General features: G+C 25.6%; 1 protein-coding gene across 1 annotated transcript; it reads right to left on the reverse strand.

The window, feature by feature from the left end:
• Nucleotides 1-2,395: 2,395 nt before the first annotated feature.
• LOC145836258 (uncharacterized) lies at nucleotides 2,396-39,384 on the reverse strand. Its single transcript, XM_082944077.1, has 4 exons — nucleotides 39,271-39,384; nucleotides 8,055-8,106; nucleotides 7,632-7,740; nucleotides 2,396-3,311 (listed from the first exon to the last, which is right to left on the reverse strand). Exons 1-4 carry the CDS (start codon nucleotides 39,382-39,384, stop codon nucleotides 2,396-2,398), a joined length of 1,191 nt encoding a protein of 396 aa, XP_082800203.1.
• Nucleotides 39,385-72,089: the final 32,705 nt, after the last annotated feature.

Consider the following 72,089-nt stretch of genomic DNA (forward strand, 5'->3'; position numbering starts at 1 on the left):
GACTAAAAAATTTGACGGGTAAAACTCCTTTGCACAGACTGAATTTTGTTAATATCCTTTTTTAAATGGGGTGACCAAATTTGGGTACTAAACTCAAGTTTAGGGCGAACGTATGTTTTAAATAGTTTTGTCAGAATTGAAGGAGAATTAGTTTTCAAACTTTTTAATATTTGATAACATGTAGTTTTTGCAGTCTTATATAAATAGTTGATATGTTCATTCCATTTCAAATCTTTGGAAATATAAATTCCTAAATCTTTAAAAACTTTGATTTCTGATAGCTTGATGTTATTGATTAAGAGGTCAGTTGGAGAAGATTCTTTTTTGTTAATGGTTAGAATTTTACATTTGCTAGGATTTAAGTTTAGTTTTCTTGTTTTTAAACATATGTAAATATTATCTAAAGATAGTTGTAATGAAGTATTTGACTGACTAAAGATTTTGGCATCATCTGCAAATAAGCTTAACTCACTTTTATATCAATGTTTGAACAAATATCATTAATATAAATTAAAAAGAGAAGGGGACCAACTACACCACCTTGTGATACCCCACTGTAGATTGTTAAAGAGTCAGAAAGCGTATTATTGATGAGTACTCTTTGTGATCTATTATTTTAAAAGTTATCAAACCAATCAATTAAGCTTTCATGTAACCCATACTGATTTAGAATTTTTAATAATCTTTTGTGTGATACTGAATCAAAGGTTTTTTGAATATCCGTATAAACTACTTTAGTAAATAAATTTTTGAGATAAGGAACTAACCAAGAATCTGGCATGCTAACAGTTGAATGGTTGATGAGCGGTTTGGAACAAAACCAAACTGTTTATTAGTTAATAATTTGTTATCAAAGAGGTTATTGAGAATTTTTACAGATACAATATGTTCATAAATTCTTGAAAAGCCACTTGTTAGAGATATTGGTCTGTAATTTAACGCATCGTGTATATTACCTCTCTTGTGCACAGGAATAATAAAAGATGCTTTCCATTGTTTAAGAACATCAGATAGTTCTAAAGAGCAATTAAATATTATTGAGAGTGGAAAAATTATTGATTGGATAACATGCTTGATTTAATAGGGTGGAATGTTTTCTAGCGTTCTTATGATTTTATCTTTTAAGTGGTTAATTGAACTTATAATGTCTTCATAGGTTATGAAAAATTTTGCATCTTACTACAACTCTTTTGGGGTAGCTTAAAAGACTGGTAACTCTTGTCTTTTTTGAAAACTTTTTAAAAATTTATGTTAAAAAGTGTTGCTATTTCAAAATCTGAGATTACTGTTTTGTTTTTATCATTATCATATAAGAGATGTATGGAATTATTTAACTTAAGTTTAGATTTCACGTTGCTATAAAACTTTTTTAAATTTGGGTTTTTGCAGAATTTTTTTACATATTCAAAGTTGTACTTTTTAACAGCTAATTGATATTCTTTAGACTTGTTTTTGTATTTTATCAAAAGTGATTTATTTGCCTTACTTTTTTTGTATAGACTCGCTTTTTCTTTTAATAACTTTTTAATATGAGTATCCACTTATTGGTCTGTTTATTTTCTATTTTGTAAGATTTGAATAGTTTTAACTAAGTATTTCAACTCACAAGTGTTTCAAGCAAGTCAGTTATAAATTTTAACTACGATATGACCAATCAATAACATTATTGGTATTACACGTTTGGTTTTTAAAGTGTTTCAACATGATATTAAAATAAAAATCATAAAGAGTGCAGCATCTACAAAATACAACTTTAGATTTTTATAGCTTAATATTATTTAATTTATATAGCTTCCAATTTGTCTGTGGACTTTAAAATATATTTACAACAAGGAATTAAGTAAATTAGTTGGTTTAAAATATTGTATATAAACCAAGTTTATGCTAAACTTTTAATTGTACAATAGTTATACATACTTTTAAGGAACTGCTAAACATTTTTATAAGGCTAAAGTTATTTAACTTTAAAACAAAAAATTATCAGTTACAAATTTACTAAACTATTGCTCAGATAATAAATTAATAAATTTATTTTTTTTCAAAACATTAAAAAGGAGTTTTGTAAGTCTAGAGAAAAAAAGATTTTATTTTTAAAACTTTTGGTTCATATATCTAAAATAAGTATTAGGCATTTCAGTACTATAGTAAAATCAAAAATGTTTTAACTTTAAAAAAAATCTAGTATTTTCACATATTGTTCTACTATAATGAAAACATATAGTTAATAGTAACTTTATACTTTTAGTAAAACAAAATATCAAATATAAACTACTAAAACGTTTTAGTTTTTATTCAAGTACATAAGCTTAAAAGCTCATTGAAGGTAAGAATAAAAAACGAATACGAAAAGTATACAATTGTTAATTCTGTATCTTTTGATAATTTTGTTTAGTTCTTATTCTTTGGTAAAGAACGGTAATTTAGGTACTTCATTCAGACTTATTCTTTTTTCAGGGTCGATAATCAGCATTTTTATTATGACGTCATAAAGATCCTTTTCTTCCTTTTTTAAGTGTCCTAGGCTATTATTTATATTCACTACTTTGCTACTTAAATCATTAAAATTTTGCTTTTCTTCTTCAAGATATACTTTGTGTTTATTGTGAACATGTTCTATTCTTCCAATTTGGGTTTCAGTACATGGTCCTAATGTTTCATTGATCAATATAATGAGCTCTCCAACAGATTCAACATCAAAAAGGAGATACGATGCTGCAAGTTCAAAAACAGTGCAGCCTATAGACCAAACATCGCAAGGGTATCCAATTTTGTGTCCCAGAACGACGTCAGGAGCTCTGTACGGCAAAGTAGTAATGACGTCATAATTAAATTTATCTTCAGTGTAAAAACAACCTAAATCGCACAGAGTGATGTCAGGTTTTCTGTATAATTCAGTTTTACTTTCATCGTTGTAATACCTGTTTAGCAAGATATTATCTGGCTTTATGTCGGTATGCAGCATGTTGTTATCATGAAGTAACTTAGTGGCTTTGATCAACTGACGTGCTATTGTGCGAATTTCATCTATCGATAAAGATGGTTCAAATTCATATCTAGCATCAGTAAGTGTTGGTCCGTATAATGGAAACACTAAGTAGAAAAAGTTATAATCTTTAAATGTTTCTAAAAGTTTAATCAAACTGCTGTCATTGATTTTCTTTTCTCTTATAATTTCAAATGTCCTTATTTCATCTAAAGCTGCCTCTTTATCACTTATGGCTTTAATTGCCACATAATCATTAGTGACGTCATCAAAATACTTGTATACGGAACCAAAACCTCCGCTTCCAAGTTTGCTTTCAACAGTGTATCTGTTATTTAATTTTTATCCAACAAAGTCCATTTCTTCTGTCGTTTCAAGGCTTGACTCTTCTGAATACCTCTTTATTGAATCAGCTTCTTTGCATGAGCCGTTTGTTAATTGTGGGACACGTTCAGAATCTTGATAACTCTTTGTTTGGCTTTCATTAATGTTTAAGTTATTAAAAGATTCTGCTACTGTTTTTTCTTTACCTTTCAAATAATATTCAGAATTTCCACACTGTTTGTTAGTCAATGTACTGTTGTTATCTTTATTTGCTGATTTCATTTTTTATCGAGTTTGTAAAATTTGTTTTCGGTAATACTTTCTAAAAAAAGTATAATATTACCGTCATTCAAAAAAATGTTTCTAGTATATTAAACTAAGTCAACTACTGTTATCAAATACTAGACAATTAATAAAGTCAAATTGCTTTTTAAACTGCTAATTTAGACTTAATCATGAAACAAATGTTGTGTAGGATATGGGTGTTTGTTTATCACAATAAAATACCTACTTTATTTTGTCGTTATCTTATGAATTTTAGATGTTACTTTACACAAATCAGATAAGACATTAAGGTAGTAAATCAGTTTTATAAAATAAACCAAAGTAGTACAGTAATACAACCACTGTATTTCAAAAGTAGACAATGTTGCACGAAGGGCCACTTTTGCAAGAGAGGAAAGGTAAAAATAACTTATTAAAAAAAAAAATTAAAATAAAATATAAGTTAGAATTTAAAAACTGAAAAGTAAATTATAAAGAAAAATGAAGAAATTACCGACGAAAGGTAAGGTTTAGGGGTAGCAGTGATAGTAAAAAAAATATAATAAAACTTGTATAAAAATAGTAACAGTGATACTTAAAGTAAAAAAAAAATGTTTACTCACAAAATACAGTTAAAATAATTGATAAAGCAACAAAAATAAGAAAATAAGTTACTGATCAAAGATAAGGGCTAGGGTTAACAATGATAGCAAAGTTAAAATTAGTTATCTACCGAATCTAAAGCCTTTGGATTTGGCCGGATCTGAATCCGAGTTTTATTTTCAAATTTAGGCCTGACCGAACCCGAGTCCGAAAATTTTAATAGTTGGAATCCTAAAGATTTAAGCTGTTTGTAATGTAAACACAATACAAATTTATAAGCTAAAATTACTTATTATGTTATTACTTTTTAGTAAAAATGGTTTAAAATATACTTTTGACGTGTTAATTAATAAATACTTTTTTATTTTAGAATAATTTAATTAAAAAAAAATGTTTTGTTGAAAAAAAAATCAAGCTACATACACAAGGACATAGTTTTAATTATTTGATATCCATGAAAGCAACATTAACAATTAACTTGTACTTTTGTTTAGCAAAATAAAAAAAATATGAAATTTAATAATTGCTTTTATTAAATAACTTTATAAGTTCATTAAGCAGAAAACAAGTCACAAACAAACTTACAACAATTTTACGTTTAATTTCAGAATTAGTTTTAATTGTAACCATTTACGAATTAGAGCATAAACTTTTTGAAGTGTTAGTATTTATTAAACAAATTGCTATTGAAAATAACATGAGCTTTAGAAAACTGAAAAATAATACAAACTATTATAAAGGCCTAAAAAAGAATTGGATTACAGTTGTAATAAAAAGTTTTTAAATTCCACTTAGGATTACACTTTCACAAAAACAATAAAGAAATATAGATTAACTTAAGTATGTTTTTCAAAAATATAAAATGCTTCAATGTTATATACTTGAGTTGTTTTTCTTTCTTCTATAAATATTTGATCTTTATATAAAAAGTCTCAATAAATAATCAACCTTGTTATAAATGAAATTTTTATTCTAACTAATAAACTCTCCCAAAAAGACTTAATCATACGATAATTTTATTTTGTTTATGAAAAAACTAAAAATGTGTATATCCTATTAACCCTTGTCAAAGTTTATGTAAATAATTAATAACATCTAAATGGAGACTGATAATCAAAATAACTAAATAAAAGATACTTTAAATAATTACATTGTTTCTGTAAACTAAACTTCTTTATTAAAAATTATTTAAAAATATTTATAAAGTGTATGACCTAAATTTTTAAGATAACCTTTATAGAGCTGTTTAGAATCAAATCCTGGTTAGGTCTGAGCTGTGAAAATGATATTTTGATGAACTGAACCTTACTACAGCGAAATGAAATAATTACGTACAACCAAATTTTTATTTTTATTTTCGTAGGAAAAAAGCCAAAATTTAAACTGAAGTAGGTTCACAAACAAACATAAAAATCTAAATAAATGATTAATAAGTAAATACGGTTAACCAAAAAGATGAAATTAAACGCCTAAATTATGTACTTAATTTACTTAAGAGTCTATCCAAAATAATTTATCATTGTTTATTATACTCTGTGTTTATAATATCTCTATTTTTTTCAATAGTTTTAAAACTTAAGAGCGTTAAGCCATTGAATTGTCGCCATAAATAATCCTCTTAATTGACAACATATACATAGACATGACTTTTTAATTTAGATAACAAACGTTTGATAAGTATTCAGTGTTGAGATTTTTTCATTTGTTGCAACGCTGATGTAAAGGTTTATGAGAAAAAATTTTAAATTAAAATGTTGTACAAATTTTGAAAGGTAGTAAAAACAATGGACAAGAATCAACGTATAATCGGTTTTCCAAGTTTAAAGTCTGTTAAGAATATCATCTCAAGTTTAAAAATGAAAATTTTGTCTGGTTACTCTATATTCTTAATTTAAAGCTCAAAATAGTTTAAATTGGTGTGCACTTTATACTTTGGCATTTTAGTTGTAAGTGGTAATTTAGAATATTTATAAATTTACTATAATATGTTAAGTAAAAAAACAGATTCAACTCTTATTTCTCAACTTATATAACTCAAAATAGTATTTTAAGCTGTTTTTTTAATGTGCAAGTTATCTAAATATACTTACATCTAATACATATTATTTTTAAGTTGTTTGTTTTTTTTAATAAGTTAAGAAAAAAATGTAGTTTTAATATCAAACTATTTATTTTAGAATCAACATTTACAAGTTTATATATTTTTAAACTAGTCTTAATTCAATTTTTGTTTCAATAAGCTTTTTTATGATGAAAATCTTTTTAAAAAAAGCTTAATAGTTTCTAATTAAAAAAAACTACTTGGTTAATATAACTCTTTGCAAGTTATGTTATATTTTGTTTATGTTTTTTAGCAAAAAAATTGAATTTATTATGTAATTTTCGTTCTGTGATTTTATTTTTGCTAAGAAAATATCTTCATTTTGAAAAAAAAAACGTATAACCCTACTTGTAATTAAGAGAAATAAAAAACTACGGTTGGCTTGTTTTAAAAAACAATGTTTGACTGTTTGATGCTAAATAAAATAAAAAATAATTTTGATTTTTCTAGTTTAACTACAATAAACAATTATTTAAATGGTTGTTAATCTATTGCTGTTGTAATACAAAATAAGTTTTTGAAAGTAGTAAAAACAGTTTTTTTTTGTGCAGGCTCTAACTAAACTTCCAAATAGTAAACATTAGGTATAAAGTTGCAAAAATGAACACAGTTGTTGCAAGTAATATATTTAAAATTAAAAAATTTATTAGAAAATTTATAATTAACAAAAACGAAATTTAAAACTGATCGAAGTAATTGTTTTCATAGGTGCAAAGTTCTAGACGATGTTGTTAATAAGTTTGTAGCTGTCACAGCATCGATTCCTCCTGATATTTTTACTGGTTTTGCAGTGGGTGAAAAGTTTTTCGTTTTTAAAACTTCGGTTTTATCTATTGTCTACAAATATGATGTTCAAAAGAAGATTAGTTAAAATTTCGTGTGAACTGAACAAACTTTTTTTATGATTTATACCTACTAGTAAACTACTAAAAATTTAACAAATTTTACTATAAACCTTTAGTTATTTGCTTTTTTTTTTTGACGCAATTTAAAAAAGGTATTTAAAACTAAAAGAGTATATTTTTACCAAATATATAAACAACAAACAAATAACAAAAAATACTTACTGGTTTTATTTGTAAAAGTAATAAAAAAATATACTTATATTAGTAAAAAGTCTTCGTGCTAAAACGTATTTAACTTTAAATAGCTATTTATTACATATTATATTCTTAGTAGAGGTGCATAAAAATAGAGATCTTAAAAGTTTATAAATTCAGATTGCAATTTCTAACATTAGTCGATTATTAAACTTGAAGAAAAAAACTTTATAATCATTATTTCAAATTTAAAAATGCAAACAATCTGAAATATGTTGAAAACTACATTTATCTTCTTTTTTTAACTAGGTGAAACAATAGCTCTAGTGTGACATCCAACGCGATGTCCCTAATACGTACTAAAACAGTTGCTTGCTGGTAAAGTCCGAAGTAGTAACGCAGCCAAATCGTTTTCAGCTCAACGTCTATGACATTTTTAACTTATTGTGAGAATATAGTTTACGCTCGTTTGATCAGTTTTAGCCAATAGTCAAATCTAAAATACTAAAATATTAACTTACAACATAATTCTGATGATTTATTTAGCTTAATGTAAAAAACATACAAAAACGAACCTGCATATATGGTTACAATTTAAAAACAATTATTTACAAGACGTTAACTTTCTTTTTTTCATAACTGTCAGATTTCGCTGAACATCAATAAAATTGAGATGTTTTTCGACATCAATAATAAACTTCCAGCTAGACCATTAACACTAGCATCCAAAACAACCTACATCCGGTTTCGTCCTCATCAAGCAGGTAGAGTCGCGAAACTGCTGTAAAGGTCTACATGAGCGATTTTAAATGCTAACGTTTTAAAGTTTCAGGTTTTCGGTAAAGTTCAAAAAGTTAACAAATCTTAATTCTTTTTACTTGTTATGCTTCAGTATCCATTAAAAAAATAGTAAATGCTTAGACTTAAAAGTTTAAGAGATTTCTAATCATAAAATATAAAACGTAAATATTCTTCAAATTATAATGAGCTAGAAAAACCTAAAAATGTGTTACTCTTTAAACTCAAAACTTATTAATAACTTATGAACGTCTTAATTATACTGTGCTCTAGTCTAAGAATAAAATAAGTGAAGTTTTCTTTTAGGTTTTTGAGTTATGTGACCCTGAGTATTTTTAATTACACACAACTAAGTTTTTGAAAGGAAAGCACATAAAGATAATTAATTTCAATATAAAACGAACGGTTTTTAATGTTTTATCAAAAAGAAATTTAACAAAAACGGGTCGAAATGTAAACTTAAACTTTTTTAGAACTAGTGTGAAAATATGTACAATTTTATACTCAACGAATTTGACTGTTTATAAACTTGAAAACATATAAAGTTTGTCATTCAATAAAGTGCTATATATTATCGCAAAGCTCATAAACTGAAGAACACATAAAAGATTGAATTAAATATAAACGCGAAATAAAAATTGAAGCTTGTATTTAATACAATTTATTTTATAGTTTGTTAAAGTTTAAGAGTCTTTTTTTATTTTTATAAAATAATAAGTCAGAAATCTTAATAGACATTTCTCCCTGGTGTTTTATTCAAAGATTTAGGTTTCGAACACTCCTTGACGTACTCTACCATCTTAATTCGGGTTCCTTCTAACCCAAATGTGTCGCTGTCGCTCGTTTCTAGACCTCTTCAACTTTCACTTTCGATCTCAACACATCCTTTCTCCGGAGGCCACCGTTTCTTGACCTACTCTTTGGTCTTACTTGAAATCGATACAACAAATATAAACTTAAGTCTTTCATTTTGTTACAAAAATATTGTAAATATAAATTGTTTAAAAAGCTTAATAGTTTTTCTAAAATAATAAAATTTTCTTATTAAATGTAATCTTTTGTGAGCTTTATGAAAATAATTTTTAACCAAATATAGTTGGACTTATGTTGTAACTTTATTTTTAAACTATTTGTTTGATAACAAAATTTCTTAACTTTTAACTAAAAGTGTAAACTTACCTAGTAATCTAAATACATAACAAATCAAGTTTGGTTGTTTGAAAAAGACAATTTTTACTTGTCTGAATGCTAGATAAATAAAAATTACTTAAGATTTTTCTAGTTTAATTACAATAAAAAAAATTTAAAGGACTATCTTTTCATAAATGTTGTAATACCAAAAATGTTTGTTGCTTAGTAAACACAGTGCTGTTTGTGGCGGTTCTAACTAAGTTTCCAGACTGTAAACATTATATATAAAGTAAATAAATATCAAATGAACTTCTTAAAAAAAGCTGTCAGAAGAACAAAATATAAATCAAGCAAAATGTGATTTAAAAACTTAATTGATAAAAGTTTTTTTTTATGTAAAGACTAATAGTACCTAAATTGCATACTTCTTCATTTTTAACACAACTATAATTAAACAGATTAGGATGATGCTATGAATGATAACTGAAAATTTAGATAAATAATTTAATGTTATAACTGAGTTATATTTTTAAAGCTAATTAACAAGTTAAAGGTAGCATTTATAGATATTCATAATTGTCTTATTTGCAGTCATGGTTAAACTTAATCAAAATTCCACACACATTTTAACTAAACTTTTTTTTGAGTTTTTATTCTTTCAAATATAAATTTCCTTTTTTTATGGTTAAATTTAAACTGACCTTGATATTTAATTAGTCTATTATTATATTGCTAATATGATATTCAACCCTTAGCTGAAAATTTAGAAGCTAGTTCAATAAGCTAGACCAGGGTTTCCCAAAGTGGGCGATATCGCCCCCCTGGGGGCGATTTTAGTATGTCGGGGGGCGATAATTAGTAAGGGGGCGAAAGGGTGGGCGATAACTAGTAAGGGGGCGAAAAGGGGGCGATTTTAAAATTTTGGGCTGTCAGAAAATTTTTCTTTTTTATATTGCTATTTTACTAATTTTAGCTTGCTATTAAATATTTGACCCTGAGGTAAAACTTAAACAAAAAAGTTTATTTTGTTTATGTAAAATATAGAGAAAATAATCAATTACAAGACTCCTTTTTTCAAGTAAATTACATATTTTCATTAATATATTTTCGTATTTAACAATTACATAGTTCTTAGACGATTGGAATCCCTCTAACCATTTTATAACCTCACATATATGTTATTTGGGATCATAAATGGTTTGTAAAAATTTATGTTATATATTATTAAAATTCTAGGTAAACTGGCAACCCTGTAAACTTTTATTTTTATTGGAAATACCATGAGGTGATAGTTATATCACTTCATGATATTTCTAATTATCTTTTTACAAGTCACTAAGTTGGACTAAGAAATAAAACTATACAGGGTTGCCAATTTACCTAGAAACCTAGAAAAACCTAAAATTTGACAATTTAGGCAAAAATAAACCTAAAAAATCTGGAACTTTTAACAATTTCGATATATTAAGTGGTAAAATTTCAATTTGACAAAGCTATCATATAGATAAAATATGGATCCCTTCGAGGCATATCTTTTTGAAGTAGACGACTGACAGGAATTCTTCTCAGACTTACAAATTAACCTTGAAATTAAAGTAAATTTTTCCAAAGAACGATATGAAAGCTTTTGGACTCAACAAAAATTAAGGCATAAGTATCCAATCATTCGAGAGGAACTTAGATTGTTGTTTTTAGTTTTTCCGTCTAGCTATCTTGTTGAGAAAGCTTTTAGATCATTTATCAACATCTTAAGCAAAAGATCTAATCTAGATGTTTGTAAAGGAGGCTTTATTTTACTGACTAAGAAACAGATTAGAAAAACTTGCAAGCAGTCATGAACCTCATCTTTCACATTATATTAGACTTCAGTTGCAGACATTATTTTATGGAAGTTTTTTTTTTTTTGATCTTTTAAGTTACTTTTTATTTAACCTGGTTTGTATTGTATTTATGTAGTCGTTTTAAAATAAAAATTTTATTAAGTTATTTATTCTACAACAGGATTGTATAATGCCTAATAAATATTATTTACGGTAGACTTCCTCTTGAGTTCGCACATTTTACCAAAAAAAAAGTGCAAATTTATATTTTCTAAAATCTAACTTAAATAAAGTCTATTACTAACTAAGTATTAATAAAAAAAATACATAATGTTTAATAGCTTATATAGATCTATTTTTTAATGAATGTTTGTTTAATGTTTTAGTTCATTTCATGTGTATGCATAACGTTATTGCATATAACATATTTAAATTTATCATTTCGTAAAAAAAATGGTAATAGTTTTTGAGTTTGCACTTTTTGATATTGTTCAAAGTGCGAACTAAAGCGGAAGTCTACTGTATTAATTAAATGGTTTATGTTTTAAATCTGTTAATAGTTTTATTTTGACTTTGTTAATTTTGTAGTTTATATTTGTGGTTTTACATTACAATAAAACTTTTTATAGCATTGTGGTTAAAGTATTTGTTTTAAAGAAATTTATTTGACATATTTTTGTTATTACTTGTTTAATCTGTATAAATAAAAAAATCTTGATAACCATTAAAATTTTTATTTTAAATATTTTTTGCTTATAAATAAGTATAGATTTGAGGTCTTTATTTGAAATGACTTTAAATTTTTCATTTAAAAAATTCTAAAACTCAACTTTATTTTCTAACTTGATTTTTTATTGTTAAAAAATCTATATATTAATGATTTTTAAACTATTAATACAACTGTTTTTTGTTTTATCTTAGTTTTTAATATTTTAGCAATTAGAATGTGTTGTTTATTTTAATAGTTCAACACTAGCTTTTATTTTTTCTATATTTCCTCTGGTAAACTATTATAGGCTAAAAACTAGAGGAAAAATAAATATAAACAGTATTAGACTGCTACAGTTACAAAACAAAACTTTTAATTAAATTTAACCACCACTACCCTAAAAGTTTTATTAGTTTCAGAACAATATATATCTATACAGAATTGATTACAGATTACACAAGACTTTATAATAATTAAGTATTTTAAAACACTTTACTGGGCTTTTAAGAAAACAAATCTAACTTATTTTCTCAAGCCCTGTAAACTACTTTGAACACAGCCCAAAAGTGCGTGCATAAGAAATACCAGACTAAATTACTTTTCAAACACAACTTTTTCGGCTCAAAAGTTTGTACTCACGAGAAAAACTACTTTGTAAAATCGTGGGGGGGGGGGCGATTATTTTTCAAAATTCTGAAAAGGGGGCGATTTAGAAAAAGAGTTTGGGAAACCCTGAGCTAGACTAACTAAAGTTAACTCAGGCTAGTTCGAAATATTTCAACATATCAGACTGGTGTTTAAGTAGTTTAAACTAAATCAGGCTAAGTTTTAACATTTTTACAAATCAGACTGACATTGACTAATTAAAACTTACTCAGACTAGATTGTGAAATGCATATGTTTCAATAACATTTAAAATAATTTAGTAGTTTATAATAAAAATTTTGAGTAATAACTGTCTTTGTCAAAATGGCATCTTTATAAAAAACTAAAAATAATTAGATATCCAAATGAAACTAAATGAATAGTCATAATCAACACACATCTTAACATATATTTTATTATAAAACAAAAATGTAAGTGTTTATTGATATAATTCAAAATTTACAATTAACGCTTAACTATTGATATAGAGTAGTGCTCTTAAATTGTCGACTAGTTTTAATTTTGGTTATGATCATCGTATTGGTAATAATTTTGTGTTTACTCTGAACTATTGATGAAGAAATCTAACATTAATTTATCAAACAATTTTAATAACCAGAATAAATTATGAAATAAATTCTAAACTCAGAAACTTTTTAAGGACGAAAAAGGTACTAAAGCTATGTAATTATGTACTAATTAAGCTGGATTTATAATAAACTGAAAAGTTGTTAAAAATGCTCTTTAATAAAAAGATAGGTAAAAAATGAGATAATTTAATAACTTAAAGGTTAAGAATGAGGCAACTTCCGTCGGAACAAAATTCAGAAAAAATAAAAAATTACAAAATTTAATACAAAAAATAAAATAAACAGTTTTTTTGTTTATTTCTTTATACATTTTGCGAAGAAGTTTTCTTATTATTACAGGGATCGTTTTCTAAAAAGTCTAAGGTAGTTATTTCAAAAAACGTAGGATAAGATTAATTTTTAGTGTTTTAGTCTATTTTCGCCGTTTTACTTTGCGCCCGCTATTTAAAACCTATTGTTGCCTCCGACTTTGACTGGCTATATCTTGAAAACTATTCTGAATTTTTAAAATCTGTAAAAAGCATCTTGTACCTTGGTAAAAACTTTTCAAAATATTATCAAATTTTGGAAAAGGTTGTATACCCCCTTATGCCCTTATGTCATGTAAGAACCGTATTTTAATACCGATTCTTCAATAAAATATTAAATGTAATAATTTTCACATAAAAACAGTTTTTTTTTTGTGGAAGTACTACTTTTTAAGCGTTTAAAGTTTTTATAATGTTTGCAAATATACTTTAATAAAAAACATCATTTTTAAATAAGCGTTTATAGAGTTTTTAAAAAGTTTTTATATTAGAAAAAATGCTAACATAGTGTAATCTTTAACTTTTACAGAAACTTTATTGAATAAAAAACATGATGATTTATGTGAAAATAATGAGTTTAAAGTGATTAAAAACATGAAAAGTATGATATTAAGTTTATAAGCGCCATAAAAGTAAACGAAAATGCCCAATTAACATTTGCAAATGTCACATTAACTGACTTCATGCAAGGTGAAATAGGAAACTGCGGCTTGATAGCTGCACTAGCTGCTATTTCACAACGACCTGAGTTTTTAACTGAAATTGCTCCAAAGATTGAGCATACAAGTGAAGGAATAAAACTCCACTTTAATATGTTTTATAAAGGAAAGCCAACAATTGTCACATTAGATGATAGACTGCCCTTTGGTTGTCAATTATATGATGATAAACTATCTTTAATATACGCAAGATCTGCCAGAAGTGATAATTGTTATCTGGCTTCTTTCCTTGAAAAAGCTATTGTTAAACACGGTTGTTTTAACTCATACAACTCTGCAGTTTTAATTTATCCCGATTTTGTGTTTTCTTTACTTAGTAATTGTATGAGTAGCGTTTGTTTATGGCAAAAAAAAGATTCAAAAAATAGTGTTTTAGACCATATAAAATTTGAAGTAGATAACAAAAGCTCTGTCATTATGGGTATAGCTCCTAATCTCATTTACAATCCAGAAGATAATGATAAACCTGGACATGGTTTTGTTGTGATGGATTATAACTTAAAAAATAAAGCTTTTAAACTTTATGATCCTAATATAAGTAAAGAATATTGTGCATTAGTTAAAGACTTGCCTTTTTCAACTACTGAAAGAGCTGATTCAAATAAAGGAGAGCTATGGATCACGGTTGATCAACTTAAAAGAAGAACCGTATCCATATTTTCTTTGTGTTCAAAAAGCATGTATAAATCAATTTTTCAAACTACCAAAATGTTAAAAAAAAATAAAGTTGATAAAAGCAACTTTGTAGTTCGATATACCTGTAAGGTTGACATAAAAGTAACATCGACAATGATTATAAACTTCTATCTATTTTACATTAAAGCTAAGGAAGCAAAATTAGAAATATTTACTGATACCACAAATAAGCAAAGAGTTATGTTTAACAATGAACTACATGGATCAATAAATTACAGTCAAATACCTAATAAGGTGAAACCATGATTTAACTTTTTCCAAAGGTTCAAGCTAGATCCAAATAAATATACTTTTCGGTTTGAGTTTGTATTAGCAAAAACAAAAACTGAAAATGTTGAATTTTGGCTGAAAATAGGTTCTACTTCAGAAACTACTATTGAAGAAATTATGACAAAAGACAAAACAGAAGATGCAGAAACTGCGATACAATGTTTTAAAAGATTAATTCTTGAGCATTGGAACACATTTTTGCTTGTCGTACTAGTAATTGCATAATTTTTTGTTTGAAAATGACAAAAACAATAACACTAATTGTTTGTGCATTTTTTAACATGTTCATGTTTTTATGTTAATCGCTTAAAATTTTACTGCATAAAACAAAAAATTATGTCTTCTTTTAAAAAAAAAGTGTGTTAAGTTTTATTTATTTTAACCAGGGTCAGGTACCTGTATTTTAAAAAAAGGTTGTAGCAATAAACAATTATTAAAAGTAATAGAAAGGTTAGACTACTACAACTGTATTAGTGAAAGCTTAGATGTAATATTAAAAGCAACAGTATAAAAATGTTAATTTGCTTATAAAAACTTTTAAAACTTAAAAATTAACACAAATTCACTAAACGAAAGCATTTGATATAAGTATTTTTATTTAGATCAGGGTTTGCAAAAACCTTTACAACAACTTTCTTTTAGTCAACATAAAAAAAATAAATGCCTAGATTTCATAAATATCGTTCTTTATACTATTTAATTAACCTTTTTTCTTTTCGCTTCTTTCAACCTAATGGCCCTTTGTGAACAAAATCGATCCCAAAGAGCGATATTTCTCCTAAATTCTGACTTGGATTTTCAAGCTAAAAGTGAATTAAAATATTAATAAGTTTTGTGAGTTTATTTTAGTTAAATTAATTATGTTTAAACAGCTTATTTTAGCTCTAAGTCGGAATTTGGGAGAATTTAAAATAAATATATATTTTAGGATAGAAAAAAAATGTTTTTCATCATTTATACATTTTAACTCTCTTACACTTAAATAAAAGATCAAATTAAAATTTGACAAAAGTTTACAGAACCAAATAATTTATTTTCATTAGCCGTCGGACAAGCTCACCGAGAGTTGTGATCATAACTTCATGTTAAGGTTATGCAAAAATAATATTTTATACTTTTATCTTAAAAAGAAATGCTTATAATTTTCCTATTTTATGCTTCTTTTTTACAGCACTGTAGTTTTTCAAAGTAATAAAGTAGTTTATTAAAACTATTTTTTATACTCTTAAATGCTGTAAATCAATACGTACTTAAATTCTTAAAACTTGAAACTAGATACAGTTTTAAATACATAAAAATTTATTAAAATAGATTTAAGTAATTGATTAAACCGGTTTTTATCAAAAAAAGATTTTCTGCTTCAAAATTTATTAGTTTTGCTTCTTCTCTACAAATTTATATAAAACACGTACTTTTTTTCAATTTAAGTAAAACATTTATGGTATTGATTTAAATACACCATTTAGAAAGTCTTTATAAATTTGAACTTATTTAAAGTAGCACAATTCTTATATGTAAGTGTTTCATGAATATTCAAAAGGGTTGGCATTATTTATAAAAAACGGGGCAAATTTACTATTTAGTGAATAAATTTTGCAGAATAAAAAATACTACAGGTTGCCGTTATAGTTCAAAATTTACTCTTAAAATTCTTATCGCTAACGGGGTGTTCTACTTATACAATATTATGGGCCTGGTTTATAACGCAACGTGCGCTTTAACTTGTATAAAAGATGTCCTCAAGCTAACGCTTAAAGTATATTTTATAAACAGACTAATATGACTTACTTACTATTTACTAAAGGTTTGATAAATAAGTTACTTATACTAATGAACGTAATTATTCTGTGATAATAAGTACATGCTCCTCGTACATGCTTGGTCCCTTCATCTGTTTTCCACCTCGGCCACCGTACGTGTTCCTGATGGTACAAAAGATCTCTGCCTCTCCTTCGCTGACTCTTTTATGACTTTCGATTCTCGAGCCGTTTTCGTGCGAAAGTACAAATAGAGTATAATTAACTACTAGAATTAAATTAACCACAATTTAAAATATAAACAAGTTTCTTTTAAGTATTTTCAAGTACTTTCATGTATGTTTTTAAGAAACTTCGAACTATAAAAAATACTAATTACATGCATTTCAAAAGTTTAAATTTGTTTTTGTAAAATAAATAGCTGATGAACTTTGTGCTTATTTTTAAAAATTTAATGTTCTAGGAAAGTTAAAAAACAAAGTTGTTTAGTAGAGTTTAAATGCTTAATAAGATTTTTAAAAGCTCGAATGACCTTATTGAAAAATCTATTTTTATAAGTATGCTGAAATGTATAACAACAAAAAACTTAATAATAAAGTTTGTTGCAAGCGATTATAAAGGTTATTATAACACAACTGTAAATATTATAGTTTAAAGTTTTGAACATAAAATTGTTGCTAAAAAACAGATTGAAATTAAGTTTAACAAGTTAAGGCAAACTTTTTTAAGTATTAGTAAGAGCTCGACATAAAAGTATGAGGTAAACTCGTACAAGTTTTTTTTTTATAAGGACGAACGAAAAACAGCAATATTTTTACATGCAGTTTAAAAAGTTTATTATCGGTTATAGTTCAATTTAAAACGATTGTTTGAAAAATAAACAATTAAACTTTACAATTGCTAACTTTTATAGACATTTAAAACTCTTTATGTTATAAGAAAGTTTCATTATTAGAAACCTTTAACTTTATTTTAAGTTTTAGTGAATATTTCTCTTTTAATAAAATGTGTTAAATAAATAAAAGATAACTAAATTATTTGACGAGACGGCGGAACAATTTATTAACGAGACTAATTTTTGTTTGAACTTGCTCGTACAAGATTTAAAATTATTTTTGAAAAATCGCGTTAACAATAAATTGCGATAATGTCTTACACAAAAATGATATTTTAATTCTAAGACATGTCGATCGGCTTTTCAAAACCTGTTTAACATAAAAACTCAACACAATAAAACAAGATAACATTAGCCAAAAACAACTCAAATCTCTCACAAACTCGAATTACTTAGTTGCTTTTCTGAGTAGAAAACTTGATTTTTTATTGACTTTAAAGACCTGATGACTATTTTAAATAAAAGTACATTAATAACTATCTATAGGTGATAATTTTTTGTTTTATGCTTGAATTTCTTTTAACAACAATTATAGCAGTTTTCTAATTGTTAATTTAGCTTATAATACTGTTTACTGAAAGAAGTTATAGTGTTTATTGAACTGATACTACTGTTTGCTGAAAGTAGTTAAAGTGTTTATTGAACTGATACTACTGTTTGCTGGAAATAGGTATAGTGTTTATTGAAATGATACTACTGTTTGCTGAAAATAGTTAAAGTGTTTATTGAACTGATACTACTGTTTGCTGAAAGTAAGTGTAGTGTTTATTGAACTGATACTACTGTTTGCTGAAAGTAGGTATAGTGTTTATTGAACTGATACTACTGTTTGCTGAAAGTAGGTGTAGTGTTTATTGAACTGATACTACTGTTTGGTGAAAGTAGGTATAGTGTTTATTGAACTGATATTACTGTTTGCTGAAAGTAGGTGTAGTGTTTATTGAACTGATACTACAGTTTGCTGAAAGTAGGTGTAGTCTTTATTGAATTGATACTACTGTTTGCTGAAAGTAGATATAGTGTTTATTGAACTGATACTACTGTTTGCTGAAAGTAGGTGTAGTGTTTATTGAACTGATACTACTGTTTGCTGAAAATAGGTATAGTGTTTATTAAACTGATACTACTGTTTGCTGAAAGTAGGTGTAGTGTTTATTGAACTGATACTACTGTTTGGTGAAAGTAGGTATAGTGTTTATTGAACTGATACTACTGTTTGCTGAAAGTAGGTATAGTGTTTATTGAACTGATACTACTGTTTGGTGAAAGTAGGTATAGTGTTTATTGAACTGATACTACTGTTTGCTGAAAGTAGGTGTAGTGTTTATTGAACTGATACTACTGTTTGCTGAAAGTAGGTGTAGTGTTTATTGAACTGATACTACAGTTTGCTGAAAGTAGGTGTAGTGTTTATTGAATTGATACTACTATTTGCTGAAAGTAGGTATAGTGTTTATTGAACTGATACTACTGTTTGCTGAAAGTAGGTGTAGTGTTTATTGAACTGATACTACTGTTTGCTGAAAGTAGGTATAGTGTTTATTGAACTGATACTACAGTTTGCTGAAAATAGGTGTAGTATTTATTGAACTGATACTACTGTTTGCTGAAAGTAGGTATAGTGTTTATTGAACTGATACTACTGTTTGCTGAAAGTAAGTGTAGTGTTTATTGAACTGATACTACTGTTTGATAAAAGTAGGTAGAGTTTTTATTGAACTGATACTACTGTTTGCTGAAAGTAGGTGTAGTGTTTATTAAACTGATACTACAGTTTGCTGAAAGTAGGTGTAGTGTTTATTGAACTGATACTACAGTTTGCTGAAAGTAGGTGTAGTGTTTATTGAACTGATACTACTGTTTGCTGAAAGTAGTTAAAGTGTTTATTGAATTGATACTACTGTTTGCTGAAAATAGGTATAGTGTTTATTGAAATGGTACTACTGTTTGCTGAAAATAGTTAAAGTGTTTATTGAAATGATACTACTGTTTGCTGAAAGTAAGTGTAGTGTTTATTGAACTGATACTACTGTTTGCTGAAAGTAGGTATAGTGTTTATTTAACTGATACTACTGTTTGCTGAAAGTAGGTATAGTGTTTATTGAACTGATACTACTGTTTGCTGAAAGTAGGTGTAGTGTTTTTTGAATTTATACTACTGGTTTGCTGTAAGTAGGCATAGTATTTATTGAACTGATACTACTGTTTGCTGAAAGTAGGTATAGTGTTTATTAAACTGATTGTACTGTTTGCTGAAAATAGGTATAGTGTTTATTGAACTGATACTACTGTTTGCTGAAAGTAAGTATAGTGTTTATTGAAATGATACTACTGTTTGCAGAAAGTAGGTGTAGTGTTAATTGAACTGATACTAATGTTTGCTGAAAGTAGGTGTAGTGTTTATTGAACGGATACTACTGTTTGCTGAAAATAGGTATAGTGTTTATTGAACTGATACTAATGGTTTGCTGTAAGTAGGTATAGTGTTTATTGAACTGATACTACTGTTTGCTGAAAGTAGGTGTAGTGTTTATTGAACGGATACTACTATTTGCTGAAAATAGGTATAGTGTTTATTGAACTGATACTACTGTTTGCTGAAAATAGGTATAGTGTTTATTGAACTGATACTACTGTTTGCTAAAAATAAGTGTAGTTATTATTAAACTGATACTACTGTTTGCTGAAAGTAGTTAAAGTGTTTATTGAACTGATACTACTGTTTGCTGAAAGTAGGTGTAGTGTTAATTGAACTGATACTACTGTTTGCTGAAAGTAGTTAAAGTGTTTATTGAACTGATACTACTGTTTGCTGAAAGTAGGTGTTGTGTTTATTGAACTGATATTACTGTTTGCTGAAAGTAGGTATAGTGTTTATTGAACTGATACTACTGTTTGCTGAAAGTAGGTGTAGTGTTTATTGAACTGATACTACCGTTTGCTGAAAGTAGGTGTAGTGTTTATTGAACTGATACTACAGTTTGCTGAAAGTAGGTATATTGTTTATTGAACTGATACTACTGTTTGCTGAAAGTAGGTATAGTAGTTATTAAATGGATACTACTGTTTGCTGAAGGTAAGTATAGTATTTATTGAACTGATACTACTGTTTGCTGAAAGTAGGTATAGTGTTTATTGAACTGATACTACTGTTTGCTGTAAGTAAGTATAGTGTTTATTGAACTGATACTACTGTTTGCTGAAAGTAGGTGTAGTGTTTATTGAACTGATACTACCGTTTGCTGAAAGTAGGTATAGTGTTTATTGAACTGATACTACTGTTTGCTGAAAGTATATTGTTTATTGAACTGATATTTCTGTTTGCTGAAAGAAGTTATAGTAGTTATTAAATGGATACTACTGTTTGCTGAAGGTAGGTATAGTATTTATTGAACTGATACTACTGTTTGCTGAAAATAGGTATAGTGTTTATTGAACTGATACTAATGGTTTGCTGTAAGTAGGTATAGTGTTTATTGAACTGATACTACTGTTTGCTGAAAGTAGGTGTAGTGTTTATTGAACGGATACTACTATTTGCTGAAAATAGGTATAGTGTTTATTGAACTGATACTACTGTTTGCTGAAAATAGGTATAGTGTTTATTGAACTGATACTACTGTTTGCTAAAAATAAGTGTAGTTATTATTAAACTGATACTACTGTTTGCTGAAAGTAGTTAAAGTGTTTATTGAACTGATACTACTGTTTGCTGAAAGTAGGTGTAGTGTTAATTGAACTGATACTACTGTTTGCTGAAAGTAGTTAAAGTGTTTATTGAACTGATACTACTGTTTGCTGAAAGTAGGTGTTGTGTTTATTGAACTGATATTACTGTTTGCTGAAAGTAGGTATAGTGTTTATTGAACTGATACTACTGTTTGCTGAAAGTAGGTGTAGTGTTTATTGAACTGATACTACCGTTTGCTGAAAGTAGGTGTAGTGTTTATTGAACTGATACTACAGTTTGCTGAAAGTAGGTATATTGTTTATTGAACTGATACTACTGTTTGCTGAAAGTAGGTATAGTAGTTATTAAATGGATACTACTGTTTGCTGAAGGTAAGTATAGTATTTATTGAACTGATACTACTGTTTGCTGAAAGTAGGTATAGTGTTTATTGAACTGATACTACTGTTTGCTGAAAGTAAGTATAGTGTTTATTGAACTGATACTACTGTTTGCTGAAAGTAGGTGTAGTGTTTATTGAACTGATACTACCGTTTGCTGAAAGTAGGTATAGTGTTTATTGAACTGATACTACTGTTTGCTGAAAGTATATTGTTTATTGAACTGATATTTCTGTTTGCTGAAAGAAGTTATAGTAGTTATTAAATGGATACTACTGTTTGCTGAAGGTAGGTATAGTATTTATTGAACTGATACTACTGTTTGCTGAAAGTAGGTATAGTGTTTATTGAAATGATACTACTGTTTGCTGAAAGTAAGTATAGTGTTTATTGAACTGATACTACTGTTTACTGAAAGTAGGTATAGTGTTTATTGAACTGATACTACTGTTTGCTAAAAGTAAGTGTAGTGTTTATTGAACTGATACTACTGTTTGCTGAAAGGCGGTATAGTGTTTATTGAAGGGATACTAATGTTTTCTGAAAGTAAGTGTAGTGTATTTTGATTTGATACTACTGTTTGCTGAAAGTAGGTGTAGTGTTTATTGAAGTGATACTACTGTTTGCCGAAAGTAAGTGTAGTGTTTATTAAACTGATACTACTTTTTGCTGAAAATAGGTATAGTGTTTATACTAAACTAATTTCGGGTTACCATAACCTAGAAAATTTTCTTGAAGGTATTCGTGTTCAATTCCAGCTATAACTAACTGGCTGTCCGAGTCATCATATCGCTAATGGGGTCTTCTACTTACACAATGTTATGGGCCTAGATTATAACGCAACGTGCACTTTAACTTGTATAAGAGATGTTCCAAAGCTAACGCTTAAAGTATATTTGATAATTAGACCAATATGACTTACTTACTATTTACTAAAGACGATAAATAAGTTACTTATATTAACGAACGTAATTCGAGTCTGTGATAATTACTGTTTTTACAATGAAGTTGTAAGACAAAAAGGAGATAAAAATATCATACAGCATAAAGGCAATGAATCAAAGTATCAATTCTTTTAAAAGACTAAAATACATGAATTAAAGAAGCTAAAAACTAAGTGTTTGTTTAAACTAAACTCATGAAGTGTTCTGAAAGCGAACTAAATTCGACAACAAGATTGAAACCATTCAAAACTAAGCGCAGCGAAAAGCCGCCATGACTTAAAGTTGCTGCTATGCAGCCAAAACTAAAAGCTAGTATTAATCGTAATTCTACTTTAAATACAAGATAGCTCTCTCGAAAAGGAGAAAATGCCAATAGCATTACTTGTTAGAGAATCCTTAAAATCAAAACTGATGTTAAATGACAGTTAAGTTTCTAATTTGTAAGTGTACATTGAAATTAAAAGAACACTTGTAAATTTTTGTAACAGTTTTAATTAAGTTTAAGTTGTAAACATTTATTCTAGTTACAGAATATATTTGAGTCTAACATTTCTCCTTGTTTCTGTTGATTCTGTAGAATATAAATATTTGTACCTTATCTAAAAGTGATCGACCGGATCCAGACGGTATTACTGACTTTAACTTGTAAATAGTATACTCTAGGCTAGCAGTCTACAGGCAGTTGGTTCTCACAGACAAAATTTCAGATTTTAAAGTTTTTCATGTCGTAATATGTATTAATAGTTTTAAAACTACCATTAAATACGCTTAGGACAAAACTTAAGTTTTTTTGTCTTGTAAAACTTTTTTAAGATACAAAATAAAAGACCCTTTATTTAGTTCATCATTATAAGCAGGTCACATTTACATTTTTGTGGGGCGCATATTTTCTTTCACGGGTGAAATTATAGTCAGACAACGAAAAAAAATGTGCTTATTTACTGCTCGAAGCGATCTATAAAAAAAAACTAACGTTTATAAACTGCTAGTTTTCTCTATACCCAAACTATGACAACTAAGAAACATCTATATGCAATTAAATTTAATACGCATATAGTCTTAAATAAGTTATAAATGGTTCATAAGCAATATATTAGAAGAAACAGGTTAAACTATATTTATTGGTATATTAACAAGGTTGTCAACGAAAAACGGAAAAACTATAAATTAAACTAAAATTAGTTTTATGATAGTTAAAAAAAACATATGTATTATAATAAAACATCATTCTAAGACTATCTCTAAAAATGTTAATCAATAGGCATTTGTTATTCAACGATTTTAAGTTTTTACTTATAGACTTACAATTCTTTGTGTTATATCTAGTTTACTGGCGAGAAAACAATACAAAAGTTTTATTTCTATTTAAATATATTATTAAAGTTTTTGATTGTAAAAAAAAGAAAAATATCATTTTAATATTTACTCTAACCTATACGAAAACAGACTAAAAAATAACATTTGTTAATTTAATATTATTTAAGTTTTTGGATACTTAAAATGCAGTTTTTGGTAGATATACTGATTGCCATAGAGTTTATATTTCAAGATAGTTGATTTGTTGAAACGAGGTTTGGTTAATGCTTAAAAGTTATCTCTTCTTGACTAAACAACGAAATTATAGTTACTTTTTGCTTATTATTTAACACTGTTTTGTTTTAACTTAAAATAATAGCTTAGATATTGGGTTATTGGCCATTCAGATTAAAAATATACTATACAGTAGAAAAACGATTAAGTACTCAACCGTGTAAGATACTTATGAAATCATTTAATTAAATTGATAAAAACTGCAAGGTTTATCCAAATGTAACATGTATACTTTTTAGAAGTATCATTAAAAGTTTATTAAGCTAATATTTTTTATGATAATAATATATTCTTGATGTTATTTAAAAATGAAAGGTAATTTTTTTTAAACTGTCAGGTAAACTTTTTATTTAGTGTACACTTTCATTTTAGCTTTACAAAAGTTAAATATCCTTACTGTAAAGTTGAATATTGTTTAGTACAAGCTAACTTATTGAGTACAACAAGTTCACAACTTTTGAGGTCACATTACACAATACAAAACTTTGGATTTGCTAAATTCAAATTTAACTATTTGTAGTTATTATTGATTACTGAGATCATTACAAAAAAACTTGGACCTATTTACCATTTAATTTAATTGAAATAAGTACTGACGATGTGTTTGACCGAAACTTAGTTTACTAGTTAAAGTCGTCTTAAAAGAGTAAACTATAAATATTTTCTAGCTAAGATTGTATTTTAAAAGATACTTTCTACATAATTAAGAGAATTTTAACAATTTTTAGATCAGTGCAGTCGCATGTCAAGCTTTGTAACCTTTAATACAATTAAAAATTACATATTCAATATATAAACTGTTTTATATTATACAGTAAATTTCATTAAATACTAAGACCTTCATAAAAGAACTGTTTATTATTGAGTTAAGATTATAAATATATATTTTAAAGAAATTGACAGGAAAAAGTTAACAAAATAGTTTTTTCATCTTTTATTTTTGTCTACAAACACTTATGGTCACAGAAAAATTAGTTTGATATTTGTACTATGATTTCCAAGAAGTTTTCAGCTTGAAATTCCACTAAACTCTTTTTTTTTAACCAGAATTTAATACTATTTCAAAAACTTTTTAAAAATAACAAATGTTCCAAATCTAAACAAAATATAAAAGTCTTTATAGTTTAAGAAAACCTGATATTTTACCTTATTAATGTTATACAATTATCACAAATAGTAATTTGTAAATACTAATGGTAATTTTACATATATATTTTTATCTACAACATAATGAGTTGTTATGCAAACACGCGATGAAATGTCAGAAACTCAAAGTTAATACTCTTTAAGACTTATTTTAAAAATAATTTTATCCATACTTCAAGTAACCTATTGTTAGAAAATCATTATTATACGAGTCTGTAATTTACATTATGTGAAAAAGCTTTGATTAAGTTTTATTATAAATATAGTAGACGGGGTTGGAAAAAAAAATTATCATATTAATTACTCAGAGTAAGAAAATTTCTTCTCTTAAGCTAATGTATTATTTATATACCGTTTTGCCTATAACTACAACAAAATTTCAACAAAATATTAAAAAAATGTTCTACTAGATTTAAAAACTTAGACTTCAGACGTATGGATGTATTAATAAAAAAATAACTTAGTTTTTTTATAAAAAATGCAAGAGATTAATAAATTGGTTTACAAAACATTTTGAACACTTAAAAAACAAATGCAATCCCATAACAAGATTTGTCTACAATCTAAGTGAAGATAAAAAGCAATTATTTTTAATTCAGCTTAAGTGTTAAATATTTAAAACCTTAAACAAACTATTAAAAAAACTTTTGCCTCGAAATAAAATTAACACTACTTCAAACTTTAAAATAAACCAAATCTGTAGGAACTCTCTTTAAAGTTGAACTATACGTTAAATCAAAAAGAAAAAATCAAACTAAAAATCACTAGCTAACCTATTGTTTTAGAAAAAAAACATTCTCAGATAAACTTTGTACCTTAAAAAAGTCATTTGGTAGTTATGTTCGTAGTTTACTATCTTGGTAAGCTATAAGCATAATACTATGTGCATTACAATTCGGTACGAAAAAGTTTCTCTTCAGGCATCTTTTTAAACTGTTATGTAATGTAACATATCCGTTTTTTTTTTTAATTTAAAAATTTTACTTTTGAAAGTCATATTCTAAAAATATATGTAGACTCATAGCTAATCAAGTTAATATACTGTGTTGTTATTTTCAAATTTCAAGTGCTTTATCTATAAACACATTAAATAATGGATTATAGACTGACACAGCACAATAAGTTTACATCAAATGTGACTCATGGTCATAAAGAGTGAATCGAGAATCAAAAAAATATGTATTTTATTTTGAAAAATAGTTTTTTTTAAAGGATAACTAGATGTTTTGGTAATTTTATATATTCTGTCCGTATACGAAAATTACCAGAATGCCTATATGCCAGAAATAAAGAGATATAAGAGTTTACTATAGTTTGATTTTCTTAAATGTCATGCTTGACTAAATGTGTGGCGATTTTCTTATTGAAATTTGGCAACTAAGCCTTACATTATCAAACATAGATAGTTTTAATAAAAGTATTTAGTGCAATAAATAATAAACACTACACATAATACTTGTTAAAGTTTAATTCACTTACTAAAGTGTAAAACTTTACTTAAAGCAATAAGGTTTTTTTTACTCTACATAGCAACAACTATAAATTTGACAACTTTACTACAGATCTAATAAGCTTGGTTGTTATGATCGTATAGCCAAAACTACTCGAGCTTTATGTTTTTAGTTGAAATAAGAAAAAAAAAAACAGTTTAGAATGCAGACTTTTTTATACAATTCTGACAACACTGGTAGTGACTTAAGCATTTTTCAATGAAATGATGAGTATAATTTTAAGAAATTTAAAACAAACTGATTTATGTTACGTTTTACATTTACAGCAGTAGGTAAAATAATATTTAACAAATTAGAAATTGTAGTAATATAAAACATAGGTATATCTTATTTGTAGTTTTTTTAAATTCAAAACAATATGATTTAACAAAGTTATCTTGGTTATAATAAAGCTATTTGTAAAATATACAAATTAAAAAAATTACTTTACATTTGACTTTTTCAAAACTATTTTGTTTCCAAAGAAGTGTTTTTTGGAAAATATTTTAGTTATAAAAAAGAAATTCCCTGGTTTTACAGTTTCCATGAGTAATAAAACCAAAATTGTTATAAAACTATTATTAAACTATTTTATCTTATAACATTATGAATTTTGCATATAATTTTTAGCTACAACTGCAGAAAGAAAAGTAAACCTGAAAAAATTAAAGTGAATTTAATCTATTTTTTAAGTATTATTTTTAATTTATCATAAAAATCTAAAAAAAATGAAGACTTATGTGTTCAAGTTATTTCTAATGTTTTTTATTAGTTTGTAAGATTTATAAACTAGGACAATGAGAATAAAGACTTTAGGTTATAATTTTAATTTTCAGTATCAACTTTATAAAATCATAGTATATTTCTACTTGTCTAAATTAAAAAACTATTCTGAAATAAAAATTTTTACTAATAAATAAATAATAAAAAACCTAATTTCTTTTTTCTACATAGACTTTATTGATTTATAATTGTTTATACAGATTTGTTTAAAAAAAATTAAGATCTTAAACATTTAATTGATCATTTTAAGATTTTTAACAAGTTGTAATGGAACATCATTTTTACTGCTGTTCCATCTAATTAAATATCAAAAGCTATAAAACAATTCAGCTAGAAAGCAAGTTGACCTGAAGAAAGTTTACATTTTAAAATATAGCTATATAAACCCATCTAAGTGTGATTAAAGTGATATTCTAGTTAAGACCTTCAAGATTGAGTTCCAGAACTAAACTTAATTGTTATCATAGCTTTTTATTGTAAAGTTGTATTTCAAATAATGTTTATCACTTATAATTGATTTTTGATTTGAATTCCAAGTAGTTAGTTCTTAATTTAATTTTACATTGTTATAGTATATTTATGTCAGATGTTTGTAAAAGTTTTGACCACATTTAAGCTATTTTCTAAAGTATAACATTATTTTTTTTTTAGTGTTTGTTATGTTCTTTGATACAACAAAGTAAAAGCACTTTAGTCACTATACAATTAATTATTATCAAAATACTAGTTCTATAAGTATTATAGTATACCTTTCAGTATCATTCAGTTTTAAGTTTTTTTAAAATTCCATTATGTTTTTTAATGTGGTTGTACACTACACTGTAATCAAAACTGTTTCCTCAAGGTAAAAATTTATTAGTCTTTTATGTAACAGTTAACAAGGACCAAGACAAAATTTTACCCAAAAAATATTAGTTGTACTATATAACTATAAAGTTTTCTTTCTAAAACAGAATTCATCAAATTTTAATCTCATATCCCTATATACCTGAAATTTTAATTTCATAGTCCTGTTTATTTCACACTTTTAGCTAAAAAAGTTGTTTCCATTATAATGTTGATGTAATTATTTTGCCCAGTTTTTAAAGGTTTTTGTTGATAAAAATTTTTGAAAAATATTAAGAACTTAAACAATATTAATATTATAAAATTTGAGAGCTTGAAAACAATTTTAATTTTCTTATTACTGACAATTTAAATGTTTCATTTTTTAAACTAGTTTATATTTTTGTATGTTTTTAAAATATTTTTTTTCTGTTTTATTTTTAAAATACTAGGAAATTTGCACTGTTTGACAATAAAAATTACTTTTCCACATCATTCTCCTAGCAAAAAGTAAGAAGGAGATTTAAAATAGATTTTCTTTTTGTGCAATTAAAAAGGAAAGGGTAGAGTGATATTCTTTTTGAAAATGTCAGAAAGAACTATTGTAATGGAATGCCATTTTTACTGCTGTTCCTTTAGTTGAATATCAAATTTTATAAAATCAGTCAACCAGATCAATCATATCTTAAGAAAGTTTACATTTTCAAAATATAGCTATTTAAACCTGTCACAGTGTGTTGAAGTAATATTCTAGTATAGACTTTTGAGGTTGAGTTTCAGAACTGTATTTATTTTTAATTTTATATTTATTGGCAAGTTGTTTTTAAATCAACGTAAATCATTTATGATTTATTTTTTGATTTGAGATCCATGTAGTTTATTATTAATTTAGTTTCACATTGATACAGACAATTCCTAGTAAATTTAATTCTTTTGCAACAGTTTTGTCCACATTTAAAGAACTTATAAAGTGTGATTTTCTTTACCTTAAAGTGTTAAATATGCTATTTAATATAAAGTTCCAATTCCAAAAGTCCTACCTAGTTTGTATAAGTAGTATAGAATACTTTTACATGTCATTTAGTTCTAAACTTTATATTGATATTCAGTGTGATTGTGCTATACACTATAAACTCACAAAATTTAACGATAGTGCAAAACTTGCCGTGGTTTGTACACAAAAGATTTAGGTAAGTTATGGTCATTTTTAGTTAATAACCCAGTGAAGTTTATTAAATCCTACAAATACATATTAAAATTCTAAATAAATTTTTTGTGAATGTTGGTTTTATGTGTTTACAAAGCTACTTAATTTTAATTAAGTTGTTTTTATAAGTCTTTTTAAATCAAGTTAACTAACAAACTTTTTTATAATGAAATATTAAATTTCTCACAGAATTATATATTTTTAAAAATGGCAAATACTTCCCAAGAAGACGAGTTTAAACTTCTTGAAAAACACGAAAATTGTGGGATTGAGTTTATAAGCACGACAAAAGTTAATGAAAGTTGTCTACTTAGTAAGGAACGAGTCTCATTAAGCGACTTTAAGCAAGGTGAAATAGGAAATTGCGCGTTGATAGCTGTACTAGCTGCTATCTCACAACGACCAGAGTTTTTATCTGAAATTTCTCCAAGGATTGAACATACAAATGAAGGTATTAAAGTTCATTTCAATATGTTTTATAAAGGAGAGCCAATAACTGTTACGATTGATGACAAACTTCCTTTCATGAAACCTAATTTTTTTGAACGTTTGTTCTTTGGTATTAGACCGTCTTTAGTTTATGCAAGATCTGCAAATGATGATAATTTCTTTTTAGCTTCTTTGTTAGAAAAAGCTGTGGTCAAACTAGGTTGCAATAACAAATACATTGAAAGTGTAGGTATACTTGAAGATTTTGTATTTTCATTATTTAGTGATTGTATGATAAGCAGCTACTTTAGGAGTCAAACAGATTGCAAGCACAATGTAATAGATTGTGTAAAACGTGAAGTTGATAATAAAAGTTCAGTCGTTTTGGGTATAAACCCTGATCTCACATACAACCCAGAAGATATTAATAAATTTGGACATGCTTATGTCGTGATGGACTATAACTTAGAACACAAAGCTATTAAGCTTTATGATCCTAAGAAATATCCTTATTATTTTTGTGCCTTTGATACAAAATTGCCTCTTTCAATAACTGAAAGAGCTGATCGAAAGAAAGGGGAACTATGGATCACTTTAGATCAACTTAAAAAAAGAAAAGTAACCATCTATTCTTTGTGTGCAAAAAATATGAACAAATCAGTTTTCAAAATTAGTTCAAATTTAAAACGGATTAGTTATGACAGGCAGTTATCTAAAGTTAAGTATGCTTGCAAAGTTGATATCAAACAAGAGTCTACATTTATGATAAATACTTTTTTATATACTCACGAAGCCAAAAATTTTGCACTAAGTGTATATAATGCTGATAACGAAGTACAAAATATTAAATATAACGATGAAAAACCTATACTATATCTCTACAAATCAAATCAAGTGAAAAGCTTTTGTTTTCAGAGGTTTAAACTACAACCAAACCAATACGTTTTTAACTTTGAAATTCAACTCAAACCAATTAATACTAAATTTTTTGATCTGTTGACGAAAATAAGTTCTGTATCGGAGTGTTCTTTTAAAGAAATGTAGAAGAAAGCAAAGAGTGATGGCAGTACGGGGAAACATTATACTTGCAACTATAAATAAACTTTTCTTCAGCTATACAATTTGAAAGAATTTTTCTTACTAGTGTTCGCATCCCATCTTGCTAAGGAATAATAAATATTAAAATAACAGTAAAATTTCGTGGTTTAATTTTATAATATGTTGGCGTTAAAAGAGTAATCAATATCAAAGATAAGATATAAGAATTATATTATCGATTTAATAATTAATTAAAAAAACAACTATAACTGAATATAAAAACATCAATTATAAGTTTTGTAGTGGTTATCATAGGGTCAATGATGCTAACTTAAACAATATTATAAGTTTAATAACCATTGACTATTTGAAAAAAAATAGAATTTAAAATTTTTAAGTGTTTGTTGAATATATTTATACTGAAAAAGTTTCGTTTTTACATTAGAAAACTAATAAATAGTAACTTTAAATATTTCTTTTCGCAAATAATATCAATGTAGGTTAAATAAGTATACAGTTTATTTTTGTTCATAAAAACTGTTTATTTAAGTTTGAAAAATATTAACTAACAAAGTTTTATATTTCTATAAACCTGAGCATATCGACATCATGTTAGAGAAGAATACAAAATAGCGCTCTAGGTTAAATTTTACAAATCGGTTTAAACTCTACATAACATATCAGTCAAAGAATTTCTTTTAGATCGACTTTCGAAATAAAAGACTTAACTTAGAGCTAAATTATTAAGTTTTACTTAGCAATTTACGTAGTTATATTATACATTTTTTGCAGAATTCTTTTTCTGTCAAACTTTTGTTTTCATAAAATAAATCGATAGTTTTCTAATAAAAATTCATTATTAAAGTAATATTACAATCTTTACTAACAAGCACAACTTAAAAATTATTAATAGTTTGTTGGTGTAGAATACTTTAGTAAAACTTCAAGATTTTCAACTAATTGATTTTAAAAAATACTTTATCAAAGTATTTAATATATACAGTATACTCCTTCGTTTTAACGAGTGATTATTTATTATAAAGTGTATTAAAACTTAAAAGTTTTTTTTTGTTTTTTGATATTTATACTAACTATATTACACAAACTACTACCCACGGGATACATCCAATTAAAAAGTTGTTGTCTAGACTTGTATTTTGAATATAAAATTACAGTATCAAAAGTGTTTAATCCTTTTTGATAATAAGTATATTAAAATATCCTCACGCAGTAGTACTACATAGTAGTATTTAGTAGATGTTTAATTTATTAAAGTTTTGCTTTTGTAGAATTATTATCAACTGTGTAGTAAATCTATGCAAAGTTATATGACCTTCAAATATAAAACACAGTTGTAAAAAACATGTTATTTTCTTCTTTGACATTAAATTTTTCTAAAACTTTTTTTTTTGTTATAAGAAAAATGTTTTTGTTAAAAATAAGCTTTTTGGATTAATGCGTCAAAATTAAACATAATAGCTTTAAAAAGAAACTTATTTTGAAGTATAATTCGATGTATAATAAAAATCCATAGCGCAATGGTCTAATTAGTGCTTAGTCTCGTTAGATATAAAGTTTAGTGCACCCTAGATAGTAAAGCACCGACAATTCTCAGCAGTACTGTTGTTATAGTTTAATTAATGATTACAAAACGATTTCTTTAAGACCAAAAATTAACAGAAAAATATAATTTACCTTTTTACAATTTGAAAATAAATACTATGTAACCGTCATCAATTACGATGTTGTTAGGTTGGTTTAGCTGCTCTTAAATAAGATAACAAGAAACGGTTATTTAAAGTATTACAGACGTTCAGATGGAACGCAGGCTTAATTTGATATACTAGTACTTACCATGAAAAGAATAATATAAAAACTAGTTATTAGTGCACGTGATTTTATATACAACATTAATAAACACATCGTGAAATAAGTGAAAGAAAAGAAATTAAAACCAATGACTTCTGATAAGAGCCCAGTAGGCAGTTATACTAACTACTAAACATTTTGTTGAAATGTACAGAAAGTAGACTGGACGATCAAGTATTCTATCCACATTCCATCAATAAAACCCTTCTCGATTGTTCATCATACGATTCGCAATCCTATCGTCAACATGTAGTTTTGTGCGTTCTCTCCCCCGGTAGTAATACGCCGACTCGGTTCTCTCCCGTCACTAATCCGCCGACTCGCGTCTGCAAGCTAAGTTTTAAACTTTTTCTCTCAAATTTACTTCACGCTTCTTTTTCTCATTTTCTATTCTCAATACTAGTTGTTAGTCACTGAAAACATTGAAATTCTTTAACTTTAACTCTTCTGAAATAAAACGAAACATAAAATGTAATGATTGGTTCGTTACATTTTCTGTTGCTTAATTTTTTTTTTCTTTTTTTCTTGTTTTTTATAATATTTTTCTAAATCTAGTCTCTTACCTTACCTCTCTATTTTGTCTTCATTTTAAGATTTTTTTTTTAATTCCATTTCTGTCTAGTATCAGTTTCTATCAACATTTTTATGGCTTAAGATCGTTATATCAACATTACCTTTTAATGTATCAACAATCATTTACGTCTATCATTTAGTACCAGTACCCACAAACTCCTTCCGAAACCATTGGTAGAATAAAAAAAAGAAAAAAGATAAAAAAACAAGTAAATAGAAAAAAATTAGTGAGTAATGGATTAAAAACACGGCAAAAAATTACAAACCATAACAAAACATTTTCTAAAGTAAAACTAATTAATTGATTCAGTAATTCATAATTTGTAAGAATTAAGTTTGGTGTTACAAAAACTATAAACATAGACAATCATTGTTTAAAATACATATTACAATTAATTTTTTTATTTGCCTGTTTGCAGAGCAGGAGTTATGTAAGTAAAAGTGTATGTAGAATTAAAAATCTTATTTTAAGCTAATTAAATCTTAAAAAAAAACTGATGTTTATGTTACTTTGAAAATTGAATGTTATTTAAAGTTAAGTAATTAAAAAAATTACCTAAAAAAACTTATAACAAAACCTAAATATTGTTTTTTTTTCATTTTTTTGATGCAATAAACTCAATGTAAGTTTTTTTTTTTTTTTTGTGAATTCCCCGTCAACTTCTTCGTCTCCACCCATCATCTTCCATGTCAACTTATTCGTCTCCACACATCTTCCATGTCAACTTATTCGTCTCCACACATCTTCCATATCAACTTATTCGTCTCCACACATCTTCCATGTCAACTTATTCGTCTCCACACATCTTCCATATCAACTTATTCGTCTCCACACATCTTCAATATCAACTTATTCGTCTCCACACATCTTCCATATCAACTTATTCGTCTCCACACATCTTCAATATCAACTTTTTCGTCTCCACACATCTTCCATGTCAACTTATTCGTCTCCACACATCTTCCATATCAACTTATTCGTCTCCACACATCTTCCATGTCAACTTATTCGTCTCCACACATCTTCCATATCAACTTATTCGTCTCCACACATCTTCCATGTCAACTTATTCGTCTCCACACATCTTCCATGTCAACTTATTCGTCTCCACACATCTTCCATGTCAACTTTTACGTCTCCACACATCTTCCATGTCAACTTATTCGTCTCCACACATCTTCCATATCAACTTATTCGTCTCCACACATCTTCCATATCAACTTATTCGTCTCCACACATCATCTTCCATGTCAACTTATTCGTCTCCACACATCTTCCATATCAACTTATTCGTCTCCACACATCTTCCATGTCAACTTATTCGTCTCCACACATCTTCCATGTCAACTTTTACGTCTCCACACATCTTCCATGTCAACTTATTCGTCTCCACACATCTTCCATATCAACTTATTCGTCTCCACACATCTTCCATATCAACTTATTCGTCTCCACACATCATCTTCCATGTCAACTTATTCGTCTCCACACATCTTCCATATCAACTTATTCGTCTCCACACATCTTCCATGTCAACTTATTCGTCTCCACACATCTTCCATATCAACTTCTTCGTTTTATTTGATTTATTTTGATTTTCAGTTAATTTAGTTTGTTGCTTGTGCCGTTTTCTTCGTGATTCTTGAACTTAAATATCTTTAAGCACTCATATTTTTAAAATATCTTTATTAGAACTTGTTTTGACATATAACAATGATAATGAATTATTCTTAGTATATATATATAAAAAGGGTTATTTCATTTCTATCAAATAAAATACTATTAAGAATTTTAAAAATAAGATTGAACTTTAGCAGACAGCAGGCTATATCATTAAAACTTAAGTTTAAATTTCTATATACAAGCTGTGTTTCTTAAAAAGTTACTTTTTCTGTGTTAGTACTTAGACATAAGTAGTTCGACTATCTTTCAGTTAATATTACTGGAGCTGTTTACCCTTCGAATTATATCAACCTTTTAAAAAGTTTTATCTCATATAAAATAATAAATATTTCTGAGTTCAGCCAACGAAGTTCGTATAAAATATTGATAAATTGAGAAGTTTCTTTGTGTAGTATCACGGGAATAGAATTGCGCCCTCCAGACGTTTTTTTTTAAACTGTAATAGAATAGCTCTCATCCCTGGTCGTTTACTAACTTTTAGTTTCTTATTTGTTGAAAGTTTTTATTTATTAAATGTTTTTTGACAACAAGTCTGCTGCTGATTAGTGCCTGATATTGAAATAATAGTACCAAAAAGTATATGGTATTACCTGATTTTATTTGAAAAACTGTACACACAATTGCTTGTTATAAATCGTTAAGTTTGTATTTGAAAATAAGAGTTTTTAAAGTAAGGAATTCAAAATAATCTAGTTTCTAAAATTTATTGCTACTAAATTAATTGACAAACCACTACCTTTTAAAACACTTCTGTATGTTTTATTAACTAATAATTACTTATTTTTATGAGCCTTAGCACTTGAATTTAAAATATTTTTTTAAATAATTAAAGTTATACAAGACTGAATGTAAATTACAATCTTAAACTATTTATAATTCATTAGTTGAATATTTGCAATGTTTTAGAATAAGTTCACTTATAAATTGATATAGTAACAAAGAAATAGAGTAAGTCGGATGTTAATTTACTGTTATAATATATCATATATAACTTAACAATGTTATCACTTGACAACTTTAAAACACTTGATTTGTGGTTATTCTACTCGCTTAAAGTGAAACTATTTTTATATTATTTTTATGATATACAATGCATTAAGATTAATATAATTAAATAAATATTGAAACTTTTTATTTTTTATAGTTTTATTATATTTACTTACAAAATACATTTTTTAATTTAGAAAGTGTGTTTTTTTGTTGTCGTAAGTTATTTTTTGTAATATACAACATTTTTAAAGACAAAAGCAGTTAATGCTTTAATTTAAACTATAAAAAATTTAAGGAAACTTTACATACTTATAAATTCTAAAGGAAAACTTCAAACGTAATTGTAATTGAACTTGACATTGACTTTAATAACATAGGTTTAAGATTCATTTTTGCCATTTTACGAGCAGTAAGAGAAACTGAAAATTCACTGTTAACATGCCATGCGAAGTTGCTTACGAGTTAAGTAGTTAAACAAGTAATTTAAAAAGGACCAGAACTTTGCGCTTTTTTAAAAACTAAATTTCTATATTATAAAACCAAATAATATCAACAATATATATACAAGTAAAAAGTATAAAGATAAATTAATATTAAAACTTCAACAGACAGACTATACATATAGCAACTATAAATCATAATATACTTCTAAGCATGACATAATGAGAATAAACTTAATAAGTAATTTGTAGTTTAAGACAACGAAAGTCCTATATCGATGCTCAAACCCATAAAATGCCTTATATCTAATATCAACATTACTGTTACCTCAACAAATCACCACCGCTTGTGAAGCTATAATCAAAAGTTTATATACCTATTTTTTATACACTTTTTAAGCAAACATTAGTGGAATTTTTTAGGCATTAAGTAAGATTGTTAAAAAATAAATAAAGCTACTCATACTTTATATTTTTTTTATAATTCATTTTAATAAACTAAAACAATAAGTTATTAAAGCAAAATATTTATTATATTATTTAGATAATTTAATGAAAATAATTAAATGATAACAGTTTTTTTTTTAATCTATGTTCACAGAAATATGTTTGATAGTTATTGTATCATTATAGCAATCAATAGTTAAATATTAAATGTATTAATTAACTTTTTACTGAATTATCATTATAACTTTATCAATAGATATAAACCACTATAAGTATTTAAAATAATTTTAAACCTACAGAGAAAACTAATTATTAAACTACAAGTTTGCCGTACAATGTACGTAATATATCAATTGAATTTAATTAAGTGTTATTTTTTTTCATGCTATGTTACAAGAGAACAATAAGACAATTAATTAATAAAATAAAGTGTTTTGGTAAGAAAAACTTCATAGTATTTTTAGGTTCTGTTTTGTTATCGATTTATAGTCAAAGGCCATACTAAATAAATTAAAGCCAGATGTTATAGAATTTAACAATTGTTATTTACTCCTAACGTTTTAGATTTTACTGATAAAAAAAAATAAAATCCAACTGAAATTTAAATTGATAAGAAAGTTTATCTTTTACGACAGTAACTATAAAAAATTATCAGATGCTTGTAAAACGAAATAGCAAGTTTTATTTTGTTATTGTTTGAAAAATTTATTTTTGACAATTTTTTTATGTGTAAATTTTCAAATACTGTCAACCAGTACTCCTACTTGTTTATGATTAAAGTACAATTTTACTGCTAAAATTTTATCTTAACAAATTCGATTTTTTATACGACGGGAATTTTATCAGTAACAGGTGCAGTTAAAGTAATTTAAACTCCTTCCGTTGTTCACAAACTTTAAAATAAAACAAGTTGTTAAAAAAAAAAATTAAAAGTTAGGCTATAAGATTGTATCGTTATAATTTAAAGTTTGAAAATAAACATTCTTAAAGTTATTAAGTATTGTGTAGTTTATTATACATAAGTTGTAGTTAGAATATACTTAAACATTCTACACTTCTTATATTATTAATGAAAACCACACTAACAAAAACAATAGCAACATAATAATACACATGACATAGTTAATTAGTTTGTAAATGTAAACAATAAAACTTTTTTTTATTTTTCTATTATATAATATTTGCAATTTTTATGGTTTTTTGTCATATCTTTTAATTTTATGTACTTTTTATATTATTTTTTTATTTTACCAACTAAACATATGAAATAAAATAACTTAAAAATTAGTGTGTGGTAGTTACAAAAATAATCCTTTAACTGTTTCGATATTTTGAATAAAAATAGTTTTAACAAAACTTTAAGTGTAAATGCAAATTAATCCATATTAATAGTTTCCGAATTAAATAGGTAAAATTTGTAACCTAAACCGCAAACACTTGAGCAAATTTAATTTGCACTTAAGTCAATTCTAAAAGTTACTAAACTACACATTATGTCAATTCTAATTAAAAAGTTATTTTGTACATATTATAACCTGACACGTTTAATTATTATTATGTTAAATACTTCTCGTTTAAAATTATTGTTTTATAGTTATGATGTCAAAATCAAAAATCTAATTCAAGTGATTGAAGTTTTAATGTTGAAACCAACAATTATTAGGTGAATTCATTACTGTTAGAACTAATCGAAAAATAAGATTTGTTTCGAACGAAGGTTTACTTTAAGTGTCTTAAGAATTTGTTTTGAAAATGTTTTGTCTATTTTTAAAATCAATATATTTAATTTTTAATCAACTTAAATAAAATAAAATCATACAAATTTTAAATTTCTAATTCATAAGTTAACATCTTAAGCTATTATAGTATAAAATATTTAAATATGTAAAAAATTGAATATTTTTTATTTATGTAAATATACTAACAAGTAGTGATGCTTGAAAAATAAAAAAATCTGTAATTAATGGCCAAAAAATGTAGTTAATGTGTATATAATGTTGAAATAGTAACTAACAGTTAGATTGATGTACATCAGAATGAGCTGAATTATTCAAAGAACATCTCTTTATAGTGGAAGATATTTTGTCAAACCTCAAAAAAATCCCAGTCACAATCTCTTCGTCCACGAATCAGTTGGTTTCCTGGGTTCCCATGTCCAGTCCCTGGCCGGGTCGGTTGTCTCCTCTGAGCGGTTCCGCTGTTCATCTTTTATGTTCTAGGTTGTCAGTTTTTGCGTAATTTGATTCTCATTTGCTTGTGGTTCGATAGTTATTTGTCTTCGTGGGCGCATTCGACTGTTAATGTTAAAGGTGATAGGTTTGTAGGCCGTTGTGAAGTTGCACCATGTAACCGTCATCAATTACGTTAATGTTAGGTTGGTTTAGTTGCTCTTAAATAAGATAACAAGAAACGGTTATTTAAAGTATTATAGAAGTTCAGATGAAACGCAAGCTTAATTTGATATACTAGTACTTGCCATGAAAAGAATAATATAAAAACTAGTTATTAGTGCACGTGATTTTATATACAACATTAATAAACACATCGTGAAATAAGTGAAAGAAAAGAAATTAAAACCAATGACTTCTGATAAGAGCCCAGTAGGCACATATACTAACTACTAAACATTTTGTTGAAATGTACAGAAAGTAGACTGGACGATCAAGTATTCTATCCACATTCCATCAATAAAACCCTTCTCGATTGTTCATCATACGATTCGCAATCCTATCGTCAACATGTAATTTTGTGCGTTCTCTCCCCCGGTAGTAATACGCCGACTCGGTTCTCTCCCGTCACTAATCCGCCGACTCGCGTCTGCAAGCTAAGTTTTAAACTTTTTCTCTCAAATTTACTTCACGCTTCTTTTTATCATTTTCTATTCTCAATACTAGTTGTTAGTCACTGAAAACATTGAAATTCTTTAACTTTAACTCTTCTGAAATAAAACGAAACATAAAATGTAATGATTGGTTCGTTACAGTCTAATTAGTGCTTAGTCTCGTTAGATATAAAGTTTAGTGCACCCTAGATAGTAAAGCACCGACAATTCTCAGCAGTAGTGTTTTTATAGTTTAATTAATGATTTCAAAACGATTTCTTTAAGACCAAAAATTAACAGAAAAATATAATTTACCTTTTTACAATTTGAAAATAAATACTATGTACGTTTGTTTTACATCAACATTCTGTAATCAGTGATTGTATGACTATCTGCTGTGCTTGGCTTAAATCTTATTCAAAACAAAGTGTTATAAATTTTAAAAAGCATGAATTTGATAATGAAAGCTCTGTGGTTTTGATTACAAGTCCTGATATCAATTACAAGTCAGGAGACATATTTGAACTTGGACATGCTTATGTTGTGATGGATTGTATTTAACAGCACACAGCTATCAAGCTTTATAATCCAATTTTTTTTATGTACGATGACTTTTTCTTTGAGTTAGAACTTACCTCTTTCCTATACTGAAAGCACTAATCCAAATAAAGGGTAACTATGGATTACTATAGATCAACTTTGAAACAGAAAGGTGTTTATAAATTAAATTTATTGTGTTCAAAAAACATGTACATATCTATTTTTCAAGTTAATAAAACTTTAAAACCAAATAATACCGACAAACATTACTCTAAAATTAAATATGCATGTAAAGTTGATATGAAGCAAGCGTCGATGTTTGTAATAAATTTGTAAGTCGAATTGTAATTATTTGCTGCAATTTGACTTAGAAAAGTTTGTTTTGTAGAAGACTATGATATTAACATCACACATGTCTTATGGTACCATTCTTTCCTTGAAGACTAAATGTAATGTAAAACTTAATTATTAAGTAGGACTTCCTTTGAAAGAGCAGGGTCACAAGTATGCCGTTAGGTCCTGATACTTTGCAAGGCATCCCTGATTTTCAATGCTGTTTAATAATAACCTACTAAACTTAACTTAATTCCAATTTTGAAAATATTTCATTAACAGTATCTTAAACTTTCGTTCTTGTAAGTTTTATAACATACAAATATTCTTTCAGTTTTAGTAAACTTTTTTTTATTTTATAAGCCTTGCAAAATAATAAAATGATTCACTAGAATTCCAGACACAAACATTTTCATACTGAATAAAAGTTTTTCCTTAAAAATTTTTTGTTGAAGTGCTTTTGTAGCAACTAAGCTTTCTATTGTTAAATATAAATTACAATATTGAAATCGGAATTTACACACAAACATGATCATCACAAATTCGTTGAGCAAAGTTACAATTTTAGCAATAAAGGTGTAGTTAAAAATTACTCGAGGTTAATGTTTTAAGTAAAACTCAACAGAAGTGCATTTAGTATTAATATATTTTATATTTGAATTCAGGCAACACTGCTAGTGAGTACAGCAAATTTTAATTAATAGCTGTGTTTATCTATTTTGAACAAACTTATCAGCATGGTACTTTACATTTTACATTAATTGCTGTTTGTAAATTAGCATTTAACATACTAGAAAATCTATTTTTAAAAGTATATGTTGATTGTAGTATATACTTTTAACTTAACACAAACTACAGTTTTTAACAGCTCTTGTACTTTAAGGTCAGTCTAAATCAGGTATTTGTTGAGTTGGTTAAATACCAGTTTTACTATTGTTCTACTTAATTGAACATCAAATTTTATAAAGTCAGTCAACCAGAAAGCAAGTTTACATTTTTAAATATATTTATTTAAAACAGCCACAGTGTGATTTCAGTGAAATATTTTAGTCAATATAAATCAGGGTTTTTCAAAACTTTTTTGCAAATGACCCCTTGTAATTAAGTTTAAAAAGCAATGTCCACTTCAACAGATTACTTAAAAACACCAAACATTTTTTTTTGCTCTTCATCAGAAACTCCAAAATATCTAGTGTAAATTTCAAATTATGACCCCATGGCACCCCTGTGGCTCCTTTACTGCTTGTGGTTCCCCCTCCCAACTCTTACCCTTTGCTCTTTCTGACCCCCTGAGTATCTGTCATTGCCCACTTTGGAAAACCCTGATCTAGATGGAGTTCCAGAACTGAACTCATTTGTTACTTTATTGTAGTGTTATTTTTTGAATAATGTTTATTACTTACAACTGATTTCTTGATTTGAATTCCATGTAGTTAACTCTTTATTTAATCATTCATTGTTATAGTATACTCCTGTTAGATTCAAATATTGTGTGAAAGTTTTGACCATATTTATAGTACTTTCTAAAATATGTTTTTTCTTATTAAGTGTTTGCTATCTTGTTTAATACAAGCTATAACCACCAAAAGTCATGTCTAGTTATTATAAGTAGTAGTGAATACTTTTAAGTATCATTAGGTTTAGGTAAATTTTAAGTTTAATAATGGTTTTTTGTGTAGTTGTATTTTACTATACAATCTTATAAAACCATTATTTTCCAATAACTTTGGATATGTTTAGTTAAGGCAGGTTAGAGACAAGGTTATAAATTTAAAAAAGGTTTTAATTGTTTTAATAATCAGACTTGAATTTAGCTAGCTAAAGCTGACTAAGGCTATTTTTCAATAACTTATTAATTTAACTGGAATTTGACTTATTTAAGCTAACTCAGACTAGTTTGTACAATTTAAGCAAATAAAACTTGAACTTTAGTATGTTTAGCCAACTCAGGCTAATTTGAAGTATTTTAAAGTTTCATAAAAAACCATAATTAAACATCCAAATTAAACTAAATGAACAATCACAATCAACACAAAGCATAATTAGATTTATTGTATATTAACAATAAAAAAGTATTATTCATTCATTAATGACTCTCAACCATAGGTGTGGAAAATAATTACTAATTGTCAACCTGTTTTTTTATTGGTTCTGACCATTGTTTTGAAATTTAATATGTATTGATTATTAACTCTCAATCATTGGAGTTAGTATTACTGTTTCATTATCAATCAGTTTAAATAATCAGTTTTGAAATATGAAATGGATTTTTAAATATAAAACTTTAAGCAAGAAAAAGGTACTAAAGCAAAAATTAAAATACTAGTTATGTTGGGATTCTACTAAACTGGGAAACTGTTAAAAATGTTAAAAATAAATAGTAAATAATGAGATAGGTGAACAATTTTCATGCATTTTACGCCTAATTGACTTTTTCAAACCTTGTTTAAAGTGTTTGTGTTAAACTCAAGTAATTTTAACTGTTTTCTAAATCTATAAAAAAGTTGATATATTTTTCTTTAAAATTTAATATAAATAATCTATAGAGAGTTTTAAATGCTGAAACTTGATAAACAGCATTTTATTAATTTTTTACACTTGATAGATAAATTTCAAAAGTCTCAGAGTGACCTTTCAGTTTAAAAGAGTTGCACCATCTCTGAAAATATTAAGAATTCTTAAAATGTAACTAAAGATAAATAGAAACGTTCAATAAATCTTTACTGGAACTAATCAGAATTTTTAGTCATAAATATTATACGAATTGATCTTAATAATATCAGAAAGTGTTTCATTAAATCATTAGCAGCTAACATAGTAAAATGTAACAGTTTTGAATGAAAGACTAAAAAAATCCTAATAGTTAAGAAATATTTTTTTTATACATAAGTTGGCTCCTGCTGACTAATATTTATTTTAAACTATGTTTAAACAATTGTTTAATAAAAGATTAAAAACATTTTAAATTTATTCATTTTGTTAAAATTTATCTATACCTTTATAATTTGCTTCAACAATTAACCTTATTTAATTTTTTTTTTAATGTAATAGTAAAATTATGGATACAAAATTTATTGACATTAATATTTATTCATTTAGTTATTTAATTTTTCATATATTACTGTAGTCACTGTAGTTACTGCAGTGTAGTGGTTTGATAATTTTGAATAACAAAATATTTTGAAGTTTAGGCAGTGGATATATTTTGACTTTGTGTATTTTGTACCTTAATAAACTTCCTAACCAAAATAAGTTTAAGTTTGACTTAGTCAATTTATTGCAAAGCTTAGATTAGTTCAAAATTTTTTAAAATCTTAGATAAGTGTTTGATTGTTATTTAAAAATTTTAGAAGTATTTGTGAATAAAATATATTTAGAAAATGTAAAAAAATAGTTTTATTTGTTACATTGCTAACTAATTGTTGTCTTAAATTATATAACACTTTAAGTAAAATCTTTATGAAAAATTTCTATTGTTCTATTTATTTAATTTCAATAAATTACTGTTTAGTTTATGAATTATTTGAGATTAAATTGTAATAAACAAATAATTTATAAAGTGCCAAAGCATAAATGGTTAGAGTAAGAATTAGAAAACTTGATTTTTCCAATTTCAAGAACTAACTGTGCTATTTTTTAAATTGATTATAAAAATAAACTAAAAGAAGTGTTTAAGCATTAGTGTTTTTTGTAATTTTAGCTAGTTTTATTTTATAAATAAATAAAAGCATCATTTTAAAATAGGTGCTTATAGAATGTTTATAATAACAAAAATGCTAAGTTAATATATTGTTTAACTTTTACAGCACCTTTTTTAACTAAGAAAAACATGAACAAACTATGTGAAAACGATGAGTTTAAAGTCGTTAAAAAACATGAAATGTATGGTATTAAGTTTATAAGCGCCATAAAAGTAAATGAAAATTCCAAACTAATATTCGAAAATGTTACATTAACTGACTTTAAGCAAGGTGATATAGGAAACTGTGGGTTGATAGCTGCACTAGCTGCTATTTCACAACGACCTGAGTTTTTATCTGAAATTGCTCCAAGGATCAAACATACAAGTGAAGGAATAAAACTACATTTCAAAATGTTTCATAAAGGAAAGCAAGTTATTGTAACGATAGATGACAAACTGCCCTTTGTTCATCTACTTTGTGATGATAAGTTATCTTTAGTATATGCAAGATCTGCCAGAAGTGATAATTGTTATCTGGCTTCTTTCTTTGAAAAAGCTATTGTTAAACACGGTTGTTTTAACTCATACAACTCTTCAGTTTTAATTTATCCAGATTTTGTGTTTTCTTTACTTGGTAATTGTATGAGTAGCGATTGTTTATGGCAAAAAGAAGATTCAAAAACTAGTGTTTTAGACCATATAAAATTTGAAGTAGATAACAAAAGCTCTGTCATTATGGGTATAGCTCCTAATCTCATTTACAATCCAGAAGATAATGACAAACCCGGACATGGTTTTGTTGTGATGGATTATAACGTACAAAACAAAGCTGTTAAACTTTATGATCCTAATATAAGTAAAGAATATTGTGCATTAGTTAAAGACTTGCCTTTTTCAACTACTGAAAGAGCTGATCCAAATAAAGGAGAGCTATGGATCACGGTAGATCAACTTAAAAGAAGAACCGTATCCATATTTTCTTTGTGTTCAAAAAGCATGTATAAATTAATTTTTCAAACTACCAAAATGTTAAAAAAAAACTACAGTTGATAAAAGCAACTTTGTAGTTCGATATACCTGTAAGGTTGATTTAAAAGTAACATCGACAATGATTATAAACTTGTATTTATTTTACATTAAAGCTAAGGAAGCAAAATTAGAAATATTTACTGATACCAAAAATAAACAAAGAGTTATGTTTAACAATGAACTCCATGGATCAATAAACTACAGTCAAATACCTAATAAGGTGGAACGAAAATTTAACTTTTTCCAAAGGTTTAAGCTAGATCCAAATAAATATATTTTTCGGTTTGAGTTTCTATTAGAAAAAACAAAAACTAAAAATGTTGAATTTTGGCTGAAAATAGGTTCTACTTCAGAAACTACTATTGAAGAAATTATGACAAAAGACAAAACAGAAGATGCGTAAACTGCCATACAATGTATTAAAAGATTAATTCTTGAGCATTGGTACACATTTTTGCTTGTCGTACTAGTAATTGCATCATTTTTTGTTTGAAAATGCCAAAAATAATAACACTAATTGTTTGTGCATTTTTTAACGTGTTCATGTTTTTATGTTAATCGCTTAGAATTTTACTGCGTAAAACTAAAAATTATGTCTTCTTTTTTAAAAAAAGTGTGTTAATTTTTATTTATTTTAACCATGGTCAGGTACCTGTATTCTAAAAAAAGTTTCTAGTAATAAACAATTATTAAAAGTAATAGAAAGGTTAGACTACTACAACTGTATTAGAGAAAGCTTAGATAGAATATTAAAAGCAACAATATAAAAATGTAAATTTGCTTATAAATACTTTTAAAACTTAAAAATTAATATAAATTCACTAAACGAAAGCATTTAATTTAAGTATTTTTATTTAGATCAGGGTTTGCAAACACATTTACATTAGCTTTCTGTTAGTCGACATTAGAAATTAATTGCCTAGATTTGATAAATATTGCCCTTTATACTATTTAATTAACCTTTTTTCTTTTCGCTTCTTTCAACCTAATGGCCCTTTGTGAACAAAATTGACCGTAAAGAGAAATATTTCTCCTAAATTCTGACTTAGATTTCCAAGCTAAAAAGCAAATAGAATATTAAGAAGTTTTGTGAATTTTTTTTAGTTAAATTAGTTATGTTTAAACAGCTTATTTTAGCTCTAAGTCGGAATTTGGGAGAATTTGAAATAAATATATATTTTAAGATAGAAAAAAAAAGTTTTTCATCATTAATACATTTTAACTCTCTTACACTTCAACTTAAAAGTTGAAATTAAAATTTGACAAAAGTTTACAGAACCAAATAATTTAATTTCATTATCCGTCGGACAAGTTTACCGAGAGTTGTGATCATAACTTCATGTTAAGGTTATGCAAAAATAAAATTTTATATTTTTTATGTTAAAAAGAATTGCTTATAAAAATCCTATTTAATGCTTCATTTTTACAGCACTGAAGTTTTGCAAAGTAATAAAGTAGTTTATTAAATCTATTTTCTATACTCTTAAATGCTTTAAATAAATACATACTTAAATTCTTAAAACTTGAAACTAGATAAAGTTTTAAATACATAAAAATTTATTAAATTAGATTTAAGTAATTGTATAAACTGGTTGTTTTTATCAAAAAAAATTTTCTGCTTCATAATTTATTAGTTTTGCTTCTTCTCTACAAATTTATATAAAACATGTACTTTTTTCAATTTGAGTAAAACATTTTTGGTATTGATTTGAATACAAATTGTAAAACAAAAAGGAGATAAAAATACTATACAGCGTAAAGGCAATATATCGAATTATTAATTCTTTTAAAAGTCTAAAATACATGAATCAAAGAAGCTAAAACTAAGTGTTTGTTTAACCTAAACTCATAAAGTGTTCTGAAAGCGAACTAAATTCGACATCAAGATTTAAACCAATCACAACTAAGCGCAGCGAAAAGCCGCCATGACTTAAAGTTGCTGCTACGCATCCAAAACTAAAAGCTAGTATTAATCGTAATTTTACTTTAAATACAAGATAGCTCTCTCGAAAAGGAGAAAATACCAATAGCATTAATGCTAAAGAATCCTTAAAATAAAAACTGTTGTTAAATGACAGTAAAGTATCTAATTTATTAGTTGACATTGAAATTAAAAGAACACTTGTGAATTTTCGTAACAGTTTTAATTAAGTTTAAGTTGTAAACCTTTATTCTAGTTACAGAATATATTTGAGTCTAACATTTCTCCTTGTTTCTTTTGATTCTGTAGAATATGAATATTTGTACCTTATCTAAAAGTGATCGACCGGATCTTATCGGTATTTTTGACTTTAACTTGTAAATATTATACTCTAGGCCAGCAGTCGGCAGGCAGTTGGTACTCACAGACAAAATTTCAGATTTTAAAATTTTTTATGTCGCAATATCTATTAGTAGTTTTAAAACTACCATTAAATAAGCTTAGAACAAAAATTAAGTTTTTTTGTGTTGTAAAACTTTTTTAAGATACAAAATATAAGACCCTTTTTTTGTTAATCATTATAAGCAGGTCACATTTACATTTTTGTGGAGCAAATATTGTCTTTCATGGGTCCAATTATAGTCAGAAAACGAAAAAAAAAGTGCTTATTTACTGCTCGAAGCGATCTAAATAAAAAAAACTAACGTTTTAAAACTGCTAGTTTTCTCTATTACCAAACTATGACAACTTAGCAACATATATATACAATTAAATTTAATACGCACATAGTCTTAAATAAGTTATAAATGGTTCATAAGCAATATGTTAGAAGAAACAGGTTAAACTATTTGTATTGGTATATTTACAAGGTTGTCAAAAAATCGGAAAAAACTATAAACTAAACTAAAATTAGTTTTATGATAGTTAAAAAAAACTTTTATGTGTTATAATAAAACATCATTATAAGACTCTCTAAAAATGTTAATAAATAGGCATTTGTTGTTTAACGATTCTAAGTTTTTCATTTATAGACTTCCGATTCTTTGTGTTATATCTAGTTTACTGACGAGAAAACAGTACAAAAGTTGTTTTTTCTATTTAAATATATTATAAAAATTTTTGATTGTAAACAAAAAGAAAAATATCATTTTAAAATTTACTTTAACCTATACGTAACTAGACTAAAAAATAAAATATACTAATTTGATGTTATTTAAGTTTTTGGATACTTAAAATGCAGTTTTTGGTAGATATACTTATTACCATAGAGTTTATATTTCAAATGTAGTTGATTTGTTGAAACGAGGTTTGGTTAATGCTTAGAAGTTATCTCCTCTTGACTTAACAACGAAATTATAGTTACTTTTTGCTTATTACTTAACACTATTTTGTTTTAACTTAAAGTAATAGCTTAGTTATTTGGTTTTTTGCCACTCAGATTAAAAATATACTATACAGTGGAAAAACGATTAAGTACTCAACCGTGTAAGATACTTATGAAATCATTTAATTAAATTGATAAAACTTGCAAGGCTTATCCAAATGTAACATGTATACTTTTTGGAAGTATCATTAAAAGTTAATTAAGCTAATATCTTTTATGATAATAATATATTCTGGATATTATTTAAAAATAAAAGGTAATTTTTTTGAACTGTCAGCTAAACTTTTTACTTAGTGTACACTTTCATTTTAGCTTTACAAAAGTTAAATATCTTTACCGTAAACTTGAATATTGTTTAGTTCAAGCTAACTTACAGAGTACAACAAGTGTAATTGGTTATTGTGCAGAAGATATACTCTCATTTATTATATCTAAAAAAACTTGATTATTGTTTCTAACAATGGTCGTCAAGGTGTGCTTTGATACATACTAGTGTGCACGAAAAATACTTTAGTGAGCATGAAAAAGAATCCTGAAGCTTAAAAATTAAACAAGATGTTATGGAGTTCAAAAAGCAAAAAGAAAAAAAAAATAGTTAAGCCTTTATAACGTTATTTTGAAACTGACACTAGTTATCATTGAAAAATTAAGGAGTCCACACGCCGTAAAAGGGAGAGTCACAAGGACATAATATGAAACTTACTCTAGAATTAGATATTCTAGAGTCGATGATGATGGGCAAAAAAAAATTTCATTATTAAACTTTTTACTTCTAAGTTATCTACTTAATGTTTGGTAAGTTAAACTAGTTTAAGTATTTGAAACATCTTATGATTTAATAGTTTTGTGTTAAGTTGATAACAAAAGTTTTGTATACTCAATAGGTTATACTTTTAAATTTATTTTAATAGTTTTTAATAAAAATAAACAATAAACAATAATCATTTACATAATTTTGTATATAGTATAACTACTACTTGTAATACTAATTATGATAGGTTGAAATAAGTTGCTTGAACTAAGCTTAATTACTTTTAATACCTAGATTAGTATATTTTCTTTAAACTTTTTTAACTAAACAAAAAAATTGAAAAAGTATTTCAAGATCATTGTTGTAAACCCTTAAGTAGTTAATACAATCTCATCAATAATTTTTTTATAGTTTACACTTTAAAAGTGCCGATTTAGTTGTTTCGCTTAGTAAGTAATGAGGATCTCAATTAATTAAAATACTACTTGAAAAAGCAGTTGAATTTAGCTAAACTAAAGTTTTAGTTTTAAGTACTTAGATTCTAGAATTTCGCAAATTTTTTATTATTTCATATGTTTAAATGACACTTTTTTTATGTCAAACTGTAAAACATTTTACATAAAAAATTTTTAAGTCAGAACAGACTTGTTTTATTAATGTCTACTGATAATAGAAAACGTGGGTCAAAGCTAATTAGAACCGAGCTTAGACTTATAAGTGCCGTGAGAAAAACTTAACTTATTATTTATAAACAAAATAGTGTTTTCAAAATGAGCGACTTTGAATTTTAAGTTTGAAAATATTTACATTTAAAAATATCACAATAAACATTATGTAGAAATTTTTAAATGATTTAAAATAGCGTAGATAAAAGCTTAAATTGAATTTCTAAAAGCAAACCAATTGTAATTTAAATGGGACCCAAAAATATTAATCTATATGTTTTTAGCTGAATATTGTTTGAAATTTTACAGGTATCATATGAAGAAACGTTTTGATTTGAAAAAAAACGCAGTCACTTCATTAATTAAAAAAACACATAAAACTAATGAAAAAATCCTTAAATATAAAGTAAAGGCTTCTTAAAACTTTCTTTGTATAGTTTTAAATAATGCACGATTTTTTTTTATAATAATTTTCATATACCACATGTAAAATAATTTTTAGCTAAACACTCTTAGGTTAATTATTTGAGTTTTATACAATTTTAATTTAGATTGTTTGAAGGGAATCAAAATTAGCCTCTAACAACGCTACTTGAAACCAGCTAAATAAATTATACAGTTATTTTGTGATATTAAAAGCTTATTTTTGAGCACTTTTAAAAGCAATCAATTTTAAGTAAGCTGAGACTCGTTTTTGCTGAAACTCGTCAGTCAGTCACAACTAATAAACTTGAAGATGTCAACTTACAAGCAGTTTAACAACTTTTACAGTGAATAAAGTTAGTTTTATTATAAATACTAAACAAATTATTAAAATAACCTAAAACAAGAAACAATTGATTAAACAGTTGTAAAATATAAAATAAACTAAGTAGTAGTAAATTATTATATCAGTATATAAGTTTATAAACAATAACTACTAAAATATAGGTATTTCAACATTTTTTAATTTTTATTTAACTTAAACTTGGCTATTAATACTTTATACTAACTTTTTATGATAAATTTTATACTATTAAATGTATTTATTTTTAGAAAACGAATAAAAAGATTTGAACTGTTAGAGATGAAATTATAAATATATTTTTTCAAGACTTTATTATGCAAACTAAGTTTCGGTTTCGTTAAGTTTTCGGTTAAGTTACAAGAAGTGATTCTATTTGAATAAGATGTTTTATATAAGCACTTACGAGGTCTTTGACCGAAACTTAGTTTGTGTACTGAAGTCTTGAAAGAATAAATATAAGTTTTATACAAGGTATTATTTTTGTTCAAATTTACATAAGTGACTATAATATTACCTATAATACATTAATTTTGTTTTGATATTTACTAAATGCCTGTGACTATTTATTTGAAAATATTGTACAAATGTTAAAAACATTTTATTTGTCCTATTTTTATTTCTATAAAAGTTATAATACTTAAAACAATTTTTCGTCCGAAAGACTATGTGAATTTGTTTTTAATTCATACTTTAAAACCATATTAAGTCTAAACTGGTTCAAATTTGAACATTTGTCGTCTTATTTAGTTAGCGAATTAAATTATTTTAATCTTATGTTATTTTTTAAAAGTATCTAAAAGTTTAGTTATAGTTTTTAATATTTTTATTAGAATTTTGTTTTTTATTAGCGCTTTAGACAAGTCGTTTATAGAAGGACAAAAATTAAATATGGTTTAATTGTTTTTCATTTACATAAAGTTTAGTCTAGTTTTCTTTTTATTAGGTATTTTGATTATAAAAGATTCAACTATGTTGTAAGTAGTGATAAACTAACAAATTAATATAATTGAAAACTAACAATTCATTTTATTGTGTACATAAATAAGTTTAAAAAAAGATAAAAATATTTCTTGATGATTAAACTTTACATCCTGAGCAGTAAATTAATTAAACAAAATGGAAAATTTTCTACAAAAGATCAGTTTAAAGTACTAAAGGAACACGAAGAAATTACAACAGGCTTTATAAGTAGTACAAAATTCAACTAAAATGCTATATTCCAAAGTGAAAACGTCTCTTTGTGTGATTTTAAGCAAGGTGATATAGGTAACTGTAGGTCGATAGCTGCACTAGCTGCTGTTTCAAAACGACCTGTGTTTTTATCTGAAATTTTTCCAAAGATTGAACATACAAATGAAGGTATTAAACTTCGTTTCAATATGTTTAAGAGAGGAAAGCCAATAACTGTCATAATAGATGATAAATTACCGTTTTTAGTACCAAATGCTGTTGACCAACCGTTCGGTAAAATATTTTCTTTAATTTATGCAAGGTCTGCACAAAATAAAAATTTTCATTTAGCTCCTTTGTTTGAAAAAGTTGTTGTTAAACAAGCTTGCTTTTACTCTTACAAAAAAAATGTTGAAATTGATCCAAGCTATGCTTTTTCATTATTTAGTAATTGTATGACTAGCCTCATTATTTCTAACAATAAGGTATTAAAACAAAATTTTATAGATCAGTTAAAATTCGAAGTTGATAACAAAAACTCTGTTTTGGAATTAAGCCTTACCTTGTTTACAAACCAGAAAGTTACATAAATAGTGGTCATTGCTGTGTTGTATTGGATTATAATTTAAACAAAACTATTAAACTTTATGATCCACGTGTATGTAAAAATTGTTTAAATGACTTTAAAACAAACTTGCCTCTTTCAATTACTGAAACAGCAGATCCTAATAAAGGGAAATTTTGAATTACTTAAGACCCGATCGAAAAAAATTATTTCTATAAATACTTTGTGTTCAAAAAGCGTTTACAAATCAGTTTTTCAATTTGATAGAAAGTTTAGTCAAACTACAAATGATGAAAATTACTATTTCGTTGAAATTGATTGTAATGTTGATTTAAAAGTAGCGTCAACATTTTAGATAAACTTGTCTTTATTCGACCGTATATCTGAGAAGATTGATTTTGCTGTTTTTACTGATGATAACGGAGAACTAAAAGTTAATTTAAACTATGAATTATCTCAAAAATCTATTAACAACCGATATTAAAAGGGAGTTGAATCAAAAGTCGAAACTTACAAGAAGTTTAAGCTACAACCTAACAAATATATTTTCAATTTTGAGTTCTTTTTTAAAGAAATACACGCTAACAAAATTGATTTTTAACTAAAAGTTAGTTCTATTTCACAATACGTTTTTAAAGATATTGTGATTAAAAAATATTGAATGTTAATAAATAATGACTGAATATTTATACTCTAGTTTAAAATCCGTGGTATGTGTTTGATTTGTGTTTTCATGTCCTTTTCTTAAAATTAAAAAAAAAAATTTTCTTATTACATCTTAGTTACTTTATGTTGATTTATTGAATTTATTTAACAGAAAGTCGAAGATAAAAACAATTTAAAATAATGTATAACACACTTATTGTTATTTCTTAAACTTAATTCATAAGAATAAATTATTTATTTACGTTTTCTGTAAGTTTAAGAGTATACAATGAATTGTTTATCTTAGCAAACTAGGCTTTATAGCTAATATTAGTAGAAGTAATTTTAAATGATAAAGTGATTTTAGTAGTTTGTTCCCAATGAGTATCAATTAATATTTTTCTCGTTTAAGCAAATCTGGACTAAACGTAAATTTTGCTTTTTTGTTTTAATCGATATTATGATCATAAATACTTATATCTATAATTAATTACCTAACCGATGTTTTACTACCTTTATTAACGATACTTATTAAACTACAATAAATATGTTTTGTTTTTATTCGTTCTAAAAGTACAAGTAGTATATTATAAACAATAATAACAAACAACCGATTTCTTTTTAACAAAATATGTTAAAAATGAAGGTCTGAGTCAATAGATATTTATCTTAGTGAATAGTTAAATTTAATTTAAATTAAGTACTAGCTACGAAACCTTATCATACTTTGTACGAGTTTTCAGTAAGACTAATGTTAGAATTTTTAAAGTTTGATTAATATATATATATTTTTATTTAAAATACAGGAGGGGATGTTTTTAAATACCATTTAAGAGAGATACATAATTGCAGATTTAGTGTGTATTAGATACTTATGACAATGTTTCGACTTTTCGTCAGTCAATTAGAAATAAGGAAAAGTGTAAAATAACTAAAAATTAGTGTTACAACACTTAAGTATACAAGATAATTTAAATAATAAGATATATATAATCAATTATATAACAAAATTATTAACTACAGTAAAAATACAGGTTACATATATTTTTATACAACTAGTATATGTATTTATATGTATATAACTAGTCAAAATACTTAATATGGGGGTAATACCCGGTTAAGTTAATTGTTTGTTTGAAAATGGATTATAAAGTTTAACTCTTATAGCTTTGCTGATCAGGGTCTCAAGTTTGTTTCTTCATTCTTTTAAAATAACAAAGTTGTTAACAACTATTATTTCATCTCTACAATCTTTCAATTACTAATGTGGTCAGATACAGCTTTTTTACCTTTTAGATGGTCTTTTACTCTTTCTTTTAGTGATCTCATTGTAAATCCAATATATTGAATGCTTTTAAATTTAGAGCACTTATATTCATAGACCACATGTTTTATTTGAAAATTTCAACAAAAATTAAACCAACTACACAAATAAATAAAGTTTACCTACAAATTAGGTGGAAACGAACTCCCATTTTTTAACATTAAATGAAACTAACGACAGTAAATATAATAACAAAGGTATACAAAAAAGAAACCGAAACTGACGTTATTCTAAATTTTAGAGCAATAACACTAATTAAATGAAAAAGGGCTCTATTAATATGATTTTTGAATAGAACAAAAATTATAGCGTTTATTTTACTGATACAATTTACAAACAAGATATCACAAACTTTAAGGAAATTTCATAAAAAATGGTTATCCAAAGAAATTTTTTGATGACGTAAATGAAAGATCTGTTCACAATAGTAAACAGTGCACGAATGAGAAACTTAACTGTTCAAACTTCAAAAACATCCAGAAAGTACATTACATTTGAAAAACAAGTATTGAATACAAAAGGAAACTAGAAAAAATATTAAACAATAATATTGAAAACTTCAAAGTTATTTTTACTACAAGCAAAATAGTTAACTACTTCAGCAACAAAGACAAAACACCTCACGAATTAAAATCTAATGTGGTCTATGAATATTAGTGCTCTAAGGATGAGAGCTTCCAATATATTAAATTTTCTTCGAGACTACTAATAGAAAGAGTTAAAGAACATCTAAAAAGTAAAACAGCTGCATTTGACCATATTAGTAATTTCATAAAAGTTATTCTTATTCATTGATAACACTTTTTCTTTAAGATAAGAAGTTTGTAAGATACAGTTTTTTATTAATATAAGGTTTTATAAAAATTATTTTAAGTATTATTCAGGAAAATTTGTTTATCTTTATTTCACCGATAGCAGTAACTATTTATTAACAATAACTTATATCAAACAGTTCAATACTAAGATAGTTTTTGATTTAAAGTTTGTATCAGTAAATTGTTTGTTTTTATATTCATTTCATTTTGCATTATATTTACATAGAAAAATATCATTATAGTGTAAAATATCTTCTAGCTTTTACAAATTTAGTTTTATACACGGTTATGAATTACTTCGTCATAATATATTTTTTCACTTTTATTTACTTAGTTTCATGAATGTGTTTTAGTTTTTTTAGTTTAGCATAAGTTTACTGAAGAAGGACTGTTGTTTGAAGCGTTATGAACTAAATTATAGAATAAAGTTGTAGATTTTAAACCATCGTTTGATTTCTTGTAACTATTGATGCCGAGAAAAAAATCTTAAGTAAAAAATTGATTGTGTCCTGGACTGATTTGAGAACTTTATATAAATCTTGTCTTAATGATTCAGGCTATAAATCTCGAGAATAAACACATGTCAAAATAAATTGCATATTACATTAAAATTAAAGAGCTAAATACATTTTTCAACGAACTATTAAAAAAAAATTAATTTTACAACCAAATTTAAAAAGAAATAGACCGAGACTTAAGTTATGCACATTTACAAAACAATTGTTAAAAAAATTTTATTATAAAATTTAATTCCATATTTAACAAGCTAAAAAGTCAAATCATTAATCTCAATAGAAAAACTAAACAAGCAGCTAACTACAAAAATGTTATGAAATATATAAATATAGTAAAAGAATGAAGAAACTATTATTATATGAAAGTATTTTAGAACCAGCAAACTCAATAGTTGTTAACAATATAAAAGTTTTACTATTACATGATTTAAATTTTATACTTACCCCTAAGTGTAATAACAATCTTAAAGATAGTGAATGGTTAAGACTTATGAAACATATTAGAACGGTTCAGTGGCAAATTGTCTTCAACAATAATGAGAACGAAACAACCTTAAAACAGCAAATTAATTTACCAACAAAATTAAAAATACAAAAGCACAATCGACCTTTAAGTGTGCAAGTCTATTTATTCAGTAAATCGCAATGTTTTACAGACTATATAGAAGGTAGGTTTTTTCTAAATATAACATAATACTACATCTTCATAACTTTTTTGTTTATTAAAACGTCACTAATTACAAAGTTTTTCATAAATTAAAAAAAAAAATTAACTAGAGCGAGTAAATCAAAGAGTTTCCAAAAATGGGCCAAGTTTTCCCAAGTGGTCCCTTTTGGGGCCAAGACAGATACTTAGGGGGCTAAGAGCAGCAAAGGGGTCAAAAATGGGAAATGACCAGTAAAAAAGCCACAGTAGGACTATGACGTCATAATTTAAAACTTACACTTGATATTCTCGAGTTTTTGATGAGGACTTTGTAAAATGTCTTAAGTGTTTTTAGTAGTAGATTTGAAACTTACTTTACATGAGTTGTTGATGAAGAGCAAAAAGAAGGTCTTAGGTACTTTTAGTGGTAGTTTTTTGAGTAATCTTGTAGAAGGGCACCATAGCTTTTTGAATATGTTTTATTGGGGCCATTTGAACAAAAGTTTGGGAAACCATGGTGTAAATAAAATCTCTGTTATTCAATTGTTATATGTATTGAAGTTAATAAAAACTTAAAAAGATTTAATCTATTGTATTATTTTGAAGTTAAAACTTTAAGCTTCTAAGTTTTACAATATAAAAACTTTTAGCTAATTAATTTATACTTGTATTTTTTTAGTCTTATCAAAAGTATAAAATAGTTAAAAACGGAATTAAAAAGTATATATTATATCTCGTTATTTTTTGAAATCTTTCTCAAATTCCTTTTTACATTATAAATTTATACTATAAAGTTATTAAAATAAAATATTTTACAAATATAAAAATTTAATGATTTTAAAAAACTGGTGCTAAAATATTTTATTTAAAACTTTTTTTATCGATTGACAAAGGTTGAATGAAATGATATTCTATTTTTTTTTTTTACTTTTTGATATAAAGAAAATAATTAATATTAATTGTTTTTTCTCGAACAATAAGATTTGCATTTTATTAAACTAAATAATTTAATTTGTTATAAGTTGTTGTTTTAAAGCAATTTTTATCTAAACTTAGTAATAAACAACTGAAATTATATCTTAGTATATTGTATATGTGGTAACTTAATTAACTTAAATATTTATGTTAATTTTCCTATTGTTAAACGGTATATTGTTTAAATGTTGTTAAAATCATTGTAAAAAATTGTAGATATAAGATACATACTTTGTAATTTAATTTTGTTTTTAATTTAGTAAAAAAAACCTTACATTAACGTAGATTACTTAATTGTAGTTAACTTAATTTTATTTAAGTATATCTAAGTCTTTTGACATTTGTAAAAATTAAAAAATAAAACTTAGTATAAGCTTTTTTAAGGAAGGTTATAGTTTGTCTTAAACATATAATATCTTATTTTATTATCTAGTATATAACTACTTTTTAATTTACTAATTTATCTGATTATCCATAATTTTACCTGGTCAACTAACGTATTAAGTTATTGTAAGTAGCATTTATCAGCTAAAAGTTAAGAAAAAATAACAAGCCTAAATTTCTTAAAAAATAGTAATATTAATAAATATTGGCACAAATATGTTAATTGAAGTTAAGTATAAGTTTATTTTGTACTCAAATATAAAACTCGTAAGATTACTCTGTTTTTTTAACTTCAAAAGCTGTAAAAAGATGTTCGATTAAAAAACTATGAGATTAATGTCGAAAAAATTTAATTTTTGTGGTATTTAATTAAGTATTAGAGTTTACTCTCAATTTAATTAAGTCTTGTCTTAATTAACTACTTAAAATTTTCAAAGTTTTAAATTAAATACGATACACTTTATCTTAACTTAGTCTTTTCTGATCTTCGGCTGTAAAATTTCGAAAAAAAAGTGATTAAAGTTTTTTATAAATGACGGTTTTGTTTTGAAACTGCAAAATAATAAAAATTTAATGTGACTGTGTTTAAATCAAAATAGACTATTTAAACAGTAACACAAATTGCAGAATTTAAAACTTTGTTGGTTACTGATCACTTTTTAAAATAATTTGTATTTTTTGCACTACTTACATTAAAAAAAGGTATCTGACAAGTTTTATTTAGACGCTAAATTATCTTAGTACAAAAATTTGAGTAAAATGGCGTAATAATTTTTAAATCCAGATTCATAACGTGCTAAACTTTTCAAAAGTTGATTCTATTATTTAGACACAAAATTAAAGAATTAAAAAATTTTATGTAGCCTTTTGAAGATACCTATTAAAAAACCAAAAATAAACATAAACTTGTATCAATTTACAAAACAGATAAACATAAAATTTAATCAAAAAACTTGTTTATGTTTACTATTATTAAGTTTGTGCTATAATTTAAGTCTCGTAGTGTTAACTTACTCTATAATTAACTTTTGGTAAAAGTGAATAGGTTTTGTTTTTGTTATCATTTTTTAAGTCTTTGATCTTGTATACTTTTTATTATTATTATTTTTGCAAATTGAATTAAGTTTAAGCCGTTTTAAATAATGAATTTAACTCTTTATTTAACATATCCTGTTTTTTTGTTTGTAGCCTATTTTTATGTTTTAAATTTTTTATAACAGTTTTTTGCGTACTATGTTTTTGTTTGTGAACTTAGTTAAAGATTTCTTTACCATTTTGACATGATATATTAATTTTTTAATGTCATTAGTTCTAAACTACTGGATTAAAAAAACCAGGATCGGAACAATTTTCGAAATTTATATCAGGTCAGATCTAATTTGCAAGTCAATATCCTGACGAATCAGTCAATTTAATTTTAGTTATCTTGGAATATATAATGTGAAATTTGATAAATTGCCGAAATATCTAGAGTATGTTTTGAAACTTACAGGAAAACTTCCTGAAATCACGAATTACAAAATATCTAGTGTTATTTTTTTGCCAAAATTTAATTTAATTTTTATATGGGTTTAAAAAGTACTAAATATAGATGTATTGTTTAAATTTTGTTTTTATTTTTATATCGTAAAGAATTATTGTTACCAGTTAGCTAAAATTTAGGCACTTTGATTAGTTTGTAGTAAATGGTGGAAAAACATAATATCTTGTGTATTTTATTTTATCAATTTATTTGCCAATGATAACGTTTATCTTTTATAGGGGATTATAGTAAAATATATGTTGTTTTTATTCTGGTTTACATTTTTATATTATAGACTAAATAGTATTCGTTGTTAGCTTAAATTCAGGCACTTGAGTATGTTTGTTTAGAGTAATTATAGAAAAATTCATTGCTTTAATGTTACATAAGCCTTCTAATATTTGTATAGGGTAGTTGTTGAATAAAAAACAACTTCGTAAATTTGTTATGAAACAAAAAAGGCATAAAACATAATAAAACAACAACGGTTATTTAACATATTCATAATATATTTACATCTGATAGTAGGTTAAAAGTTAAAAAACATGAGTTTTTATCAACAAAAAGATAACTTTAAAGTCCTTGAAAGACATAAAAAGTATTACATAAAGTTTGTAAGCGCCAGGAAAGTTAACAAAAATACCAAACTAACATTTGATGGCGTCTCATTAAGCGACTTTAAGCAAGGTGATATAGGAAATTGCGCGATGATAGCTGTACTAGCTGCTATTTCACAACGACCTGAATTTTCAACTGAAATTGCTCCAAAGATTGAACATACAAGTAAAGGTATAAAACTTTGTTTCAACATGTTTAACAAAGGAAAGCCAATTACTGTCACAATAGATGACAAACTACCATTTTTTTGTAAAATGTCTGATGATAACTTTTTTTCTTTAATTTATGCACAATCTGCACAAAATGAAAATTCTTATTTAGCTTCATTTTTTGAAAAAGCTTTTGTTAAACAAGCTTGCTTTAAGTCATACGACCATAGTACTTGGGTATATTCATCATTTGTATATTCTGTATTCAGTGATTGTATGACTAGCTGCAGTGCTTGGTTTAAAAATAATTCAAAACAAACTATTATAGATATCCTAAAGTTCGAAGTTGATAATGAAAGCTCTGTGGTTCTGACTACAAGTCCTGATATCATTTACAAGTCAGGCGACATATTTGAACCTGGACATACTTATGTTGTGATGGATTATAGTTTAGAACACAAAGCTATCAAGCATTATAATCCAAACTTTTGTACAAGGACTTTAGCTTTGAATAAAAACTTACCTCTTTCAATTACTGAAAGAGCTGATCCAAATGAAGGGGAACTATGGGTTACTTTAGATCAACTTAAAAACAGGCAGGTATATATCAATTCTTTGTGTTCAAAAAGCATGTACAAGTCAATTTTTCAAGTTAATAAAATATTGAAACCCAATGATACTGACAAGCATTCCTCTAAAATTAAAAATTCATGCAAAGTTGATATAAAACAATCGTCGACGTTTATGATAAATTTATTTTCCTATATACACCGAGTCGCAGAATTCTTAATAAGTGTATATACTGTTGATAACGAAAAACAAAACGTTGTATTGAAAGATGAAATACCTCGACTAAATCTTTATAACTAAAATCCAAATAAGGGAGAAGCGATGAGTGAATGCTACCGGAGGTTTAAACTAAAACCAAACAAGTATATTTTTCAGTTTGAAACTAAATTCAAAGAAGTAAATGCTAAATATTTTTATCTTCTATTGAAAATAGGTTCTATTTCAGAATGTGTCTTTGAAGAAATTAAGAAAGAACACTAAACATGTAAAATTATAATTGTACATATTTTTATGATAATTTTTATTTTTTATTAATATTTTGTGGTTAAAATCGCTTTCTATTGTTTGCATCCCATTTCACTCACGCTTAATAAAATAAAAAAATAGCAATACAATTTCTTTCTTCAATTAAAAAAGTATTGACGTTACTTAATAAGTTTTTTAAAGATCTAGAAAATATAACGTTGTTATTAATTTGTTATGAATTAACAGACTAGTATTTTCAAACTAAAAAACTATTTATTTAATTTTGACAAAATTATTATTGCAACAAGTAATAAAGTTTAAAGAAGTGTTATAAGTTTTAAACTGTATATATGTTTAATTTTTTCCTACTATTGGCTAATTAGACCTCAAATGAACTATAATCAGTGTGGCATCGTGATAAAATAAGCATTTGTTAGTGACGGGTCAAACTTTGAAGCACAAAAACATCAGCAACCCGCAGTTGTAGCTTTATTATTACATACCTGAAGCTTCCAGTGTAAGTTTCCAACATAGCTTAGACTTTACCTGAAGATTTTCACTGCTCTCAGTTCAGCCCCTGAATTTCTAATGAATATTAGAACTTTTTTTTTGCGCAGCTCAATCACTTTCACGGACCGCAATTTTATCTTTTCGCGTCCTAGAGTTGGCTAATCCTTGATTTAGAATAGACCTAAATGCGACTTAACAAATTATTTTCCTGCCCACTTCTGCATTCGAGAAAGAACTAAACGTGCAAAAGAAAGAAAATTCCCGTTTAATTGTTGTTTTTATAAAATATTTTGATCTTGACATCACACATTTTTTATGGTACCATAATTTCTCTCTAATAGTAAATTTCAAGCAGAAATTAAAATAATCAGACGACAGAGTAGAGTCGCTGGTATGTCGTTAGAAGCCATATAGGTAACGACTGTCATATTAGCAGAAAATTTGACAATTTTGTCGTAAGTACTAAAAATAAATTAATATTTATTAATTATACTTTTAGTACTAATACTGAAAAAAAGCTAATAATATATTTAGCATATAAGTACTATTAGATAAAATTGTATGTTGTTTTTGAATACAATAAAGTACTCAAAAGTATTTTTAATAAGCTGATACTGATTCATTTTTTTAAGTTTTCTTCATGTCTAATAAAAACTTTTCACACGACATTTTAACTGGACTTTAAAAATAGTAACTTAACTGTAACTTAGAATTTCGTGAAAAATTTTATATCAAACAAAATTAATCTTAATTTTAACAAAATATTTTAAGATATTTTAATAACTTTCAACTATATCATTTGATGGCTTACTACTACTCAAGATATAAAATTTTTGTATACTGAATAGACCCAGTTACCATTAAAAACATTATGCTCGAGTGCCTGGATGGCATGGCATCTACGATTAATATGGTTACATATAGACCATCTTATTAAAAGTAGGTTTTCCAAACAACAATCATCATTACTAACCTGATGAGCAAAGTTACCATTATAATAATACGACTTGAATGCGACTTGAAAAATAGTTTTTCTGCCCACTTCTGCGATCGAGAAAGAACTAAACCTTCAAAAAAAAGAAAATTCCCGTTTAATTATTGCAATTTGAAATAAAAATGTTGTTTTTTAAAACATTATGATCTCAATATCACGCATTTCTTATGTTACCATAGTTTTCCTTTAGGAGTAAATTTCATGTAGAAATTAAAAGAAGCAGTCGGCAGAATAGGGTCGCCAGTTTGTAGTTAGAAGCCAACTAACGTAAAAAGAAAAAACTATTAAATTAACAGAAAATTTGAAAACTTTGTTATTAGTACTAATAATAAACTGTTATTTATCAACTATACTTTTAGTAATATTTACTGAAAGTAAGGTAATAATGTATTTAACATATAAGTACTAATAGATAAACTTGTATGTTGTTTTTAAATACAATAAAGTACTCAAAAGTATTTTTAATAAGCTGATATTGAATCATTTTTAATTTTTTACTTCTGTCTAATATAAACTTATCACAATAAATTTTAATGGGACATTAAAAATAGTTAGTTAAATGTGTCTTAGAATTTCGTGCTAGAAAATTTTATATCGAACAAATTATATTATAGTTTCAATAAAATATTTTTATATATTTTTAATAACTTTCATTTAACTACTATATTATATGATGGCTTACTACTACTCGAGATATAAATTTTTTGTATACTTAACAGACCGTGTTACCTTTAAAAACATTATGCTCTAGTGCTTTGGTGGCATGGCAACTACGCTTTATATGGTCATATATAGATTACCTTAATAAAAGTAGATTTTCCACACAAAAATAATCATCACAAATTGTGTGAGCAAAGTTACCATTATAGCAATAAGAGTACAGTCAAAAATTACTTAAGCTTTATATTTAAAGTAAAAATTAACAAAAATGATTTAGAATTTAGATTTTATATTTGAATTCAGTCAATACTGCTAGTGAATACCTCAGTATTTAATTAACAGATTTTTAAATATACTTTTAAACAAACTGATCAGCGTTATTCTTTACTTTTTACATTAACAGCATTTTGTAAATTAACATTCAACCATTTATAAAATATATTTTTAAAGATATACGTATATTGTAAAACATTTAAGTTTATTAGTGCTACTTCTTTAATACTCAATTAAAAATGTTTAACTATAAAATAACTTAAATGTAGAAACTTTTTTTTTAAGTATATAAATTTTTATTAGACTTAAGTAAATTTTTACCATGTAGACATTAAATTAAAAAGAGGCTTAAAAATGTTACTGTAATTAGTAAATACATTTATAAATTATTATGATTAAGTGTCAAGTAACTTTGTTTTAAATATGTGATATATTTACAAATGCACTCAGACTGTTCTTTAAAAAGTGTGTTTGTAGCAACCCTGTTCTAAGCATATACATTCTCAAAAAAATATTTTACAGATTATATCTACAGTACATTTATTTGCTTAAAGGTTAGTACTTCCTTTTAGTTCATGATTGTATATTTTTTGCTTTTTGATAATATTTCACATTTTAATGCAATTTAGTATATTTATTCACAAAGTAATTATTATTAGTAGTCTTTAAAAATGTTTTGCTTTTATTTTGTGTTTGTAGTATCTTTTGAAAGAAGACTTAAGTTTAATTTTAATAAGGTAGTTTCAAAAGCAAAACTAAAATTTACTTATTTAATAATAATTTTACATTGATAATTTCTTTGTTCTAAAGCGCGCTAAGCTTTCTGCAAGTTCGTAATATTTTTTTACTGGAATAAAAATATCGAATGTGAAAGTTCGGATATTTTAATACTCATTTTAAAACATTAACGTGAAATAATCGTCAAACTATAAACTGCAACTTTAGCCTTAAAATAAAATAAACACTACTTTAAACCTATATAACTAATATAATCTGTAAGGTGTTTCCTTAATTATAAATTAACTAAAATTATTCCCCATAAATTATTATTAAATTTCTAATATTCCACTAACTTATATGTTATTTAAAAGAAGATGTTGTCAGATAAAATTTGTACCTTAAAAATGAATTTTAAAGCCATTTGGTAATTGTGTTTATAGTTTACTATCCTGGTAAGCTAAATATTTATTCCCATGTGCATTATAACTTGCATGAAAAAGATTCTCTTAGAAGATCTTGTTAAATTGCTTGGTACTTTAGCCCTATTTAAAAGATGATATTAGAAATTAACTAGTAAAAAGTCAGACCTTAAAAATATATATACCCATAGTTAAACAAGCCAGTTTAATATTTTGTTGTTTTTAAATTTCAAGTGATTATCATATTTAATTATTGATTATAGATTTATGCACAGTGCAATAAATTGTATCAAATGTGACTTATCAAACGTAAATTAAAAATCAATTGCACATGTTTTTTGCTTGAAAAATTCTTGTTTTTAATATATAAATAATTGTTTTGGATATTTTTATATGTTCTGACCCTATACAAGAGTTGCTAAAATTCATAAATGCCAGTTATAAAGAAATATGAACAATATCTTAACTTTAGTTTTTTTATTTCTTAAAATATCATGCTCGAATAACTGTGTAGAGATTCTATTACAGAAACCTGGCAACTAAGCCCTATACTATTAAATATAGAATCTTTTATTAGTAGTATTTTCTGCAAAAATTAATAAACATTGCACATCAAACTCACTAAAGTATAAACCTTTAATTTAAAACAAACAAAGATTGTTTACACTTTAGTGAGCAATTCGCATAACAACAATCAGCATTTTGACAATTCTGCTACAGATAAAGCAAGCTTTGTTGTCATTATCGTACAGTCAAAACTACTGGAGCGTTACATTTATAGTTAAAATTAACAAAAGTTTATTTACAATTAAACGTTTTTTTTATATTATTTTGGCAACACTGCTAGTGAATAAAGCATTTGAATTGAATTTTTGTGTAGGTTGAGTTTGTAAAAATTTAAAACAAAGTGATTTATGTTGTATTATACTTTTACAGCAGTAAGTTAAGTAGTATTTAACAAATTAGAAATTTTAGTCATATATATAGATATATATATATAATATTTATATGTAGTTAGTATTGTAATATGTTTTAAATAAAACAATTCAAAGTTCTCGACTTAAAATGCCAAATATACCAATAGAGGAGTGAAACATTGTTTTGTAAATAATAAACTGTAAAAATTATTAATATATATGTAGTTAGCTTAAACTTAAAACAAAATGTTGAAATAAAAGTATTTAGGTTTAATGAAATATGTAAGAAAATATAGAAGTCTTTATAAGTTACTTTAATTTCATATTTTAAACCGTTTTAGTGAAGTGTTGTTTGAAAAAATTCCTTTGTTTTAGAAAATAAATAGTCCCTGGTTACACAGTTTTAATACACAATTAAACCAAAATAGTAATAAAACTATTTTAAGTTTTTCATTTAATACTTTAAACTCTACATTTAATTTTTAGTTACAACTACAAAAATAAGTAGAAGTAGAACAATTAAAGTGAACACTTAGTTTTGTATAATTTTATTCTATTTGCATTTCCAATATAGTTTAAAACTTTGAAAACAAATCATGATTTATATTTTCAAGTTACTTCCAATGTTTACTTTCAATGTTTTGTTTTGTTTTGTAAACTTTAAAATTAAAAGATTAATAATAATATTATGTTTAAAAATTTATTACCAATATCAACTTTTTCAAATTATAGTCTTTTTGTACTTATGTATATTAATTTTATTTTGATCTTAATATTATAAGTAAAAAAATGTAAAATTACAAAAATTATAAATGACCAAATTATAATTTATCTGTATAGACTTTTTGCTTTATAAAGGATTTATACAGCATTATTTTTATATTTTTAGTTTTCAAACATTAATTTAATCATTAATTTTTTTACAAGTTGTGTAGAATAATATTTTTACTGCTGTTCCATTTAGTTAAACATCAAAAACTATGAAATCATTCAATTAGAAAGCAAGATGATATAAAGAAAGTTTATATTTTAAAGATATAGCTACATAAATTTGCCACAGTGTAATTGCAGTTATATTCTATTTTTGATCTTTAAGATTGAGTTCCAGAACTGAACTTATTTGTTGTTTTTATTTTATTGTTAAATTGTTGTTTAATTAATGTTTAATACTTATAACTAATTTTTGATTCAAATTTTAATTTGTTAGCTCTTAGTTTAGTTTTACATTGTTATAGTATATTCATGTTAGGTTTAGTTCTTGTGTAAAAGTTTTGACTAAGTTTAAAATATTTTCTAAAGTATGATATTCTTTGTTTTTCAGTTTTTGATATGTTCTTTTATATAAAATATAACTATTTATAGTCATGTCTAATTGTATAAGTAAAATAGAATAGTATCATTTAGAACAAGTTAAGATTAAATTTAATTATATTTTTTAATGTGGTTGTACACTACACAGTAATCAAAACTGTTTCGTCAAGATAAAGAACCACCAGTCTTTTAGGTAACAGTTAATTAAGACCAAGACAGTATTTAATAAATTTTACTGGTATATATAAAGTTTTCTTTTTAAGACATTATTCGTCAATTTTTATTCTCATATTCTTATATATCTGAAAAATTTTAATTTTATAATGAATTTTATTTTACACTAGATTTAGAAAATTTTTACAATTAACTTGCATTTAATTTTTGAGAAGCAAACTCACGTTTATTAACTTTTAAAAGCCCTGTTAAAAGCCCTTTTAAAAGCCCTTGAGCTTTAATAGAAAAAAATAGTGGGTTTAAAAAAACCATCAGGCAATAAGAGGTTTTGGTAAATATACAAAAGGAGGAATAACATTTAAACAACAAAGGGTATTATACCATTGTACAAAGCATGACAAAATATGAATTCAAATAACTCACAAGAGTATTAACAATGTATAAGTACAAATAGGTCTCAAAAAATAGTGACAAATTTTTAGTCACAGTATATCATTTAAAATAATGTAGATACTTCATAGCATTATAGAGAAAGACAATATTTATTTTTAACTGAGACAGCAAAAACCAGAAGAGTGCTGAAATGTTTTAGGAATTTTTTATCATAAATGTTTGCATAGGCATGACAATTGAATGATATTTTTAATTAAGAAAATTAATGCTTTATAGTGTTGATGTAATTTATTTTCTTAGTTATTGAAAATTATTATTTTTTATAAAATATCCTGAAAATACTTTAATTTATCAAAATGTAAGAACTTTAAAACAATTTTCAAAACTCTTTTTTTTACTGTCTACAAAGTGTTTTGTCTAAACTAAAAGGGTTGCTAAATTTACTGAAATGTAAAGAGCTTATTTAAATAAAGATATGCAAATTATTTTTTTTTTCACAATCGGGTTTCGGTTACGAAAAATTGCTACCACTTTAAGTAAAATTAAATATTAAACTTTTGTTTTTAACTATTATAATCTAAAAATTTTAGTTTAATGTTTTTTTTATTTGAAGAGGTTGAAATTTTTTGTCACCGAATTTCAATTTAGAATAAAATACTTAGTTTGCATATCTTTATTTATTACTGACGACTTAAATGTTTCCTATTTATTTAGTTTTAATACTAGTTTAATACTTTGTATGTTTTATAGGTTTTTCTTTATTATTATATTAAAGAACTAGGGAAAGTTGCACTGTTTGACAATAAAAATTACTTTTCCTAAAAATTGTCCTAGAAAAACATAAAAAGAAAGAGAAAGGGTAGAGTGATATTCTCTTTGAAAATAGCATTAAGAATATGTGTAATTGAATACCAGTGTTACTGCTGTTCCATTTAGTTGAACATCAAATGTTATAAAATCTGACAACAAGAAACCAAGTTCATCTAAATTAATTACATTGTCAAAATAAACCTATATAAACCTGCCACAGTGTGATTATAGTGATACTCTAGCCAAGACCTTCAAGATTGAGTTTCAGAACTGAAGTTATTTGTATTATGTTTTTTTGTAAAACTGTGTATTAAACAATGTTTATAAATTATATCTTATTATTTGATCTGCATTTCGAGTAGTTAATTTTTGATTTAGTTCTACATCATTACAGTGTATTCCTTGCAGATTTATGTAAAAGTTTTAACCGCGTTAAAAGTATTTTCTCAAGTGTGATGTTCTTTAATTTTAAGGTGTTTAATATGTTCTTTAATATAAATTATATCTTCCAAAAGTCATGCCTAGTTTTTAGAAACAGCATAGAATACCTTTGTATATCATTTATTTCTCAATTTTGTGAAGATTTTTAGTAAGGTAATTTACTACTAATTCAAACTGGAACTTTACTAGCTCAAACCAACTCAGGCTAGTTTGAAATAATTTAATAAATCAAGCTGGAATTTGACTAATTAAATCCAACTCAGGCTAGTTTGAAACATTTTAATAAATCAAACTGATATTTTACTAGCTCAAACCAGTTTAAGCTAGTTTGAAATATTTTAACAAATCAGGCTTATATTTGAGTAACTAATACTAACTTATGTTAGTTTTATTTTTTTGATAAATCAGACTGGCATTTGACTATCCAATACCAACCTAGACTAGTTTGTGTAACGCATAAGTAATGCATGCTTCTTTTAAATATCAGTTTTATAAAAACGAAAAAGCATTGAATACAGAAATGAAACTGAATGAACAATTACAATCATAACACAGCTCAATAAGTTTCATTGTAAATTAACAACAAAAAGGTGTGTTTCATTATCTTTCTTTAGAACATTTTCTTACTTTAAACTTAATAATTTTTTAAAAGTCCCAGTTTTTTTTAATTTTTTTTAATTCTTTATTTTTCCAGTATTCTAGGTTTTTTGGCAAACATGATTAATTTTGTCAATTTTCTAAGCTACATATCCATAATTGTTATTTATAAACGTTACAAAGTTATTAATCCTTCTACTTTATAACTTGAAAGAATACTTGAAACCTTAATATTATGTAAATAGTCAAGGATACTTTTTTGCCGCTACTGAGCAAAAATAATCAATATGTGTTCATAGATAGGCCTTTTGAAAAATAGATTTATAAATCACCCTGTTTCAGCTAGTCTTTGCTAACCCAGTTAGGGTTACTGCTCTTTTAAGCAAAAATTCTAGCTTGATTAACCAAAAATTAGCCTATTTTATTGGCATGGGTCCAACATTTTTTAAAAATAACATTACAGCTTATATGAAAGCTTAAATTACAAACTATAAGCCATTTTTCATAGATAAATAACTTTTAAGATATTATTAGTTTTGTAAAAAGGTTTAGATAAAAGTGTAAAGTGGAAAATTTTTTTATTGTAAATTTTTTCTTATTTAAAAATAAATTCAATATAAAATTATCTTCTCCTTTATTTTTGGGTCAATTAGGCTTCAACTTTCAGGAAAAGTTTCTTGTTTTAAAAGAAAAAATAATATTGTAAGACTGAGAAAATAAATAAAAATTATGACCAAAATCCAAAGAAAAAACTATTACTTTGATATAAAATTTTTTTACTTAAAATTTAAAAAAAAACTACAATAGAAATATATTTCTTAAGTCAAGATCAAATTTAATAAGTTTCAAAAAGATTGCTTAAAAAATAGAGAAGAAGATAAGTATTTAATAAAATAGTCTTGTTTTGCATTTTTATTGTGTTTCCTTCCATAAGTAACCTATTATCTTGCTAATTTTGTACCCTTATCACTCAGAATCCAATTTGAGTTTTACAAAATGATAAAAAGCAATTGCTACCTACATTTAAGATCCTTAAAATAAGATCAACATGCAAAATAAAGTGCCTTACCCCCTATACCCTTATTAAATATTAAAATAAAGTTCTACCAAAAACTGGAAAAACTGAAATATATATTTAATTGAAATACTTTTAAATAATTAATGACTACAAAAATGCTTTAATATAACTAAAAAAAAAAACAACAGAATCTTTAAGTAAAAAATTTACTGTCATGAAAACTAGCCTGACATGTAAGAAAAAAATCGAACTACCTGGAGTATAACAATGAATTCAAAACAGCTTTATAGCCAGTTTGAGTTTTCTAAAAATCTTAAACTATATTAAGCAGGCTGTGTGTGTGCAACCCCAAACTAACCTATGTGGCTTAATGAATCGTTATCTTTTTTAATGTCATAAGAAACTAGCACAATTTATTTTAATATATTTATATGCAAAATTACTAGTGTTGGGTTCTAATACTTTCTAAAATGTTTTGAGAATAAGAAGATCTTGTTAACTTTTTAAGAACAAGTTTGTTGTTATGTGGCTATAAAAACTTCTAATACTACCAAATTTTTTAATAAAGATTAAAATTGGGTAATTTTGAAAACTATAAAATGACACAAGTACAGGATTGCAACTGGATTTTGAAAAATTTCTTCCAGGTTTTTGAGAATACACATTTTTGGGTCTGTTTTTAGTTTAAAATTAAGTTTAAGGTTAAAAACTGCGGTAATTATTGTAATAACATAACAAATATACTGTAAACCTACTTTAAATTTGTTTTTAAATAAAATCATTTTTTGACGATTTTCAATCAAAGTTTTAGTACTTACAATGTAAAAATTGTTTAAAATTCAGGTTGTTAAGTAATTTTGATCAAATTTTTCTAAATTCCATGTTTTATGGCAACCCTTTAAAAATAAATGATTACAATACTTTATTGAACTTAATTATACCAATTAAAACAATCAGGTTTTGATAAGAAGCATTCAAAAGGATTTGTTTAGTTTACAGCAAAATGCTTACTTACTTTTTTCGTTTAACTTATAGCAGATTATATTCTTAAAAGCATTAACATTGACAAAAAACTAGACTGTCTTAATATTTAAATCTTAAAAAAATAGTAACCATGATGCATTATGTTAAGACAAAGATGATTGTACCTTAAATATTGTGGGGTTTTTAAATAATAACATAATAGTACAAAAAAAACTGTATTTAAAGTAGTTTTTGTTTCTTTACTCCTCCTATGTGTTCATCATCTGATACCACTGGGAACTAACTGGATTGCCAATGATTTTCAGAAAATTTCCTCCAGGTTTCAAAATTACTTCTTTTTGAGTCCATTTTTAGCTTAAAATTAAGTTTAAGGTAAAATACTGTGTTATATAGTTCAAAAACATTGTAATGAT

The sequence above is a fragment of the Thalia democratica genome, chromosome 5, assembly GCF_965202585.1.
Source record: "Thalia democratica chromosome 5, ktThaDemo2.hap1.1, whole genome shotgun sequence".
In the NCBI taxonomy this organism is placed as follows: domain Eukaryota; kingdom Metazoa; phylum Chordata; class Thaliacea; order Salpida; family Salpidae; genus Thalia; species Thalia democratica.

Bases quoted from the DNA above. Each gene is read 5' to 3' on its own strand.
- LOC145836258 (XM_082944077.1), bottom strand. From the start codon at position 39,384: ATGAACAGCGGAACCGCTCAGAGGAGACAACCGACCCGGCCAGGGACT. The intron at 8,107-39,270 runs GTTTGACAAAAT...TCGCTCATGTAG, and splicing joins GTGACTGGGATTTTTTTGAG to ACCTTTACAGCAGTTTCGCG. The intron at 7,741-8,054 runs GTAGGTTGTTTT...AAAATGTCATAG, and splicing joins TGATGAGGACGAAACCGGAT to ACGTTGAGCTGAAAACGATT.